Source organism: Brienomyrus brachyistius, unplaced genomic scaffold, assembly GCF_023856365.1.
Source record: "Brienomyrus brachyistius isolate T26 unplaced genomic scaffold, BBRACH_0.4 scaffold50, whole genome shotgun sequence".
In the NCBI taxonomy this organism is placed as follows: Eukaryota; Metazoa; Chordata; class Actinopteri; order Osteoglossiformes; family Mormyridae; genus Brienomyrus; species Brienomyrus brachyistius.
Window position 1 is genome coordinate 937702 of NW_026042325.1, and position 72089 is coordinate 1009790.

A 72089-nucleotide genomic window follows, 5' to 3' on the forward strand; every position below is an offset into this window, starting at 1 on the left:
CGTCCGTATTCTCAGCTGGACCAAATCCAAGGACCGTAGCCCTGGTTGAACAGCAATAAACACTTTGAGTTTCGAATCTTACTTTTCAATCTGAGATATACTGCATCGTTATTTGTGTAACAAATGGGATGGATTATATAAATTATAACTCATTGTGATTGGAGTGATATTTCCATGCTTTTATTCAAGGTGACTTACTATTGAGAAAAGCCTGGTCATCCAGTCCCTGGAGCGACTAGGGGTTAGGTTTAGGTTTAGGTTTGGGGTTGGGGTTAGGTTTAGGGTTAGGGTTAGGTCTTGGGATAGGGTTAGGATTATGGTTAGGGCCCTGTTCGGTCACTCAACCAAGCACAAGATTAGAACTAGTGACCTTCCGGTCCCAGTCAGTGTCCTAATTCATATTAGTCATACACTGGCCAATGCCCATCCATGCATCCTTCTATTTTCTGTAACCACTTGTCCTGTTCTGTATCACGGGCGGTGCTGTTCTGTATCACGGGCGGTGCTGTCCTGTATCACGGGCGGTGCTGTCCTGTATCACGGGCGGTGCTGTCCTGTATCACGGGCGGTGCTGTTCTGTATCACGGGTGGTGCTGTCCTGTATCACGGGTGATGCTGTTCTGTATCACGGGCGGTGCTGTTCTGTATCACGGGCGGTGCTGTCCTGTATCACGGGCGGTGCTGTTCTGTATCACGGGTGGTGCTGGCACCTCACACACCAGTCACACACACATGCAGACCTATGGGCAATTTAGCAAGTCCAATTAACTGGTAACACTTTACTTGAGGGGACACCAGTAACATAGCATTATACTATTACTTATTACATTATACTATTACAAGATCTGTTAATTAACTTTTGTGAACTACTGAAGGAACCACGGAAGGAACAAGTAATTAATAACATGTAAAATACTGATCTCAGCTTTGTTCATTGTTAATTAATTGTGACAACTTTTATCCCAAGCAGTTACTTTTTTGTTAATTCTGTAAATCTTAGTAAACCACAGAAAAAAATAGTAAAAAAAACTATTGAAGGAACAAGTAATTAATAACACAAGTGAAATACCGATCTCATGTTTGTTCATCACTATTGAATCTTTAGCAGTGACTATTTTTTCTTCATTATTTGTACTTCAGTGGTAACTGAAGTAAAGCATTACCAATTAATCTCAGCATATTTTTGGAATGCGGGGGACACTGGAGGAAATCCTACGATGGGAAGAACATGCAAACTGCACACATGTGGAGTCACAGAGGAGACACAAACCCTGGTCCCAGAAGTGAGGAGCAGTGGTCGCTTCTAGCTTAAGCATTTGGATGCAACTCATGTAAAAACATTGTATAAATTATTGATAGTGGATTATTAACAGAAACATCAGTAACCCATTTGTTCCAAGTTTCAAGCTTCTTGTAACAATAGTACAAATAATTTTTATAATAGATTTGTCTCACATACCTTGCGGCTCAGATGTGTATGCAGATGTGCCAAAGATGTGTGAAAGCATGCAAAGCTTGTGGCTGAGTGAGTGTGTCAGTCCTGGGGGGATTTTTGATCAGCCCCCCCCCAGAGGTGAGTGAGGTGCATCGGAAGAGGGAACATGCACCATACTGTTCGGATCTCACTGCCCCCGGTTGAAGGCCCTCTTCTAACTAGCAAACGAACACATTGGCCCCCGGCATCATCGAACGGGCTGAGGAAGATCAGACAGGCAACGGAAAACTGTGGGGTTCACCAAGCTGCCACTGCACCCCCCCCCCCATCGCATCTCCTCTGCTTTCTGCTCTGGGAAATACGGTCAGTGTCAACCAGTTGCTGGAGCTTAAATATTGATGCAGAGTATCAAAGAGTGGAGATTTAATCCTGTGTTTCCAGACTGAACCGTGAGCTTCTTTGATCAGGAGCTCCTGTGACCTGACTTCTCAAGCTGTTAAGAGCACAGAACAACAAAACGCAAGCTAACTTCAAGAGCTTTGGATTCCGCGTGAGTTTTCCTCCGAGTCCCACCAACGCGACCTGTTCTTGGTGGCATCTCTCTGCTGGTGACCACGATGAACCATAAACTGGTTAATGAGCAATGTGGGCGTTCTGTGGTCTGACTCGTCCAGTGACTCAATATGCAATATGTTGTTGACACATATTGTCATAAATGACTCGATCTGCAGTAACGAATAACCCTTTGGACTGTCGGGTGCTGGGTTTTTGGGAACATGGTCTGAACTTTTGCTGCGTTACAGTAAAACACAAAACCACAGGTCTCTGTCGCAACGTGTGTCATGTTTGTCCTGCCCCGCTCTGGATGGTCACCTACTGAGCCTGAATCCGGTACTGTTGTGGAGGGGGGGGGGTCTTGCACTGTGGGTCGGGGGTGATGAGTGTTGGGGGGAAGAATCGTTTGGTGGAAACCTTGGCGTGAAATCGGTTTTACGGCAAGGCGACCAAGAGAAAGGGCCTTTGCTGCAGCTCTCGTTTCATCACGTGCAGATGGCCCAGCCAGATGGGTCGCCCCGGCAACCCCAGAGTGTCACAAGCCCCTCAGGGTACGGCGCTAAGTGCCTTGACTGTACATTTGCTGCGTTTCCTCTTTGCTCCCACGTGTCACTTTCTGTACGTTGATCCGCCAATAAGGGAGGTAAATGTGAAAGGGCAACGTTGTCACACTCAAGGAGAATTTGATTGGCATTTGTAAAAGGCGTCACTTACCGTGATTGGAGGGACACGGGTCCCATCATAATAAACACTGATTCTGCCTAACAATGACAGAAAGATGAGCACTGAGCGAAGAATAGACATGAGGGGTGAGTGGGCATCAGCACGACCCCCTTGGGCTGCTTGATGTCCCCTCTGCTCCTTCCCTGCTCCGGAAGGAGACTTTAGCTGACGGATGGTGGGGTGGGGGGGGATCCAGGTGTATTTAAATGAGGCGGCGGTGCACGGGGGAGGTGAGGCCGCCACCTGAGCATTGTTTTCACAGTTCAAAGTGAGGAGAGAGTCGTTAGCACTTCAAAGGCACTCATCTGGGAAGGAGTCAAGCACTGGGGGAAGGGTGGGGGGTGGGAAAGGGGGGACGCAGGCATAATGACAGGAAATGAGTATCAAGGTAATTAATAACTTCTGCACAGTAATACGGAAAAGAAGGAGCGCGCTTCCTGGAGACACCTTTTACCCCATAATCTTAGGTGTGCGTCTTAGTGCGTCTCAGTCATGCAGACGCTGGCTCTACAGTTCGTGTAAAACACACGGATCACGGTTAATAATATAAAACCCATTTTGAAAATATTTAAATGATTTATTTTTCCGGAAACGGCTAAATGTGTTTCTCATCAGCGCTTCTCTTTTTGTTTCGCCATGTTGCCTTGATAGGTGGCAGTAAAGGCGGTGAACCGTTTGGGAAAGACGGCCGAGAGTGTGACAGACGGAGATGTTGTTAACAAACAGCGTCACTCACGTTGTAGCATTACACACACCCTGGTGACTGTGCTTCATATTATATAGCAGAAGACCCCAAACCGTCAGCTTGTCTCCTCAAATCCCAAGAGCAGGCTATTGTACCTTTCAGCAAAGCATCAGTACATCACAGAGTACACGTCTACATCCCCTTGGATTATCACATTACCTGAGGAATTAAGTGATATATTAAGATGTTGTTTGATGGGACTGTGGGCTAAGTGGTGCAAAGCGGGAATGGAGGGAATACTCTGTATAGATCGGGACGCCCTGACGACGCTGACATGTCTGGTACAATTTAATAAGCCCTTTGAAAAATGAATCTGCATTCAGCAGCCGAATCCTCAGGAGGCCCCCCACCGGCCCTGTCAGGCACCGGCCCTGCGCCATCACAGGACTCACTGCCGTTACCTACCAGGCCCCACGGCCCCAGGTCTCGGCTACGTTTTTACTGTTTGCCAACAGGGTAATTTAGCGCTTTTAAAGGCACAGTGTGTAAATGCCAGCAGATTTTAACAACGACTGTGACAAGACAACATCTTGGCTTCATAACCGTCCCCATTATTGCATTTTAATGGATATCTGGGGTGGGGAGGGGCAGCTCCAGGCTAAGGGTAAGCGTGCTCCTCCTTCCTGGGCTGCGGACGCCTTTGTAAATCGCTGTTCTTTATGTGGAGAGACATATGGCACAACCGGGGGGGGCGTTGGGTGAGGGGGGTGCTTTCACAGGAGGAGATGGATGCATGGTGCCGGTATTCTGCCTTAAAACTTTATTTTTTTACGTTATACCACAACAGAATTAACACCTTTAACAAACACTTACAGTACACGTTGTTCATAAGAAAACCAATATTGCTTCATTGTGAGTCTATTACTGAGCAAAACCCATAACTTACATCGCATTCAATCTTCACAAAAGTTGACCTCGTTTTTTACAAATGACCAAGTAGATAAATTTCATCACTAAAATTTTATCTGATCATTTACTTCAAGCTTTTACTACGAAATTTTACTGCAGTGTAATGTCATCACGTCATGACTGACCAATTTTGGAAAACAAACTAGCCAGTTATTTTGGTTGAAGAAGTCTGAGAAAATGCAATATAAATAAGACAAGAGAACTCACTTAATTATTTCATACGGACTAACTTTTTAAAGACTAATTTTAATTATTAAAAACATACTAATTTGGACGGTATGTTGGACTTTTAGCCAGCATATTCTATGGAAACGGAACTGCCCCTATTCTTTCGGTTTACATTTATATTTGAAACGGACGAATAGGATTATTTATACTATTCAGATTAATCAATTATCGGATTATCACAAATACGAGGGCACCCCGTCCTGGGCGTCCCCTAACTCCTAGGACAGGTGCCAGGGTCACCGCGACCTTGTACTCTGTCAGCAGCTGGGTGCAGGCGGATGGATGGAGGCTTTGATGTGAGAGGGCGAAGAAAATCGAAAGATGTATCAGCGGGGATATCAATTTAATTAAAGTGTAGCTTCAAGTGTTTTATTTTTCAGTTTTATTTATTTATCGATCTATTTTTTTTTTTTTGAAGTAATGTCACCTCACTTTATGTTAATTTTTTTTTTATTAATTAATTAATTTATTTATTTATTTATTTTGAAAAAGCATTTTCAGACGACGTTGTAATACTGCGAAATATTGCGACCTTTTGTCATCATAACTTAATGCGTTACTGCTTTACATATTGGGCTCGCGAGTATCCAGGATATTTGTATACTTTGTATTTGTTCATACACTGAGTTAGGACGAACATCTATGGGGAATTAAAATAATATTAATTTTGATTAAAATAACAGGTAAGCGTTAAATGTTATGACATTAGTAGAGCAGGATGAATGGCTTAAAAATCCAGGCTAATAAATGTTCAAGGTTTTGTTTTGCATGTATAGTGAGAACATGACAGAAACAGCAAACGTTTCAATATCTTAATTATTAATAATTTAATAATTCCTTAGGATAGACTCAACTCAACTTATTGTAGAATATAGACCACTTAGATGGGTCACTCTTAAATTTGAACCTTGAATTTCTTTAATCCTGGACGTTCAAAAATACACAAAAAAGTGCTAAATAAAAGACTGTTGTTCTGTCAGAAATGTGTCTTTACTCACTTCGACTTCCTCCTCCTCTTCTGCAAGCCCCGCCATCACGCCCCCCTCCCTTGTCCCTTAGCACATACATAAGGGGCTCCGTGGAGAGGGTCTCTTCACTGTACGGAGGATGCAATCACCGCTCCTTTGAAATGGTCCCAAGGACCTATGGCGATTGGCTCTCCCCTGCACTTCAAAAGACTCGTCAGGTATATGAAAGCCACCGCTGGCCGTCAGAGGAGCGGGGAAGTTCGCACGAGTGCAAATAACATATCTGGGTGCGGAAGAGAGAAAGTGTGAAACGACGAGCTTTAAGTGCGGATTTCACAAACGGGATTACCCTGCTGCGTTTGTTAAGCCTGATCTCCTGTAACGTGCGCTTCTCCCGGCGCGTCGCCGCTCAGATGACCGCGCTGTCCGCGCCCGCCGAGCGCAGCTCCGCGCGCACACATGGCTTCGCTTACTTTGTCCACTACTGATCATTTTCTGCACTCATTTTTACAGGTTTGTGGATTGTTTTATTGTTTCCTCTTTAGACTTGTTAGGTAAAAACTAGTACTTGACAGTAACAGATGTACACGCATGAAAATAACAATAAAAAAACAGTAAGACTGCGACAGGTAAAAGTAAACGAACTTACGCATCTTTCCACAAACGTATGCTCTTTGTAAAGATGCTACGAGTTCTGAAGAGTTTCGAAAATGATAGAAATCACATACTAATATAACTAAGCATAACAAGGTGTTCCTGAGTAATAACATGAATCTTTTTCTTATAAAGTTCCGTACTTATTTCAGTTGCTCTTGTAGCTGTTGTATTCGATGTTTCTGCAAACCATATGCTGTTGACGATGCGCTGGTCTGTTATGAGTTTTAGGACATCCCACGTGCTTCAGTAGATAGGGGACTAACACTGTGACTCAGCGACTGTTAGTTTAAGCCTCCCTGCTACCCCTGCACTTAAGTTGCTATTCACAGTGTAAAAAAAAGCTGATTATGCCTCATAATATCTAATTGTATGAGACATTTAGTCTCTCTATGAAGAACTGTGACGTTAGGCTGCATAGTTAAAGGTAACTGATTTGAATCGTGCTTTTGTGCCCCTTGCACAGGACCGCACACCCAGCTCATCCCCAGACGGTGGATCCCACTCCATTTCCTTCTTGGCCTCGACACGGGGTCAGGCGTGGCAGGCCAGCAGCAGCGTGGGGCTGGAGGGACCCCGGGTTTCCTATGAAGGGGGGGCTGGCTCGACACCTGGGATGTTCCAGCTGTGGAGTAATGAGGTGGCAACGAGCCCAGGCCTGGGCAGCCACCAGATGACACTGACCGTGCCGAAGTTTCCAGGGCAAGTACAGTCCGGCCTGGGAGCTCACTCCCACCACCACCACCACCACCACGAACTGCCCCTCACCCCTCCTGCTGAGACCCCGGCCTCCTACCCCTTTGACCTCTCCCCCGTCAAAGTCCTGTCTTCTCAAGTGCAGCCTAACAGCTCCTACTACCACCAGCACAGCAGCGTCGGCCAGAATTTCCCCAGTCTACTCCAAAGCTCCTCCAACAGGCACCACCTTCCAGGAAGCCACATGGAGGAGAGGCCGCAGTGGTGGAGCATTCCCCAGACCAATGGCAGTCCAGCCAGTCACCCCTTTGCCCTGGGAAGGCAGCTGGTCCTGGGCCACCAGCCCCAGATTGCAGCCCTCCTTCAGGGCAGCCCCAAGGGACTCCTGAGTTCCACGCGCCGCTGCCGGAGATGTAAGTGCCCCAACTGCCAGGCGTCCAACAGCGGGCTGGCCAGCCAGACCCCTGAGGAGCTGGGCAGGAAGAGACTGCACGTGTGCCACATCCCTGAATGCGGCAAGGTCTACAAAAAGACATCGCACCTGAAGGCCCACCTGCGATGGCACGCCGGCGAGCGCCCCTTCATCTGCAACTGGCTCTTCTGCGGCAAGAGCTTCACGCGCTCGGACGAGCTGCAGCGTCACCTGCGCACGCACACTGGCGAGAAGCGCTTTGGCTGCCCGCAGTGCGGCAAGCGCTTCATGAGGAGCGACCACCTGGCCAAGCACGTCAAGACCCACCAGAACAGGAGGGGCAGGGGGGCCGGCGCTCACGCCCCCGGCCAGCAGCACACGGCGGGGGCCCTGCTCAGGCACATCAAGAAGGAGTGAGGGAGCAGGGGCCGGATCAGGGGGCCACAACGCGGGGGCCGTTTCACACCAGACGCGTCAGTGTGCAGAAATCCAGCCCCGTGTGTAGCTCCCCTTCACTTTACTGTACGCCCACAGCGTAGTTCATTTTCTTTCGACAATCTTTAAATACGCACTTTCACGCAGATGGGGGAAATGGTGTGGCGATGAAAACATTTTCATCAGATTGTATAAACGTGGCATAATCTGTAACACAAGAAATACTGAATTATCGTGGGGAGGCTATGTTATTTATAAAAGTATAGGACTGGCATCCGGTCTGGGACGATCTCTGCCTTGAACTCTATTCTGCGGGGGATAAACTCCAGGCTCCCCTGTAACCCTGCCCAAGATAAGTAGCTGGAAGGTAGACGGATGTTACTTAAGCTGATAGTGATTCGGAGAAATCAACAGCAAACTGCGGTAAGGTGAATCTGACATCAGAGAAACATTTCCATGCGTTTTACGCGGCTTCTTGATTAACAGCCGTTCACCGGGAGCTTCACTCAGTGCAGCAGCCTTGTCTTCCCTCTTCCCTAATATTTTGCATATTTCCACATGTGTTTAAGTCAAAAAAGGCAGGTACCATTCAAACAAATCGCAAAGCAATTTACCTGTATTTTGCCAAACCAAAAACAAATTTACTTCAAAAGTCCTGCACCATTCAATACGCATTGATCGAAGATACAAAATGATAAATTAAATACATGGTTTCCCTGTCGCCCTAAGAACGTACGTTTTTTTGTTAAATATTTTTGTTAAAGAAGAACCCCAGTCAGTTTCCAGAAACCAAATTTTTCTTTATCAGAGAATTATTGTGAAAATAAGGGTTTTCAGCAAGTCGTTTTGTCCCCGCGGCCATCGTTAGCTTCCGGTCTCCTTACTGTTGTACCTCGCTGTCAGTCTACATATGAGTATGTAACCATGTATTATGAAAAGGCATGTAAAAATGTTCCTTTAATGCAAATAAAAAAATAGATGGTGTGGTCTTCCGCTGTGTTCCTATGACCTGATTGATGCTTGTATGCTTTCAAACGCCATGTTAGGTTACAGAAAACCTCGTTATTCTGGCTCGTTTCTTCAGGATGCCAATGACATCAAAATTCCGGTGAACATGCGTCAGGATGGATAAACAGGCAGGTACCTAAAACATTGTTATCCGCTTCTGCTGGATAAAGCATTTAATATAACACAAATACCGTGACTAATTAGAGGTGTTAAACCTCCGTGGAATTATAACAAAACAAAACTATTTCCGCCTTTCTCAAGATATATTTTTAGAGTGCTAATTCTGAGGCATTGCAATTAGCTAAATTTGACCCTTTGCTCAGTAAAAACCCTGCCTGTTGTGACACAGGGATGCCAAAACGTGTGTGTATACCTTCTCGCAATTAACCTAATGTCGAATTAGGAAAATAACAGTCTGATGTACAAGTCGGCATTACTGTCATATCAAGCCTTAACATATCGTGGAAGTTAGTGGATATTCTTTAATAAATATATGCATCACTGTTTGGCTGCTTTTATGTATATATATATATATATATATATTGCACAAATTAAACTCCTTTCTGAGTAGGCCTAACCCCTTAAGATCCCGTTAAAAATAAATTCAACATTTAAACTGACATTATCCTTTCATTTTGTTAGAGTACTGAACAGGCCTGCATTAACCATTATTCGTCTGTTGCTGCAAATAAGTCATATTTTCCCGGTTTATATGGTATAAACGTCCGCAGAATAATTTTTAGCATTAAATCTAGCGGTCACTATAGGTAAGTAGCCTGCATACGACGGGACGTCATCATTATCACACTTAATACTCCTGCTTTGCCAGCCTGTGTTTGGTACTATAGTGTGTGCCTCTGTAAAAGTGAGTATATTCCTATAACACTACGGGGCAGTTACAAATGTACAAATTAACAAAAGAAGTAAAGCAGAAGGGCAAGACTCTCAATCCAATAATTCAAAATTTTAAAGTTAGACGGCGACGAAACGCGTTGTTTTTCTTTTTCTTTTCTGTTTTTCTTTTCTCTTCCGTTTTCTGCAAAACAACCGACGTTGTTTTTTTATTTTTCTGTTCTTTTTTTTTTTACTTGATTAAAATAAAAATTTCGGATGGACCACGACCAAAGAAGCGGGCGGACCGTCTTAACCACCCTGGTTTGTATTGCCTGATCTAAAGCAATATTTATTTCTGTTTATGTAAAACAATGCCACCCACCACTGGCCGACCGCCCCCGGGCTGCAAAGTCTCAGAAAGCTTCATTTATTTTTGACTGGCGGTAGTGGGGTCGGGGGTCTGCCTCGTCAGACAGCGCCCTAGGCGGCCGCTTGCTTGGCTGGCCGGCGCTACATTCCTGCCTGAACAATTTGCCCTGGAAATTTGCAGACAAATAATGAAATACAATTTATGCAATAAAAGACTTCGTTCCTCAGCCTGGTTCTGATTACGTACATCGCCTAGTTTATTTTCAATTCCCATCAGTTTGTTTTGATATTTTTTTATTAAAAGGTATTTTTATGAGTGGCATTTCTTAAAATGAGTGCATGTATTTCGTATGAGCCACCGCACGTCTTACGGTGTTTTAGAGGTATTTAGAAACTTGGTATTTAGAAGCCCTGGTTTTAAGGTGCGTCGGTTTTCTTGCGAAACTGCGGAAACGAAAAACTAAAATGCTCCTTATGCTCATTTTAATCTGTGGTGTTAATGCACGTTTTCAACATCCGACCATAAAACAGCAACATGACGTTGACATTATAAGTAAATACATTTACAGTCTTGGCCCATAGGAGGCGTTATACACTCGGTTATTACGGAGTATTTTTGTTTACCAGTATAAGCCACCTGAAAGCTGGTGCCTTTTTGAACATTTGTATACGTGATTCATGGGATGCTGTAACAGATTTATACTGTTACATATAGTAGCCAGAAGGGGGCAGCAAACAACTGCAAGAATTACTGTATATTGCTGCCACTCTGGCTTGGCAGCGAGAATATCGCTGCCATCACAGGTTACAAGCTACTCATGTTCACAGTCTGGCGTTTGATTTTCACAGTTGAAAGGTTTGTAAGGAAATATGATTCATAGCTTCGCACTTTCTTCGTGCTGTATGAACAAAGGAAATCACCCAAGAATTAGCAAGGATGAGTTTTCAAAAAGTTTTATTTAAACATGATACAATGGCAAATGCTCATAGGTCAGGCAGTTTCATCCATCTCCCATCCTCTCCTTCTGTATGTTCACTCCCTGGTATGTGTTTTGTCTTTGATAAGCATGCAAATTAAGAAGGGTGAAATAATCTGATCGGTATGGAGAATCCAGGCGAGACAGCTAAGTGCACTCAAGCCTCCCCAAGAGGCCAGGTATGAAATCAGGACCGAAGAATCACACCAGATACGGTGCAGGATGAGCAGCTGTGCCTGCAGTGACGACTCCAGAGGAGTGAATTAGGGCAGGAGTCACCATGGCCGGAGTTTCAAGGTGTTCTTTGGATCCCTCGCCTAAGACACAGTAAGACATTCAACTGATTATACCCTGTGCAAAAATCCTTTATATGCCAGGTGTGGCATTTTCACCAGTGTCACCTGAGCTGCCAAGGCTGCAGATCCCTTTGGATACTTAAACCCGCACTTCTCCCTCTTTATGGTGATTGTCATGTTTTAAAATGACTGATCAGATCAGCCGATTCCTACCTACTGGTGGGACCACAGAAACCAGTAATGTAAGGCAAACACAGACAGGTTAAGAGTGATTTTTTTTAATCCCCAAGTGAGCTAAACCCAATTGGACCACAGGCACAGATTTGGTATCCATGTAAGAGATGGTGGGGGCTTCAGGCAGGACTTCAGCTGACCCAGAGTGGAGCGTCTCTGTAAAAACCATCCATAGGGGGCCTTATAAGGACCGTTCACATCCCGTGACATTTCCACAACCTATGAATACCTTTGTTTTGGAAAAATTAAGAAGTAAAAATAAATCGGCGATGACATCGCCATCGCCCATGTCCTTTAAAAGTACAAGAAGCTCCCATCTGCTAAAGATGTCCAGATTTGACCTGTCTGAGGTCTGGCTTCTCCTTGCCTCTCTGACTGACTGAAGGAGCTGATCCAGTGGCACCTTCTCCTGAATGAAGTACATCTGCTGCATGATGGAAGAAGGTTCGTCCTTGGCAGGGCTTTGAAGAGTGAGGTCAGCAATTGCTAAGGATCTCTTGCCTGTTACACATGCATACAAAAAATTCTGTATGTAAAATCTGTCTCCGGGAACGTCCCGGTTTCCAGCATATACCTAACTTAATCTGAATTCTTAATTGTCGACACGTCAAGGTGCCCATTCTCACTGTCGGAGAGAAATGCTCATTTAACACCCCCCCCCCTTCCTTGGTCTGGAACATTAAAAAGGGAAAGAAAACAAAGACGAGGAAAAAGTCTTAAGGAGTAAAAACCGGTAGGAAAGAAGAGATGAGACAAAAAGAGCAGAAAGAGATGCAGCCTAAAGGCCACATCAGCTATGGCGAGCAGATTAAGATGATGCAGCACCATCGCGCTCTGTGAAGTTTGGTGCTGGGGGCAGGAGGAGACGCAGAGTCTCCGTGGAGTTTGGTGTTGGGGGCAGGAGGAGACGCTTAGTCTCTGTGGAGTTTGGTGCTGGGGGCAGCAGGAGACGCAGAGTCTCTGTGAAGTTTGGTGCTGGGGGCAGGAGGAGACGCAGAGTTTCCGTGGAGTTTGGTGCTGGGAGCAGGAGGAGACACAGAGTCTCCGTGGAGTTTGGTGCTGGGGGCAGGAGGAGATGCAGAGTCTCAGTGGAGTTTGGTGTTGGGGGCAGGAGGAGACGCTTAGTCTCTGTGGAGTTTGGTGCTGGGGGCAGCAGGAGACGCAGAGTCTCCGTGGAGTTTGGTGCTGGGGGCAGGAGGAGACGCAGAGTCTCCGTGGAGTTTGGTGCTGGGGGCAGCAGGAGACGCAGAGTCTCCGTGGAGTTTGGTGCTGGGGGCAGCAGGAGACGCAGAGTCTCTGTGAAGTTTGGTGCTGGGGGCAGGAGGAGACGCAGAGTCTCCGTGGAGTTTGGTGCTGGGGGCAGGAGGAGACGCAGAGTCTCCGTGGAGTTTGGTGCTGGGGGCAGCGGGAGACGCAGAGTCTCCGTGGAGTTTGGTGCTGGGGGCAGCAGGAGATGCAGAGTCTCTGTGGAATTTGGTGCTGGGGGCAGCAGGAGACGCAGAGTCTCCGTGGAGTTTGGTGCTGGGGGCAGCAGGAGATGCAGAGTCTCCGTGGAGTTTGGTGCTGGGGGCAGCAGGAGACGCAGAGTCTCTGTGCTCACAGTTCATCCTCGTCCAGCTTTGCCAGGCTGCCGAGCCTCTGGATCCCCGGCGGGCTGGGCGAGAAGCACCCAGCCTCACTCCCTAAGGCCTTCACATGGCCCTCACTGGCCCTCTGTGTGGGAAGAGAAGGACACAAGGCTGTCAGTCAAGAGGGTGGGTCTTACCAGTCACAGTACGTGGTTTGCGAGTTTGGCCTTAGTCTGGCCCCTTATTGGTGCTTCCACGCATCTGTTTGGCGCAAACGCTGATGTTCATACAAAGCTGTGGGACATTTTGGCAAACGCACAGTGGCAGGTTTGTTTGAATCGCAGGGTTTGTTCTTCCCAGCTCTTACGTCATCGCAACTCCACACAAGCTTGTTTTCTCTTTTTGTAATATGTTGGTCGCTGTTAATGATAACACCAAAATTACTAGTTGAAATGGCTGTTGCTCCGTTCCACTGTCCTGTAATTAACTTTCAATTGTGATAAAAATTAATTATGCATAGGCTTCCAAGACAGTGCTGCTTTGGTGATAAAGGGTCACGCAAAGTGACTTGATACTGAGTCTGGTTACATATTAGAACTTTGTCTACCATCATTAGAAATAATATCAGCTATGATAATGAATTCAGATCATTTTAAAATTGTTTAGCTGACTCGTTTACCCAAAGTGTCACATGTTTTTGAGAACCAGGTTTGACAGTCCCTGGTGCATTTTGGGGTTAAGGGCTGAGCCCAAGGACATAATGGTAACTTCACTCTGCCAATCTTGGGATTTGAACTAACAACTTCCGGAGCACAAGTCCAGTAGAAAAAGCCCACAGAGCCACACGGTGCTCCCTGGAAAGCCGGCCGGACAAAGACGTGTAAATGAATGATCCCCATTCACATGAATCATTCACACAAATGATTCACAAAGAAACAGCCAGAACTTAACAGGAAATCGCAAATCAGGAAATTGATGAAGTCGGTAAGTATTTTCCCTGAGGAGGTGAGATAGAGAGATAGGAGAGAGAGAGATCTTTGTCAGTCGGCATTGAGAATTGGCCTGGTTATGTCACGCAAATTATTTTTAAATTACAAAATTAAATTTTTTCTTTCTCTGGAACGGGAGATCTGGCTGTTTTACAGTTGAGGAACAAGTCAAAATGCCTTTTTCTGGTTAATGTATAGTCAGTGGAAAGGAGATCTAAATATGTGTTATATGCAGGTGTTGTATATAGCATACGTTGTGTCTGTCAGAGGGATTAAGATCAGAAGACACACTGGGATTCTGGAAGTTTAGAGGTGATGTGTTTGATGTCAGTAAGCGAGCTGTGCCCAGTAGGGGGCAGCATGTAGCCTGCATGCCTGTGTAGTGCGTCCCGTAGGGTGGCACACAGCTGGGCAGCCCTGGGGTATGGTGCAGTGATCACAGAATTGTGTGTGGATTTGGATGGGAGCCAGAAACCAAAGGGAGGCGCCGGTCATGTGTGGGCTGGAGACGCTAAGAGACGGAGAAGCCGATGGGAAAGTGTCAGACCGCGATAACTGGCCCTGTCCTTCACGGCGATCGTATCGCAGTATTAATCCTTCCAAATAGTCCTTTTAATGGCAGACCTCACATGGCAAAAGTGTCAATATACACAAAAACATTAATGAAATAGCAAAATGGCTACATGAGAATTTGTCTGGGTTTGCTGGATTTGTCTGATTTGGTTCTCTGTAGGGGAACCATGGACTGGGCCAGACCGATGAACTATCCAGCTGGGTCTGACATGCAGAACCGGACCCCCATCGATTCCCCGCTCCCTGTGGCTTCAGGGTGCTGCAGACGAGCTGCACTCTTGGTTTGTGGCCCTCTTGTGGTGCAGAAGGCTGCTGGTCCTTCAGGATTGAGTGCTTGTGTGTTCAGCACAATTGGCCTGTGGGACCATTGTGGGTTTTCAGTAGCTGGGAACATTTAGCTGGGAACAGGCCACCCTTGACATTATGGGGCGGGGGGGGGGGGCTTTGAGGCTTACCTGCTGCCCCTGGCTGGGCATGTGGAGGGAGGGCAGTGAGCTGTTGTAAGCATGCAGGTAGGGCAGCTGCTGGCGGTCAAAGGAGGCAGAGGAGTGGGGGCGCAGCGTGAGGTCGGCCGCCGTCGGTGCCCGCATGGCCCGTCCCAGGCTGCTGGACTTGCCCTCGCGTCGCTGGTACTCGATGGGTGACTGCAGAGCTGACAGGTGAACGGAGAGATCATTGACTGGTGGCTGATCAGGTCATTCAGGATACTGCAGACCTTACTGCCTGCAATTGGTGAGGTGTTTCATGGAATCTCTTTTGTGTACAGTCTTTTGTTTTGCCCCCTCCCCCGCCCCCCCCAGATTAGAGAATTTGACATTCATGGTCTTGGTTGTTCGCAAGTTGGCCATGAGCAATGAAATATTTTTAGAGATTGCCGAAAAATTGCAGAAACGAGTAAAGCCAAAAATAGCTGTTGAAATGATACCAAAAATGATTTGGATAATAGAATCAAATAATATATAAATATTAATGTTATTCAGTATTTGCTCGCGTAAGTGGATACTCTATCTTTAATATTAAAGGTTAATTTTGGTTTAAAAGCTTGGGTATAACATGCATCTTCTTCTTAGCAAGTAGCATTACTCGTCTGTGTGCTATTCTTACTTTATCTTAAACTTTTTGGTACCGTTAATATATGCAACCAGAAGCTGTTGTAGGTGCTACATTAGCTATAGCACATTAATTCCTTTCAGAAGATAAGAATGTGCCAGAAAGGAAATGAGGCTCCCTCGGGGTGGGGGGGGGAATCATTGCTTCAGAACGAAGGATGTGTTTCTTCAAAGCCCCGAGGCTGGAGGGAGGTCATCACCATTTAAGAAGTTGCGCTGCGTCTCTAGGATCTGGCCCACGTCGAGCACCCAGGCTCTGCAGATATGGGGCGTCGCTGCCTGCAGTGTGAAGCGGACAGCGCTACCGCTGGCCCCGCGGGACGTCAGCACGAAGCGGCACGTGTCGGCCTCGGCACACGTCTCCAAGCCGAGGCAGCTGACCTGGGCGGCGACGAGACAGACGGTGTCACCCGCTAACACAAACATGCCCAAGGAGAAGTTTGTTATTGTATTATAACATCGCTGCCACACTCTTGTAGGAGACACAAATGTCAATCCGCCCACTTTATACACACTTATCCAGTTACAGTTAGTGTGGTCTGGGTTCTCTTTCAGAAGATCAGAATATACCCTGGATGAGAACCTTCCTCACGGACACACAGACACACGCACAGACGGAAAGCAAAGACCTGAGGATACTTTGGAGCTTCTAGTCCATCTCGTCTTTGTAATGGAGAACGGAAAGAAAGGTGAGGGAGAAGAAGCAAACCCAGGATCATCTTCCCAAGGTGACAACACTACCTGCTGAGTCACTGCATCAGCCAGGCAGACATATTGATATTGTTTTTCTTAACACACCAGCTGTCAGAGTCGACTTGGAATGGAAAGAACAACAGAGCAAAGCACTAAACACCATGGATACATGGAGGGAATCCGGAAGCTTCCCAAAGAAGGTGTGTAATGCATTTGCTTATATGCAGTAACGGTGAAAAGGCAGGGACCTGTCACAGGTCACCACACCTTGATACTGTTTTTGAAGATATATCCTGGCAATGAGAAGCCCTTCTTTCTGTCAATAGGTTCACTGAAGATGACAAGCTGCTCGAACAGGAAGACCCGCCTCTCCCTGGCCCGAGACAGGATGCTGTTGTCTTGCTCGGTCACCATAAATGTGTCCTGCAGGAGTAACTTCCCTTGTGCCGTGATCTTTCCCTGGGACACAGGAAGACAAACAGGTATTATCAGTCACTGCAGTATGACCTCTGCCACGGGCTGCACAATGGATCATCAGTGAAGGGAGAGTAAACAAATGCCTGAGCAGTCTCTGCGTTTATATCACTGTGCTACACCTGGGACCGGAAGGGAACTGTGATGATCTGCTGATAAAGTGGAGTTTGTGAGTATAAACGCATGCTTCCAGAATGCGTGACACCTCACCTCAAACCCCTGGAGCCTTCCCACATTCATCATGTCGTTGCAACGTTTGGGGACGAAGCACATGACCTCCACTGCCTTCTGCTCAGGAAGAAAAAGAGGCCATGTGCACTAAACTGTAGGCTTCTCGGTCAAAAGGAATAGCTAGAGAAGTCATGCAAACAACAGGAAATGTCCATGAAAATAGATCTACGCCATGTGCTGCAAAAAGGGTATGAGAGGATGAAGACCACAATGACCACACCATGTTATCGTCATGAAGTTGTAGGTACATGTACTTATTTAGCAAATGCTTTTTTCAGAACGACGTACAAGTGAGGTAAATGGCACATCAAACACATACAACCCCAGAAAAAAATGAGACCATTCTATATTTTTAAACAAATCTACATTATTAAATTCAGGTTAAATCATGATGCTGCTGCCAAAAGACTGTGCTGAGCAGCAGGTTGCTTCCAGGATCACAGTTCCTAAGACACCAGCACACAAGAAGCCCTTCATTAATGAGGAAGAACCGGGCTGCAATTTGCAAAAATATATATACACACGTCACAGAAACACCCTTAAATTCAGAAATGAGTGAAACAAAAAACTGCGCTGTGGTCTCTGCGCTGTGGTCTCTGTGCTGTGGTCTCTGTGCTCTGGTCTCTGCGCTGTGGTCTCTGTGCTGTGGTCTCTGCGCTGTGGTCTCTGTGCTCTGGTCTCTGTGCTCTGGTCTCTGCTCTGGTCTCTGTGCTGTGGTCTCTGTGCTCTGGTCTCTGCGCTGTGGTCTCTGTGCTGTGGTCTCTGCGCTCTGGTCTCTGTGCTCTGGTCTCTGTGCTCTGGTCTCTGTGCTGTGGAATTTTTTCCGTGGCTGTACATGGTGTCAAGGACTCAACTAGGCATAACTGCAGCTAGGCGGAGCTTCCAAGCAAACAAAGCAAGTACCTAATAAGGCTATTCGATGACAAGAAATGCAACAGGAAAACATTCAGGAAACATAAAGAGGCATCGGGGTAGCAGAGGAATTCATGGAACAGATGGGTTTTGAGGTGTTTCTTGAAGGTGGAGAGGGAGGCTGATGACCAGACGTGGTTCGGCAGCTCATTCCGCCGTCGGAGAACCACATGCGAACCATAAGGTAAGGACAAGCAGCACTGGGAACTAGGCAGGTCCAATACTGAGAATTTCGAGAAATGGAAGAATGGAATCTACTGACTAGAGCTGCTGTCATATTTGAGATCATGCTATATTATTTTTCTATTTGTGGCTGCACGAGTGACAGTCTTTCCTATGAATCATACCTCCATACAAACCATACAAAATCATACCTCCAACTCAGTAGTGTCCATTCCAGCCTTGGTGTAGTACTTCAAGAAGTCCTGTAGGACCAAACACAGCTCATTTTCTGAGGGAAAACCGTCTCGGCTCATACTGCAATTAAAATGTTTCTGAAATGGTATTTCTTCACAGAGATATGCAACAGGAAAAAAATTGCACATAAATTTATTTCCAGAGAGTGGATACGACCACGGTACAACCACCAGGTTCCTCAACAACACTGCATCAAAAAAATCTGAATCCGAATAATTAGCAATCAATTTCTCAATGAATTGTTTATGAAGTCATTGGCCTGTTTGGCTGCATAAGCTGGATTAAAGTAGCATTTTATTTGAAGATACATAACACTGATTGAGATGTCTTTTTGAAGAGGAAAGTCAGGACCCTTTTCCCAGAAGTTTTACCAAGCAACACTAGAAGGTGCTTCATTTCATCGTATCAAGTATGGCTGAACTGGTAGAAGCAGGAATTTTCAGTAACACACAGCTGATGGAGGCAGGCATGTTATGAAGGACCTTCCACCGCTACCCGCAGCTCCTAGCACTGTACTCTGAGCCTCACCTTGAGCAGAAGCTGATACTTCATGATCCTTTGCACTGGCTTGATGAGCAGGTCATTGAGCTGGAGCCGGTGACCCAGCTGCTGCCTGAGCTCCTGTGCAAAGCAGGATTCGCGATTTTCCATGATTTTCACACACGTCAACGTTTAGCTGCAAGCCGTCACTCCCCAAGAGCTTCCTGACCAGAGGTGGTCAGTTCAGGTTCAGAAAGTACAAATCCAGACCATGATTTTGTTTCGGTCAATTGGCCGAGAATGAAGAGTCACAGCTCAACTGGTTGATTGAAACAAAATCTTTCTTTGTACTTTCTGAACCTGAACTTTCCACCTCTGCTGGTAACATCACTCTTCATTTGTCATGGCACTAATTAATGGAATAATCAATTAGCCAATAAAACGGTGAGGTACATTTGTAGCACATGCTGGTGGTTACAGATTCATGTCTTTGAGATCTTCCGATACAGTATTGACCTTGAGATTGGACTGAACACAACTGAGGCTTTAGACTAAAGTGAACTTCATTAGAATGACCTTTACTTTTTGAAGGTCATGTACTCACTTCAAAGTAGCTATCGATGTATTCAGAGACGATGTGCTCCGATCTGGGCTTGTTCTGACAGTACACCACGTACATGTGCAACCGCCGTTCCTGCAACATGTGAGGACACAGTCAGTGTCTCCTACACGATTCTGATGGCCATCTAGAGATGGGTCCAGAGTTCTCTGCAGCACCCTGTCCACCATGGAGACCATAAGCACACCCATCCTACTTGATCTGACATCATTAGCCTTATCATCTTGTTAGTGGGTTTTTCACACAATCCAGCTCCATAATGGTGACATGGCTTTACATGGCTGGTCCACTGTTCTCTGGTAGAGCCAGTCTGTAATGGAGCTGAGTGTGAGCAAGCGTCCATTCATGTATAATTTAACCACATTATCCTGAAAGCCACATTAGAAATGAACACAGTCTACCTACTCTGTTAGAATAAAAGAGTACCAGTTTGTACCTTTGCTTTTCACTGGGGCTGAACCCTTAAGGGTCTGCCAGCTGTACCCTAGCTGTAGATAATGGTAGTTTTAAGGTACAGAAATGGACTATAAGGAACATTTTTGTACCATTGGGGTACATTAATGTTGTTTGTACTTTGGGGGTGTTCCTCAGAGTCCATTTCTGTACTTCAAATTAGACGAAAAGGTACAATTATCTACAGCTAGGGTACAACTGGCGGACCCTTGAAGGTACATCCCCAGGGACAAGCAAAGGTACAAACTGCTACTCTTTTTTTCTGACAGTGTAGCAACTGCTGGGTGGTAAGGCCTGGAAACAGCTGGACCTTGTCAAAGAAGTGCTTAGAGGTTCCTCGGTGTTACTCAGACACAGAAGTGCTTAGAGGTTCCTCGGTGTTACTCAGACACAGAAGTGCTTAGAGGTTCCTCGGTGTTACTCAGACACAGAAGTGCTTAGAGGTTCCTTGGTGTTACTCAGACGCAGGGATCGTGGGCGTAAACATGCCGCAGATGGTGGAGGTGGAGGAATGGGGCACTTTCTTCATGGAGGAATCTCAAAGCCCACTTATTGCCTCACTGCTATCATCTGCAATCCCAGCACCTGACACTCGACATCCGCCTGCTTCCAAGCTTCTAGCCACCTTATTCCTTTCCAGCTTGGTGTCCTTCCACAGGCAGGGCTACCCAGACTGTCCATAAGTCTCAGTACGTCTCGCTGGCTCAATCAACATGGTTCATGATGGGCAGTCAGGGCTGGAACGAGGACAGAGACCATGGTACCCTGGGAGACACTGCCCACTGACCTGCTGTGACCTTTTCCAGCCATCAGCTGCACAGCAATGACCTGACTTACCCTCAGGTACACGACCAGTCATAAGGTTTTACACATCACAGCTTTTTACCACTTTTTCATTTATTTCATAAACTGCAGATTATTTTATTCTTGTTAAGCATCGGTAAGTTGAGTGAACAAGTATCGATGAAAATATCTCAGTCAAATGAAACAAGTTTCCTTTATAACCTGGACAAAGTATGTAACAGTGCATGTCTGACACCCTATTAATGGCTGTGTAGTGATGCCAGTCAGATTCTAAGCTATGTTCACTTTAAATACTCTAGTTAGCCATTTCATCCCATGAAACACAGCAATATTTAATACTCCTTGTAGAAAGAATGCTCTATTCTCTGCTGAATAGAGGAGGTGACTTCGGTGAATCAAAGGTATGATATTTTATTGCTAATAAAGGTACTCAAATGGTGAACATACTATAAATTTATAGTATGAATACAGTATAGTATAAATACTGCATTGAGTGTATTTTTAGTAAATGTAGAAAATCTCAGTGTGTGTAAATACCTTTGTCTCGTTGTGTATCTGTATCCTGAATTCCCTTCTACCAGCTTCTACCATTAATCGGCCCTCAGCATAAGCTTATTATTATAGTATCTGTGATAGCAGAGGGGATCGAAAAGACACCAGCAGGGGATCCGTGCTCCTCGGGGGAATCATGGCTGCCTTATAATTGTGTTTCTGTTTCTTCTTCACACGTCCTGGCCAGTCACGGCACAGAGTGATACTTAAAAGGACAGCTGGTGGCGGGGGGGGGTGGGCTCAGCAGCAAACCAAGTCAGGTGACCTCTTGGGGGGGTGGGCTGTCCCGTGGCATTCCTCAGCTACACTTACATGCTTGATGAAGAGCTGCGCCAACCTCTCAGGTTCCTCTACACACTTCTCCAGCTCCCCCAGGAAGTAGCTGCATGCAGGGGGCAGAGCAAGAGGCCATTTCTGTCACACTCACTGACATAGACTCACTCAGACTGACATCAACGCCGCAAACCAATGCATGCTTACCCCTTATGCCAGTCGAATATCTGGTGGATGTTCCCAAACACGATCTTGTCCCTTCCCTTCATATCTTCTGGTACTCCCTTTTCATTCATGGTGGCCCTGTAGCCCTTGTGGGGGTCAGAATGTACACAGTGTTACCCGCCCGCCAGGGGTGAATGTGACTCCATGTTTTTCTTAGGGCGACTGCCATGTTTAGATTTAACGCTCGAGTGAGTGTGAGAATGAGACGGATCAGCTTCGCGGTGCGGTGTGTGGGATTTACCTCCACGATGAGTCCCAGGTCAGCCACGTACAGCTTCTCCGTCTCAACAAGCTCCTTCAGTACGTAGCTGCAGGGTTACGGCGACAGAGAGGAGGGCAGCACACAAATTACAATTTATTGTACACTTGTTTTCTAAGTAACATACAATTGAAAGCATGACAGTCTCTGGGCCAATCGGGTTAAGGGCCCCGCCCAGGGGCCCAAAGGTTAAATCACTATCATAAATCACATGATGATCACTGATTTGAATTGGAGAGCCTCCAATTACAGGCAAAGTGTCCTAATCTGAGCCAATCATCACTGATCTAGCATGAGATACCAGAGTGACTGTAGTGTGGCCTTCTAATTCCCAACATGGGCACAATCAATGGATCCTTAAACTCTATATTGGCCATTGGATCATTGCTTTTGATTGAAATGGACACAGGGCCATTTGCGTGCTTTCGGTCATGGCTCCTGTATCTCATGAAAAAAGCATCAAATGAAATGAGTTTCATGTGAAAAGCTCTCCATCCTTTGTCGAATAATAATGATTTTATGATTGCAAATTGGCGAAAGTGGTTTTTAAACAGCAAATGAAACAACTGTAGTGGAGTAAGTGCCGGACTGGATGTGTCTTCTGGGCACCAGCAGATGGATACCAGAGTGAACCGCATGTCTGAGGATGGTAAGGAGAAAGGCCTACGTGCTCTTCTCTAAGGTACTCCTCTTCTCTTCCTCGCTGTCTGTAGTGGTTGACGATTGGCTGGACGCATCATCCATCATGGCGAAGCTGTTCTCTTCTCTCACCTGATTAGAGGGCAGGTGGTCCTGTTGGAAACAGCAGAAAGCAACTGATAATTTGCTATTCCTGTTTGATATAATAATAATAATAATAATAATAATAATGGTAAATGCTATATACTTCTGATTTGTGCAAAATATCTCTGAAGAACATTTTAATTTTAATATAAATACATAATAAGTTCTTCCTTTTTGAACTCGCTCTTCTCTCCTATGACCTCATCTGAGGGCCCCCCCTTCCTCCCTCAGAGGATGTGCCAACACCACACACCATCATCTGGGCAGGGCTGCCGCCCCCCCCCCCAAAAAATCAGGGTTTGTTCAGAATGCTGATCATAAATCCATGAGTGACCTTATTACCGCCAGACGGCCGCTAGTCATGAGCTGAAGGGAGCTGTTCTCCCACAGCCACAGCGAGCGAGCAGAAGACATTAGGCAGAAAGTGGACAGTCTTTTACTCCTCTAAATATGATGGTGTCATATCGAAACCAGTATAAATCAGGGGTTTCCCTAAACTCTATTTATCACTTAGCTTAGTGTTTCTCAATGCGGTCCTTGATGACTCATACTTTTGCTCCCTGCTAGACAGTCCAAATTTTTGGTCCCTCTCAACTCTGGTCCTCAGGGACCCTCTGTCACGTTACGATTGTTCTGATCCTCCTGTGTGCCACGCCCCCTCGTTTACCTCATGTGGAATCCTCTTGCTATCGACTGTTTCTAGTTGTGTTTAATTAGTTTGGTGTATTTAAGTGCGTGTTAGTGTATGTTTCCCCAGTCCAGTCATTAACGCTGTGGCTTCGTTTATGCCTGTTGTTCCAGTTTCCCAAGTGTGCCTTCCCCAAATAAATTCTACGTTTCTCTGACTCCCTGGACTCCTGCTCCTCTTTCCCCGCTCCGTACCGGCACTTTGTTACACCCATAACTGGTATACATTTTTACTCCCTCCAAGCTCCCTGCTAGACAGTACACATTTTTGCTCCCTCCCAGCTCCAGTCCTGAGAGACCCACAGTCGATCCACATTTTTGCTGCCTCCCAGCTACGGTCCTCGGGGACCCACAGCCAGTCCATGTTTTTACTCCCTCCAAGTTCCCTGCCAGACAGTCCACATTTTTGCTCCCTCCTAGTTTCCTACCGGGAACTGAGAGGAAGCGAAAACATGCATTATCTGTTTTCCGTATTGGGAAACACTTATTTAGCCTCATAGGTAATGCTTTACATTAACTGCACCTTCATAATGCTTTTATATTGCATTCATAAAACGTTCAGGACACCCTCATAATGTATTCATTAAGTGTTCAGAAATCATTCATGAACATCATGTATGTATACCTTTACATCCTAACATCCCTTAACAGCTGTAATATACATTAATAACAAACATTACATAATTATAACAAACAGTATAATTATGTAATGTTTGTTATTAATGTGTATTACAGCTGTAAAGGGACGTTAGGATGTTAAGGTGTACATACGTACTGTTTATGAATTGTTATGAAACGAGGCGGTTCGGGCGCCAGGACGTGGCATGATGCCGGCAGAAATGGTGGACGACTTACTTGCGGCTCAACAATACAAAACAAGGTTTATTAAATGAACTAATAACACAAGAAAACACTAAGAACACTACAGAAACAAAGGACCACGAGGGGTCAAAAGTGAATGGGGATAAACAAAGACTAATTACAAAACAGGGGCAGGCAGGCAGAACATGCGTCTAACACCAAACATTAACCATCAGAATCGACAGAACATTCAACGATCCACTGGGGAACTGAACAGAAGCAGGGACTTAAATACTGGAACTAAAACTGGGAAACAAGACTAACACAGGACAGGTGAGACTAATTAACAATGACTGGGAGAACACGGGGCAAACGCAGACTGGTAATACATTGACCGGACTGGGGAAACAAACTGAACGCGGACTAACTACAGAGGACAAATGACAACAATCAGAAACAGCTGGTAAACACGGGGATTCCACACGAGGTTAACAAGGGGGCGTGGCACACGGGAGGAGCGGACGAGCGAGTGTGACAATGAATGTTCTATGAATACATTATGAATGCATTATGAATGCATTATGAAGGTGCACTTAATGTAAAGTGTTACCGCCTCATATCCAGACCGGGCTGGTATATTTGCTAGCAGTCTGGTATTACTGGTATTAGGTGTACTGGACCTCAGGTGAGCGCCGCTCTGCTCAGAGTGCGATAGCTGTGCTGTAAGTATGCGGGAGTGATCCAGGACTTTCCTTATGCAGGGTCTCCTTCGAGATGCTATTTCCTTATCTGAGCCGTCATCTTCCTTTCCTGTTACCATCTGATTTTTCCAGACTGTTTTCCAAGCAGCGCCTGTGTTTTGCCGTCTGAAAGTCCGCCATCCCTGTGAGGCCCCCAGTCATCCACACGAGGCGTGTTGGCATTTAACCCCCTAACGGCAGATTTGTCATGCTGATTGATTTTGTGTACCTGCCTTAGACTCATGTTAATTCCAGCCTCTCATCCTCTCTTCATTAGTCCAACCCGCCATGTTTCCTTCACAGTAAGACTCTGCGTATGAGGTTTTCTGTTTTTTGTTTTTAATGAAGGACATGGCGAAAGATCAAAGTAAGTCCTTCATAGTGCTGAAAACAAAGACGTGGAGGCAGAGCCAACGGCCCCAGCGGATGAACAGCAAAAGGTGCTCTCTGCCTGTCAGCCTGGCGTCGCCACGGCTACGCCTGCCCGCCTTGGTTTGGCAGTGACTGCCGATGGATAGAAGGCTCACCCCCAGCAGATCTTAATAAGAGGAAGAATCCTGGAAAGAAGCCGCCAGAGAGAATCAGGGGACTGCTGCAGCAGTGTCACGTGGCCCTGTGCTGTTGCGCAACTGGGACCAATTCCAGACCTAATAATAACCACGACAATAATAATGCTGATAATAATATTAATAATAGAGCTGTTTGCCTGTTGAAGGGCAAGGAGCAGTGAAGGAGCCTTCCTTTCTGCAGGGCTCTGCACGTCCATGCGTATCATCTGGGCCTCCCGTGGCCTCCTGCTAACCCCCAAGCTCCTCAACCTCCCAGGCTGATCTCTTCCAGATGTGCCATCCCCGAAGACAAGATTCCAGCTCCTAAATGCATGATTATCGCCACTTTTTATGGTAGCTTTATTTGTTTTTTTGGCCAGGGGCTCTTTTTCACACTGTAGTGTGACCATGGACGGCGCCTTATAGTAAACAGTCTGGTTAGAACATAAAACTCTGTAAGGTTCTTCTGCACAAGCTGCCATGATGCATGTTTGCAGTAAAGGTCAGTCTGGAGCTATAGTGTCCTGTGGTCCCCTAGCCCATCCCAAAGGCACCCTCAGGACAGCCCACGATGAAGCCATCTGCCTTTTCGTGGTTGACTACATGTCTACGTGGAGTTTCTCCTCTTTCTTCCCTATTAATTTTTTGTTTGACCCCCTTTTTAAAAATTGTTTTGTGTGGAGGAATGAAGGTGTTCACCTATTCATGATGTTGGGCTTGATGTAGGGGTGGAGGGGTTGCTAAAGAGGAACCTACCAGCAGCCCAGGGTGATAAAAACGGATTTTTTATGGGCAATGGAGTGAGAGAGGCCCTGCAGCCCAAACTGCACACCCTCCTTATGGGAAGTAAATCCAAACCATGAATCTCTCTGAAATGCTACCAGCTCATTCAACAGAGCTCAGTGCAGAGAGACAGGCACCAGTCTGGGCAGCCTGCATCCCGGGGTCCTCAAGGCGAGGCCAGAATGAAAATGCAGGGCCAGACATGGGTACTGGTGCTGCCAAGTGTAATGAACGAAAGCAGCGGGGGCACCAGAGGGTGTTCCGCAATACCAGGTAAAATATTACCGTGTGCTTTGCTTGATGCTTTGCTTGATGTTTTCCAGGAAACTCTTCTGACTAGAGAATTAAAAATGACCCGCATTAAAATTCCAGATTATTTTCTACTTTAAGCCCTGATGTTCCTGCCGCTGCAGTGCTCTGTGGTTTGCCTGCATCTCCTATGATTTTCTGTATCAGTCCTTCCACGACATCCTGAAGTCTTAATACTCCAAGTCGTACTGCTAATGTCATGTGACCATTATGGACAGCATGACGTCACACATGGTGTATGTGTTAAGCTGGACCAGGGTTCTGTGTGTGGTAGAAAAGCACACAGATGTCTACTATACATCAGTTACTGCAGTAAACGTAGTAAACAGTGATACCATGAGGCACTTACAGCATGAAGAGACATCCTCTAGATAGGAGTCATGATCTTGAAATATTACAATATCTCAGCCTTAAAGCTAACAAAGAAATGCAAATACATCCCTTAGAACAATACTGGTGGAATCCTTTGGAAATAAATCCTCTTTTATAATGTCTGATCCTATTGATGTTGCAATGATGTTGATGCTATGCTGATCCTGCCGATGATTATCTCTTCAACTACAAATGTGCAAATTGCATTTAAACCCATTCTGACACTTTTACATTTACATTTACATTTACAGGATTTGGCAGACGCCCTTAGCCAGAGCGACTTACATAAGTGCCTTGAGACTCTGCAATGAATTTCCGATGCTAGCTCAATAAGGACCCAAGCTATGAATACTATCTATGAATACTATACTTTTCACACTGGCACCAAATTACCAACTAGGGCAGGTTTTTATAAATCAGGATATAAGAGGGGAATGACTTCTGTCACAGAGACCGGGCTGTTTTAGCTAACATACAGACAGAAGACAACAGGATTAAACTACTAAATGGCTTTGCACCTGTAGCAAGGACATCGTCCAAAAAACCTCCTAAAGAAGCCTGACTAAAGGCAAGTCATGTCATTCTCCCCACTTCTGATGCCAGACAAAAAAACACCCTGTAACAACGCATTATGTAATAACACCACATTATGTAATAACACCACAATATGTAATAACACCACATTATGTAATAACACCACAATATGTAATAACACCACATTATGTAATAACTTGACAAAATGTGACAAATTTTCATGTCATTATAATAGCACCTATATTTTGTAATAATCTGCCACATTTTGTAATAGATGGCTTGAATGCAATATGTAACAATTTTTGTATATTTTGTAATAAATTATTACATATTGTGGTGGTTATTACAAAATGGGGGAGTTGTACCTTTTTAAGATGAAATTGTAATACTTTGCATTATGTAATAAACAACCAAAATGGATGTCTTCATTCACTCTTTGTCGAGTTCTTACATAATGCGGTGTTATTACATAATGCGGTGTTATTACATAATGTGGTGTTATTACATAATGTGGTGTTATTACATAATGCATTGCTACACACCCACTGTTTGTCATTGATTAAATGACCAGCGTCAATCTTTTCGCTGACTTATCTGGTAGACCAAGGTTCCCCAGTTCCAGTCCTGGAGGGCCAGTCTGCTGGGATATCTGCAAACTGGGTTGCAGACTCGCTGTCCGGGACCAGAATTGGGGAACCCTGTGTAGATGGTCTGCTGGATGTCTTTCACTGTCATTTTGAGCTGGAACACCGTCCCACTGATTCCATATTCACAGTTAGGTGATTATCATTGATTCCGATAACTGGTCAGGTTAGATGGCATTCCTGTGTGCTCCTGGTGTGCTTGGGAGGAGGGGCTGGATGGGGCTGGATGGACCCAGACCTGGACTCACCTGCACTGGCGATGTTGAGCTTCTTACTGGTACTAGCTGGGACAGGTAACCATCACACAGATGGATCTCCTGGGGGCAGTGTTCAGGATGCAGCGGATTGCTCTGCCATTCCTACACACACACACACACACACACACATAATGGGCCATCAATAACATTATCCAAGCAGAGATTAATGTTGCCAAGGACATGTGTGCTTGAGGGGATTTCTAAACCAGTGGAAACAAACTGGAAATCGAGTGGCTTCTGAGCCCTGGCCACAGAAGAATGGCATCGTCTGAGTGAAGGGCGCAGATGCTGTCGCACCATCAGACAGCGAGGCCCCTCGGCGGCGAGATGTGCTGACTCCACACCCCGCGGTAATGGCTTGAGCACACATGCACTGCCACTGCGCCTCTTCGCTGTGGTTTTTCCTCTGTGCCAGTGTTCCATTAGTTACTCTGCTCCACGTTGAGAGTGCAGTGGAGTAACCCAATTTTTAATTGTTCCATTTTCCACTCTCAGTCGCCGCAACTCCCAGGCTTTTTATTACATTACTGTGCAGCAGAACTTCCTCCAAGCTGCGAAACATCCCTGTTGTTATAGTAACGAATCGAGGGGCCGTGATGATCATGGGTGTAACTCTTACCAGCTCTTTGTCTGTCACGGAAGGAGCAGCACAGCGCTCCCCACAGTCCTTACAGGGGGGGGCCGGGGCCTTGGTCTCCACTCGGCGGACCTGTCGCTCACCCTTGCCCCCCCCGCCGGAGCTGGAACTCAGCTTACGCACTGGGTTGGTCAGCCATTTCTTGAGGGTGCTGACGGAACGCCGAGATCCGGGAGAGCTGGGGGCGGACCCCCCCGAGGCCTGGGGGGGCAGAGAGGCCACAGATGTGGAGATGCTGCCCTCGCTACCCGCCACAGAGTATGACTCTGCAGCATGACAGAAAGAGGAAACGAAGAGAGGGAGAGATTTAGGGTTTCTGATGAAGAACAGGGCTGTGGCGAAAGTGCAAGGGGGAAAAGGCTCTGATATAATACTGAAAGCAACAAATGTGCCTTATTTTCAAAATGTCTCAAACATAAAAGTCATTAAATAAGTATAATGTCTGTACTATCAGTATATTGCTCATTAAATCAAAATTATATCCAAGTATGAATTGGAAGACATTCATAGCTGTTGAAAAGTTACTCCTGGCTTCCTCAAATAAATATCTGCTTTTTATGCTCAGGGAATCCAAGAGCCAACAGTTTAACAAAGAGAAAATCCCAGCCCCAGTCAGTCACATAGTGGTTAAGATCCAACACCTTCATGGGTTTATGTAGTGGTTGAATCTATACCGCTTTCTGAATGTCGAACGTATATTTCAGCTAGAGCAATGAAGTGTAATAAGCATGGCAAAGCAGAGGAGAGAGACAGAGGTCTGGATGGACTCTTACACCCATCAAGGGCAAATTTAAGGGTTAGTAACAGTTAGGTTAGCTGGCCTGTGACCCTTGGTTACCAGAATGCTGTTGCCTAAACCGGTGGCAAATTACAGCAAAGTGACACACTAAGCGCTGCTCCGTAATGGTTAGATCAAACTTTCACACAGCCCCCCCCCACTTCCTCCTCATCCCTCAAGTTTGTTTGTTGCCTGGATGGGCAGCTACTCAAGCAGAAAAAACAGGAAGTAGGTGGACGGGGTAGGGAAGCCGCTCCGAGTAGGTGGACGGGTTAAGGGAAGCCGCTCCGAGTAGGTGGACGGGGTAGGGAAGCCACTCCGAGTAGGTGGACGGGTTAAGGGAAGCCGCTCCGAGTAGGTGGACGGGGTAGGGAAGCAGCTCCGAGTAGGTGGACGGGGTAGGGAAGCCGCTCCGAGTAGGTGGACGGGGTAGCAAAGCCGCTCTGAGTAGGTGGACGGGATAGGGAAGCAGCTCCGAGTAGGTGGACGGGGTATGGAAGCCGTTCCGAGTAGGTGGACGGGGTAGGGAAGCCGCTCCGAGTAGGTGGACGGGGTAGGAAAGCCGCTCCGAGTAGGTGGACGGGGTATGGAAGCAGCTCCGAGTAGGTGGACGGGTTAGGGAAGCCGCTCCGAGTAGGTGGACGGGGTAGCGAAGCCGCTCCGAGTAGGTGGACGGGGTAGGGAAGCCGCTCCGAGTAGGTGGACGGGGTAGGGAAGCCGCTCCGAGTAGGTGGACGGGGTAGGGAAGCAGCTCCGAGTAGGTGGACGGGGTAGCGAAGCCGCTCCGAGTAGGTGGACGGGGTAGGGAAGCCGCTCCGAGTAGGTGGAAGGGGTAGCGAAGCCGCTCCGAGTAGGTGGACGGGGTAGGGAAGCCGCTCCGAGTAGGTGGACGGGATAGGGAAGCAGCTCCGAGTAGGTGGACGGGGTATGGAAGCCGTTCCGAGTAGGTGGACGGGGTAGGGAAGCCGCTCCGAGTAGGTGGACGGGGTAGGAAAGCCGCTCCGAGTAGGTGGAAGGGGTAGGGAAGCCGCTCCGAGTAGGTGGACGGGGTATGGAAGCAGCTCCGAGTAGGTGGACGGGTTAGGGAAGCCGCTCCGAGTAGGTGGACGGGGTATGGAAACCGCTCCGAGTAGGTGGACGGGGTAGGGAAGCCGCCCCGAGTAGGTGGACGGGGTAGGAAAGCCGCCCCGAGTAGGTGGACAGGGTAGCGAAGCCGCTCCGCACCGCTGCCGTTACTACTCAGAGAGCCAGACGTCTATATTAAGAGATTAAACATACTGCTCAGGACTTTGGGCTCCTTTTCAAGCCCACATAATAAACCGCTAAATTAAATTATGATACTTTTTTTTTAAGACATAGTAATATTTTTCATCTGGTGACTAAGGTCCATCCACAAAGTAATTGGACCCGCTGTTGTTCGTGAGAATAAACTAGTTCATTAGAAGGTACCACGGCCAAAGTACTACGTATTTCTGGAATATATATGTAGAAGCCTTTTGACATTCTGTCAAGCCTCGACTTAACAATATGAGTTCAACATTAGACATGCAAACATGAAACCACAGGGAACAGAACTCTGGCCCAGATACGGAATCAGCGAAGGCCACACTGAGTCCGATAAGGATGAACAGAATCGAGATCATGAAAGTCAGAAATGTTATTAGTAATTAGTAATTAGTTGTCAAAGTGTTGCGATGCTTCAGGGGAAAAGACAATGTGACACGATTGCAGGGCAAACAGTGACAGAAAGTCCCACAGAGTCACTAATGGAGCTTTTCCACTGCCAGACCCAAGACCCAAGCCGTACTCAAGCCATTCTGCAAAGAGACGATTTTCCAATGTAAATTATGTGAGCCATTTCTGAGCCTTACCCACGCTGACATGGCTGGAGCACAGCTGAAAGTGTGACTAAACCGAGGCGGATCACCACCCTCTGATTTGTCTAAATAAATACCAGTGATCTGCATTGATATGCATGGATTATCTAAAGGGACAAGGGCATTTTCTGCATATTATTCATCCATAGTAGTATTGCACACCACAGTGTATTGATACAGTCCTGATAACTTACTTAAAAAAGTAGTAGAGAAAGGCTGAATGGAATGGATCCATAATGTAAAAGATAATGTTAATTCTGCTAGCATTTGATGATAACATAACACTGCGATTTTCAGAGACGTGCTAGCAGAAATTAACATGTAGTAAATCATGACGTAGACCTTGTGAGCAGTAAATAAACGTCTGTTTGGTTTTACGTCGCTGTTGCTCTCAAAACCCGACAGCGCCTTTACCAAGCCGACCCTTTTGCAGTGGAAACCCGAAGTAAGCTGGAACCGCGCTGCAACTAGTGTCTGTTCGGGGTACGGGTCGAGTGCGGCCTGGAGCCTGCATGTCAGTGGAAAAGCGTCATAACTGGCAAAGGAGAGCAGTGGGCTTTCAGCACCTACGTGTGCTAAACCACATGCAGGTCTTTAGGTTCAGCTTTCAACGCTCTAAGGAGTTCCATCCATCTAGTCATAGGGGAAGTTCAGTGTATGAATATCTGATCAGTACAGCATACTGATAATAGACTGAGAATTCGTTCTTAGCAGAGCTCTAAACCCCAAAAAATACTTTCCGAAGTGTATAATAAGCTTTTCTAGTTCCTAAAGTACTTATGTATGTTTTTGATATGTTATTTATGCAGAATTTCTTGCACATTTCTGTTCTCAAGAGCATTAAATAAACATTTGGAGGAGAAGTAGGTTTAGTAAGTCAGAGGCAGCTCCTCATTTTTCGGCATGTGTGTCAGGCTAAATGTTCCGGCCGCTGTGTTCTGGATGCTTTTGTTCTTCGTCACAGACCGCATTGCTCCCGTGCCAGATCCGAGCCTGAACTTCCTCATGCTCCGTGTACCATCCAGCCCCTGTGGTTTCTGCAGTGGAACAAGCTTAGCCTGACGCCCCCGTGTCCGATTGCGGACGGTCTGTAGGTACCTCAGGCGATCTTTGAGCAGCAACATGGTGGGGGGGGTGGGGTGGGGGGCAGTCTAAGGCTGCGGTGTTGGAGTGTGCTGTGCTGATTACTTCCTTGTAACTCCTCCGGGCGGCAATCGTGAAAACCACTCTGGGTGACTATTACTGAATCGTCTGTTGTCATAATCCCAGCTATTAAAGGCAGGGGTAGCATGGTTATTAAGGACCTTGCTGGCCTGAAGGTTTTCAGTTCAAGTCTCTGCTCCTGCTGTCGTGATCCTCAGGATGGTTCATGATTGGGTAAGTCTGCGTTTGGTGGAAGTGTCAGATAAGCCAAGAACTCAAGGGAAGAGCAGCAAAGCTTCAGCTTTGGGGTTCTTGGGTGGAGGCATGGAACAGGCAGGAAGGGCTGATGGATGGGGTGGATGGACAAGATGAACGTGAAATAAAGAGAAGTAAAATGGAGCAGAAAGATCCCTAAAACAGCAGAGAAAAGAGACGCTGTGTTTAAGAAGCACCAGTTTAACTATGTTTAAATCCCTGACTCCTAACACACTGCGTTTAAATCTGACCTGAGGCTCTGGACAAGCCCAGAGTCCCAATCGGTCATGGAAAAGAGAGATTATCTTCCAACAGCTTTGATTTGTTTGACGACACTGAGTTTTTTGCTGCTGAACTAAGCATAGGGTCTGTTTCTCTGCACCATGCCTCCATCCTGCTCAGCGTCAACCAAAGCCTGGACCTGAAGCCGTCGTGCTGTCAGAAAGTCCTGCTGTCAGCAGGCGGTGGGCAGCTGTTACCATTTACTGGAAGGATAGCAGTAAGGGGTCCTCTCTGGGAGTCCGCGCAGGAAACAACATCACCATCCACAGGTCTTGGCTTAATTACCATACCTGACTCTGTGTGGTAACCTTGTCAGTCATCCCATCCGTGTTATTTCAGTCTGCATTTGCGTGTTTGCATGTGTGTCCGTATCTAAACGCAACAGCTCCTTTCAGGATTAAATCAAGAGAGACTGAAAGAAGAACTAGGTTTTCCTTCTGACTATGACAGGCATTAAAACCTATCTCAGTTTCCCCAGTCTGTGGCCATAAAAGCCTGATATTCAATCAGAATGCTCATTCAATATGGCAACGTACCAAGTTGGGTGACCTCTACTGAGCAGGTGGGTGACATAGAAAGGTATGACTTGCTTAATGGCTGTTCTTATTGGCTGGTTAGTGGAGGATCACGTAGCCAATCACAGGCACCAAAACTAACCTATCATTTCTGACACAGATTTCTTTTTTCACTTCTATATGTTACTGGTCTTAAATCTACTGTACCACTGGTGACAAGGAGAGCTTTGTCCAAGGGACAGATTAAATTTGTACATTAAATCAAAAAATAAAATACAACTGAAGCTGGACTGGGTGCCCTGGTGTCTAAGAGATGGATTAATTCCGGTAATGGTGAGGAGCGGATTAAAGTGCTACTGTTATTAATTCATGCAGAGCCACTCTGGGTCTGCAGCCTCAAACTGACCCAAACAATCCACTTATGCTGTCACCAGTTTAGACACGACAATGGAGCAGAATTCAATGAGGAGAGAGAAACCTCAGTCTGCATCGATATCACAGTACATACTGAACTAATGCCCCGAACGATGAGCTGGATCCGCAGTAATCCGCGGTGCTGGAGAAACCGCTCTCCCTCTAATGTGCCAGGGCTGCCCATCCTGGATCTCAGGCTCCCACGCTGTGATTAGGTCACCGAACATGGAATGATTTTAGCTTGTGTTGCTATGCTTCTGCAAGGATCAGCAAATACCAGCATAGCCCATGGTTTAATTTCATTATCTTTTTAAAAAAAGACATTCTTCTATGAAAAGACTGCTGAAGTCGTAATCTACTAAACTACTTTAGCAGACTCCAGTGTGAGGGAGGCACTCAGAGCGGCCGGGTCCGGTTCTGGCTGCGTTAGCAGACTCCAGTGTGAGAGAAGCACTCAGAGCGGCCGGGTCCGGTTCTGGCTGCGTTAGCAGACTCCAGTGTGAGGGAGGCACTCAGAGCGGCCGGGTCCGGTTCTGGCTGCGTTAGCAGACTCCAGTGTGAGGGAGGCACTCAGAGCGGCCGGGTCCGGTTCTGGCTGCGTTAGCAGACTCCAGTGTGAGTGAGGCACTCAGAGCGGCCGGGTCCGGTTCTGGCTGCGTTAGCAGACTCCAGTGTGAGGGAGGCACTCAGAGCGGCCGGGTCCGGTTCTGGCTGCGTTAGCAGACTCCAGTGTGAGGGAGGCACTCAGAGCGGCCGGGTCCGGTTCTGGCTGCGTTAGCAGACTCCAGTGTGAGGGAGGCACTCAGAGCGGCCGGGTCCGGTTCTGGCTGCGTTAGCAGACTCCAGTGTGAGGGAGGCACTCAGAGCGGCCGGGTCCGGTTCTGGCTGCTCCCTCAGAAGCCAAAGGGACGACACATGAAATCCCGACTAAACAAACAGGCACGAGTGCAGGTCACCCCGCCAGTCTGAGGACCCACCTCCCTACTCTCGTTATGATGGCTTCGGGGCCTGACACTGGTTCTGTGAGCTCACCTGTTATTCCATCCAGTGCCCTGGCTGGCAGTGACTCATCATAGATTTCTCTAACCATAATGACCTGAGGATCTCACTAGACTTTTATCCATGTAGGAAAAGCTGAAGAAAATCTATTTCATGCAATGTCCCACCGAGCAAAACAGGTTGAAAGGACAGCACGTCGACAGAGGTAAACGATCATAAAGATGTGTGAAAGTTGCCAATTATAAATACACATAAAGAGCACATGTAGAATGTATTTTGGCGGAAGACTCTGCTGAAGGGAATCCAAAACAATGCTGATATTTAAAAACCTGGGAAGTCTCAGCACAGATTTCTTCAAAGTGCCATTATTGTTACTCTTTTCAAAAAAACCTCAAAAATAAACCTTAACGCTTTCAAAGGCACAGCTGATGATGGTTGGTTATTTTACGGTTGTGGTAACACACAAGTAACTCAGCAACTCAGTTACTACTGAAGTACAAATCATGAACAAATATGGTAACTGCATGAAATACACAAACCGTTATGACTGATTAATGTTGAACAGATTGGGTATGTAAGGAATAATTGACGACGGGCCGTTGAATTATTAGAAAATAATGCACACCCGAGGTGGTGCATTATTTTTCTAATAATTCAACGGTTCGGAGTCAATTATTCCTCTTATACTACGGTTGCCACACCTCAAGACATCGATCAGATGATATATTTCAAAGGATTCGTCCGGTTTTTCTACTTAAATCGCTATTGTGAGTAGGATTATTTCTTCCGCATCTCATCCAACGACTCTTTTGCTAGTTCCAAAACGTCATTTTAAAGCTGGCAATGGAGGCTTCAGCCGTTGATAGCAGACTAATGCAGTTAATAATGAAGTTATTAGAAAGAGAGCGAGAGAGACAGAGACACAGAGAAAGAGAAACAGAGAGAGAGAGAGAGCTTGTATGAATTAGGCTACCTCTGTGTCCCTCAACAGTGTTCTGAAGCACCGTATCTAAACTGTAAGTCTGCTTTAAGATGCAGCGCTGTTATTACCTCGCTAGTGAGAAATGTCATGTGTAGCCTTTAAGTTGGTACACTAGGCTAACTAATACTGCTGCAGCCCAGTTGTTGAAAGTTTCATATTCTCCGTAAATATTAAAATTTACTTTCGGAAAATCGTCTGTCATGTTGTTGTTTTTGTTAGTCCTGTGTGCTGTATAGGTACTGTATGCTAATTTCCGTTATTACAGTTAACTATGCGAAGTGATATGGAACTGTAATGCGGTCAAGAGAGCTGTCTGGAACTACGTTCGCCGTGCGGTTATCTGAAAATAATTGCACACCTCAGAACGTTCGTCAGCCAATCAGATTCAAGCATTCAACGGTCCCGTAGTATAAAAGTACGTAATTAACACTTAGTTTCTGGTTAATTAACACATTAAGTAAGAGTGTACTGCTACATTATTTGTGCCTCTGGTAAAGGGTTACCAAGCTTCTTCGGTTCGCTTTGCTCAGAGGAGAACCACACTGACTCCAGCCTGTAAGCGATTTATCAGCTCAGAGCTGATGGAAAGCAGCCCAGAGATACATCAGTCAACAATGATATCATTACTTCAGGAGTGGTGCTGCAAGTGGAAAGTCTACATGTGGATTAATAATATTATCTGCCTTGTGGAAACACCCCCAAATCACAGACAGTGGAACATGTTTAGAATTATAGTTTTGCGTTCTTGTAATTTTCAGCAGTATAATTTTTCCTGACTTGAAGGTTTTAGGACCCAAACGATGTACAGCTAGATCTTGGGCCTGACCTTGAGCTGCTGCTTCTGTGTCTGCTCTTCCCAAATCAATAAATGCAGATGTCTGGAATACTGCCTCATTGATCCTGCTCTCGGCATCTGTGTAGGCTTCCTGCCTCCCCTGCTGACTTCCTACTCCACCGGCTCCATGACTGCACAGCAGATAGACCACATGGGGCTTCGGTACAATGGTTCATGAAAATAGCATTTTCATGTGATCTTCCCCAATCGTGGTGAACAGAAAATTCACATGTTCCAAGTTATCATATAGATGACTGAAATATTTCATGATATTTAATATATCACATATAATCCTGACCAGAGAGTGGCCTTATATGAGTTATGGGTTAAATCCATGCTACAGAAATCTCAGACCACAATCACACGCTATAGACAGATAACTATGGACAGTCTGTATAACATAAAAACGCCAAAGAATTGTAAACTTCACAGAAGGAATTCCTCTTGATTAAACATAGATATTTTTCAAAATAAAAACAGAACAGCTTGCTTCTGAGACATTGCAATCCAATTAGTAACAGATTTAAAACTGATCTAAACAGTACAGACACATCAAGAGTATAAACTGAGACTGAAGCAGGTACTACAGACACATGGGGGTATAACTGAGACTGAAGCAGGTACTACAAACACATGGGGGTATAACTGAGACTGAAGCAGGTACTACAGACACATGGGGGTATAACTGAGACTGAGGGAGGTACTACAGATACATGGGGGTATAACTGAGACTGAAGCAGGTACTACAGACACTTGGGGGTATAACTGAGACTGAAGCAGGTACTACAGACACATGGGGGTATAACTGAGACTGAGGGAGGTACTACAGATACATGGGGGTATAACTGAGACTGAAGCAGGTACTACAGACACTTGGGGGTATAACTGAGACTGAGGGAGGTACTACAGATACATGGGGGTATAACTGAGACTGAAGCAGGTACTACAGACACATGGGGGTATAACTGAGACTGAGGGAGGTACTACAGATACATGGGGGTATAACTGAGACTGAAGCAGGTACTACAGACACTTGGGGGTATAACTGAGACTGAAGCAGGTACTACAGACACATGGGGGTATAACTGAGACTGAGGGAGGTACTACAGATACATGGGGGTATAACTGAGACTGAAGCAGGTACTACAGACACTTGGGGGTATAACTGAGACTGAGGGAGGTACTACAGATACATGGGGGTATAACTGAGACTGAGGGAGGTACTACAGACACATGGGGGTATAACTGAGACTGAGGGAGGTACTACAGACACATGGGGGAATAACTGAGACTGAGGCAGGTACTACAGACACATGGGGGTATAACTGAGACTGAACCAGGTACTACAAACACATGGGGGTATAACTGAGACTGAAGCAGGTACTACAAACACATGGGGGTATAACTGAGACTGAAGCAGATACTACAGATACATGGGGGTATAACTGAGACTGAAGCAGGTACTACAGACACATGGGGGTATAACTGAGACTGAGGGAGGTACTACAGATACATGGGGGTATAACTGAGACTGAAGCAGGTACTACAGACACATGGGGGTATAACTGAGACTGAGGGAGGTACCACAGACACATGGGGGTATAACTGAGACTGAAGGAGGTACCACAGATACATGGGGGTATAACTGAGACTGAAGCAGGTACTACAGACACTTGGGGGTATAACTGAGACTGAGGGAGGTACTACAGATACATGGGGGTATAACTGAGACTGAGGGAGGTACTACAGACACATGGGGGTATAACTGAGACTGAGGGAGGTACTACAGACGCATGGGGGAATAACTGAGACTGAGGCAGGTACTACAGACACATGGGGGTGTAACTGAGACTGAACCAGGTACTACAAACACATGGGGGTATAACTGAGACTGAAGCAGGTACTACAAACACATGGGGGTATAACTGAGACTGAAGCAGATATTACAGACAGATGGGGGTATAACTGAGACTGAAGTAGGTACTACAAACACATGGGGGTATAACTGAGACTGAAGCAGATACTACAGACACATGGGGGGTATAACTGAGACTGAAGCGGGTACTACAGACACATGAAGGGTATAACTAAGACTGAAGGAGGTACTACAGACACATGGGGGTATAACTGAGACTGAGGGAGGTACTACAGATACATGGGGGTATAACTGACACTGATGCAGGTACTACAGACACATGGGGGTATAACTGAGACTGAAGTAGATGCTACTGCAGTGGATCCATTTCACTGCAATCAATGGATCCTCCAGTCAATATCTATAATCCAGCCAAAGTCTTACAGGTGTTACTTGCAACCTTATACCTCCTAATATTGATACAGCATTAATAATTATATGTTATTGCTCTGTACGCAGTGCCCTAGCTGCACATGTCCATCAAACACCAGGCTCCACTTGTGCTGCTCTCTGAAGCGCCCTGAGATTCTGCAGGGCATGAGGTGCTCGCCAGCCTTCATGCTGAACGTGAGAAGGATGGACAGGACATGGCCCACGCCTGCTCACACACGCACACGCTTCTACACGCTAAAAGCCCTGGGGTGCTGGAGCCCAGCGTGCCGCGTTACCTCACACCTCAAAGCCTCCTGGCCTGTTGACATGTTTCCCCCCAATAACGATACGATTAGCAGGAGATCAGAATGCCTCTGAGGCCTGCATGCTTCCTCCTACTTCAGCAAGCTACCTCCAAAGCATAAATCACAGTTACATAACCCTCAGGACCACTGCGTGCCCGCAGATCTATTTAAAGTGCAGAAAAGCACAGTCTTCAATAAAAAACATTATGGAGGAGTGTAACCAGTGTGTAAGAACAGAGGCTGGTATAAATTAAAAACGGACACTTTCACGCCTCTTAGCTTGTTTATTTTCCCATCTCGCTCTAATGGAGAGTGAAAAGGTGCCGGCGGAGAGGAGCATAGTGCTGCCATGAACTGGCGGAGATTCTGCCACCCCAGCCTCTCTCTCTCCCGCTCGCTCAGCCCTGCAGCCCAGTGAGTCAACCACACTGACCTTGAAGGTTTAAACAAACACAGCTTATTGACGGGCGCTAAGCAGGGTATCCCTCCTCCCCATCGCCTCGGCAGATGCAGCCAGCTCCGTGAAGGTGCGTCCCACCTCCGCACCAAATGGCTTCAGAGGAGGTAGGCAGAAGCGGCCAGTCAGGGAGTATTGTTGGGTTTGGCCGCCCCGCTGCGGGGCCTGATTGTTATGGGCGACCGCCCAGCATACGCCTACTGCTTCTTGGGCACCAGTGCCAGTGTAGGGGGCCCTTTACAAATAACGCTGGAGCGTAGCTAGATAATCAGCAAATTGCCCCGCGACTTCAAGGACCTCCTCGCAAAGGGGCCAGAGTGTCTGTAGTTCATTTACAGAACTGGAAATTAAGGCCAATCTGCTATCATCTGAGCAAGAGAAGAAGGGGAATAAGGGACCCCGGGCAGACAGCAAACGGACCTAAAGTGCGCGGGTGTCTCGGCTGTCCAGACTGTACCCTGTGTCCTGTCTGAAGATCCCCTGTCCAGACTGTACCCTGTGTCCTGTCTGAAGATCACCTGTCCAGACTGTACCCTGTGTCCTGTCTGAAGATCCCCTGTCCAGACTGTACCCTGTGTCCTGTCTGAAGATCCCCTGTCCAGACTGTACCCTGTGTCCTGTCTGAAGATCACCTGTCCAGACTGTACGCTGTGTCCTGTCTGAAGATCCCCTGTCCAGACTGTACCCTGTGTCCTGTCTGAAGATCACCTGTCCAGACTGTACCCTGTGTCCTGTCTGAAGATCACCTGTCCAGACTGTACCCTGTGTCCTGTCTGAAAATCACCTGTCCAGACTGTACCCTGTGTCCTGTCTGAAGATCACCTGTCCAGACTGTATCCTGTGTCCTGTCTGAAGATCACCTGTCCAGACTGTACCCTGTGTCCTGTCTGAAGATCACCTGTCCAGACTGTACCCTGTGTCCTGTCTGAAGATCACCTGTCCAGACTGTACCCTGTGTCCTGTCTGAAGATCCCCTGTCCAGACTGTACCCTGTGTCCTGTCTGAAGATCACCTGTCCAGACTGTACCCTGTGTCCTGTCTGAAGATCACCTGTCCAGACTGTACCCTGTGTCCTGTCTGAAGATCACCTGTTCATCTGGCACTATTTAATACCTGCTTGTGAAGCCCAGACATTCTTTCCTGGAGGCATCTTAACCAAACGTGAAGTAGGTCAGACGTGTTGCCCAGGCAGGGGGCAGACAAGCTGGCAGGGCTGGGAGGGTGGGATTGGGAGTTTAAATTTCGACATAGTCGGTCCCGAGATAATCGTCTTCGTCTGAAACCGAACATGCCTTAATACGACAGGCCAAAGCACACTGGGCCCAACTTACGCCAGGGGTCCATCCCAGAAGACAGGACTTAGGTCAATCTGGAGAAAGACATAATATCACACATATTTAACTGAACCTCTATAGTGGCAGCACAATCGGTTTGTTTTGGTTCTTGCTGAATGCCGCACACATAGCAAAATACTTCTGCTACATCTGGATACAAATATAAAAGGTTAGGGTACATTACACACAAAATGTACCCATTTTCTAGCAATAGTTAGCTAGCTGGAGACACAGTAATCTTGCTGATTAGCATTAGCACTAGCTATAGAGTTTGAAATTCATTTCTCACAATGTGGGAGAATTCCCCTCTTATGTGTAGCCGATTCAATAGCATTAGCCATGGAATTTTTAGTGGAATAGCATTGCTAGCTACTGACACCTGGGTGCAAATAATATCTGCCTGCTGTATTCACCTGGGTGCAAACAGCCACATTGACTGTCCACCCGTGGTGCAGATGGCATTGTTAGCTACTGGCACCTGTGAATGAATAGCATCTGCATAAATTTTATTAAGGCTTTTATGGGACCTTGGAAATAAGTATAATGGAATATTAGTCGATGGATGACTGTACATGTTAATGAAAAAGACAGGGCTAGGAATCCCCCCCCCCCCACTATGGCTGAACGAGCTGCACCCAGTTCCACATCCTGCTAGCTGAAGGGTCCCCCACTATGCAGAGGGTCTTTGAGGATGACTGCCAAGCTGCTTGAGGATGCTGAGATGTCCCTTCAGCTGCTCTGGGTCCAAACTGCACACGGTGCTCCTCAGATGAACCACAGCCCTCCATAGGAGAGCCAAAGATCCCCCTGCTGATGCTCGGAACCTTGGCTTCCTCCGTGCTCCCGTCTCCTTTTCTCTCTCCTCACATTGCCATAGCAACCGTAGCCAGGAGAACGAGGGTGAGATACACCCTCAGAAAAGACAGCGAGCCAACAGAGAGATGCACTGAGGGTGTCTGCCATGGGTATCCCTCTTCGTACGGGAAGGGGGTGCGGTAATGTCAGGTAATGACAGGTAATGTCAGGTAATGACAGGTAATGACAGGTAATGACAGCACGGACATGGCGCTTGTCATGTTTTCACACTTGACAGCTGGTGAGAATTCCTTGAGAATTGATTTTATTTTATTTTGCAGTGGTTTAAACTAGGGCGCCATAAAGGGAGAAGTTAGGGTGGTCTGGGTAGGGGGGCCAATGTGATGCTTTCCTGGGGCCTAAAATCTCTAGCGGCACACCTAGTTTTGAAAGTTTAATATTTTCTCTAAGAAATTTCTCTGCGTATAAATCAAAGTGTGTGTGGTGATGAGAGACCACTTCATACTGAAGAGGGAGATGGTCGCCTGCAAAGCCACCATCCAGTGTGAGAGGATGGAGGCTTCCACTGGAAGCAGTCCTGGATCGTCTGGGAGCGTTTAGCCGGGCGGGGCTGACAGAGTGCTGTTACTCCCCCTGCTTGGACTTGCTTGACTTACTTGCATGATGCTGGAATGGTGGCGGGGGGGGGGGGGGGGGGGGGTTCAGGGATCTCCTGAGAAAACCGAAGCCACCACAAGATGTGATGTAGGGCCTCCAGACACTGGGTAAGTGACACTGGGCTGGGGCAGGAACTGGGTAGGGGCCAGGGCAAGAAGGCACAGCAGTGATGCCCCCGAAGTCATGACTGGTCATCATGCTCCGTCGTCCACCTGCTGTAACGGATTCTTCGCAGGTTGGCCAGATACAGTAGATGTGACAGCACACCTAAGGAACACTACTGAGCTGCTGTGAGAATCAACCCGGTCAGCTTAACCCGCCCCCAAGAAGCCCAAATATCCTTAATCAATTCTGTGCTGTCCTCTGGTTTACCGGGACACCCTCCACTTCTGCCGACACGTCAGCCTGTTCATGCCTTCAGCCTCATGCCTCGCATACATTTATGTGGGTATTACTTCGCCATGTGGGTGAACAAATATCTCAGGAAAGCGAGAGCTCATTACATGCCTGCAGGCAGCATGTAGGTAGGATGCTGGTCGCCGTCCTTCGCATTAGAAATGAACTTGCTAACTGATAGGGTCGGGGGAATCACTCCGGGGGCAGGGGATAGGGGGTTTCTGGGCTGCTGGTGTGGTTTTCTTGCCTTCCTGGGGCTAGCAGTGCATTCTCCCTGCTAGGTTGCTTGATTATAAACACAGAGCACAGAGCCAAGGTGTAGGAGCCGAACGGGAGAGTCGAAACCGAAAGAGAAGGACATCTGTGAGGAACGGAAGAGGTAAGGAAGGAAAAGTGCAGGCCTGGTAAGTCGGGGAGAGATAAAGGAGGGAGTGGGAAAGTGCCTGTATGGAAGGGGGTGGGAAGTGGGGGTCAGCCAGGGGGGGCTTTCCTGAGGAAAGGAATTCACATTCCTCACAAGCACAGCTTTCAGTCAGGGGTTAGGCCTCCCTCCATTCTCAGTGGGCAGAATGGCTCTCAGTCGGGTCATGTTTGGAGTGGGAACAAGTCATTTGTGGCAAAAGGGCACAGGGACTAATATAAAATTGTTGCTCACCATTAAATAGCAGACTGTCTCTAATTCCAGTTTTGCTTTCAGCTTTTTTGCAGCATTTTCCATTGTCTATAGCCTTTTGCCTCATGTGCTGATGGGCAAAAACAGACTCCTAGTCTAATTCATGGAGGAAGAAGGTGTCTGCTAGTGGATCATTCTGGAAGAGAAGGAGCTTCACTCAGTTTATGAGACGCTGAACACATGAGCTCTACAGACACAGGAAACAACAGCACTAGTTGGGAAATGTAGGGAGTTACCACACTGGAGAAACTATTAGTAATACAGGAGAACTGTTGGCAATGACAAACACTTGTAGTCAAGGAACCCATTAACTAGCTAGCATCAGAGGGGACCTGATAGCAGTGAATGGGGGCATGCTAGCAAAAGACGATATATTAGCATTGGGAGACCTCTTAGCATCATAGGGAATCTGTTAGCATTGGGGGACCTCTTAGCATCATTGGGAGTCTGTTAGCATTGGGGAACCTCTTAGCATCATAGAGAATCTGTTAGCATTGGGGGACCTCTTAGCATCATAGGGAATCTGTTAGCATTGGGGGACCTCTTAGCATCATAGGGAATCTGTTAGCATTGGGGGACCTCTTAGCATCATAGGGAATCTGTTAGCATTGGGGGACCTCGGCATTATTGAGAGTCTGTTAGCATTGGGGGACCTCGGCATCATTGGGAATCTGTTAGCATTGGGGGACCTCGGCATTATTGAGAGTCTGTTAGCATTGGGGAACCTCTTAGCATCATAGAGAATCTGTTAGCATTGGGGGACCTCTTAGCATCATAGGGAATCTGTTAGCATTGGGGGACCTCTTAGCATCATAGGGAATCTGTTAGCATTGGGGGACCTCGGCATTATTGAGAGTCTGTTAGCATTGGGGGACCTCGGCATCATTGGGAGTCTGTTAGCATTGGGGAACCTCTTAGCATCATAGGGAATCTGTTAGCATTGGGGAACCTCTTAGCATCATAGAGAATCTGTTAGCACTGGGAACCTCTTAGCGTCATAGAGAATCTGTTAGCATTATGAGACCTCTTAGCATCATAGAGAATCTGTTAGCACTGGGAACCTCTTAGCGTCATAGAGAATCTGATAGCACTGGGAGACCTCTTAGCATCATAGAGAATCTGATAGCATTGAGTAACCTCTTAGCATCATGGAATCTGTTAGCATTTGGGGATCACTTAGTATCAGAGGGAGTCTGTTAGCATTGGGGTACATGTTAGCATCAAAGAGAATCTATTAACTTTTCAGGGCCTTTTAGCATCAGAGGCAATCTGTTAGCATTGATGAGAATTTGTTAGCATAAGGGGAATCTATTGGCATTGGGGGGTTAGCAAGGAAAGGGTATAAGTCAGTGTGAGAGGGGACTGGGGTGCTGGAGATTGCAGAATTGACCATAAAGTAATGCGAAATTCATTTTCCTAAGAACCATGAACCGGAGGCATCACAGTGTGTGTTTCTTGCATATATTGATTGAGCTGATTATATGCCTGAAAAAGCATAACGTAGGATGGATGTAAAGAGGAACGCTTTCAGTGATTAAAGTGTGAACACAGAGATGATCCTGACACACTGTCACCCCACTCTATGTACAGGAAAAAGCATGAGAATTTTGGTAAGCAAGCCCAGCATTCATCTTACTACCGCTGTTCCGGGTTCTGCTCCGGTCCATCCCACTGTACGATTCGATGACAACGCTGCGGGAAATGCCAGTGGCTCATTGCAGGCCGAAGACGAGTGGGGGGAGAATGCAGGCTATCAGGTATTAGCAAGAGCGAATGAGGCACAGAAGATGGGCGGAAAGTGGGTGGAAGGTGGGTGTACAGAGAAGATTGCTGGCAGCAAGACGAGCGAGAGGCCGCGGAGGAGGAAGAGGCCGGCACCTGCGTTATTATGCTTTAGATTTTTAAATTAGTGCTTATTTTTATATTATTCTCATTTTGAAATCCAATTTAGTTTTAGTAATTTTTCGGTGTCGGTTGTATTAGTTTTTATTTTAAAGATACATTATATGGACAAAAGCATTGGAACATCTGTCCATCACACCCACAGAAACTTTGATAACATTCCATTCTAAATCCAGAGGCATCGATATGATGCTGGTCCCCGCTTTGCAGCTGTAGCAGCTGCCAGTCTTCTGGGGAGGCTTCCCACAACATTTTGGAGTGTGTCTGTGTGTCTGTGGGAATTTTTGCCCATTCATGTGAGGTCAGGCACTGATGTTGGACGTGAAGGCCTGGTATTCGATGGGGTGGAGGTCTGGGCTCTGTGTAAGAGATCCCTTCACTGGAACTAAGTGGCCAAGCCCAACCCCAGAAAAACAACCTTAACAGTTGGCACAATGCAGACAGACATGTAACGTTCTCCTGGCATCTGCCAGTCCCACACTCATCCATCAGACTGCCAGACAGAGAAGGGTGATTCGTCACTCCTCAGAACATGTTTTCACTGCTGAGGAGTCCAGTGACAGTGTGCTTTCCATCACTCCATCCAATGCTTGCCATTGCACTTGGTGATGTGAGGCTTGTATGCAGCTGCTCAGCCATGGAAGCCCATTGCATGAAGCAGCTAGTGCACAGTTTTTGCACTGGGGTTAATGCCTGAGGAGGTTTGGAACTCTGCAGGTATGGAGTGAACAGAATGTTGGTGATTTTTACGCATTATGCGTCTCAGCACTCGGCGACCGCACTCTCTTACTGTGATCTGTGAGTTTCGGTTGTTCCTAAACACTCCTACTTTGCAATAACACCATTTACAGTTGACCTTAGAATATCTAACAGGGAAGAAATTCCACAAACTGACACATTGCAAAGGTGACATCCTATGACAGCACCATGCTTGAATTCCCTAAGCTCTTCATCATGCCCCATTCTTTCACAAATGTTTGTAAACCTGACAGCATGGCTGGGTACTTGATTTTATACACCTGTGGCAGTGGATCTGAATGAAACACCTGAATTCAGTGATTAAGAGGCGTGTCCCAATACCTGTATCCCTACTGTGTGTGTTTCTCTTTATTTCTATATATCTTTTACTTTAGTTTAAGTTTTAGTAATTTTCTTCCTAGGGACAAACTGAAAGTTGTTTTCTTGTGTCTGATCTTGCATGAATACACAGCACACATTATTTACTAATGTCCTCAAAATGGGAAAAACATGCTCCAGTCATTATTAATGGCAATTAAAGATAAACAAATCCATTGCTTTAGCTAAATAATACTAAGAACGATAATGGAAAGTATTTGACGTTTGTTTTGATTTTATTTCAGCTAGTTTGGAAAGCAGTATTTACAGTGTTCATTCTTTTTGTTTTATTTTCATGTCTTTTATTTAATTTTATTTTACAAACATTTTTTGTTATAGTTCTAGTTTTCATTAACGATAATAACTTTGGCCGCCACTCAGTTAGTGACAGATGGGCATGAGTTCTGTCAGGCTGGGGGGGGGGGGGGGGGGGGTGGAAACGCAGGGAGCTGCTCTCAGGTTTGGTAATAAAGCATGAGCTCGCCTGGGCAATACTACAGCACTAAGGCGGGGCAGGAGAGAGCTTAGCTAATTGGACCAGAAGAAAGGAGAAGGTACAAGGAAAGTTGATAGGCAGCTTATGGAGAAGGGCAAACTCTGCACACATGTGACCCAGGCGGAGGTCCCAGTGGTGTGAGGCAACAGTGCTAACCACTGCACCACCATGCCGCCCCTTACAGTGCTAACCACTGCACCACCATGCCGCCCCTTACAGTGCTAACCACTGCACCACCATGCCGCCCCTTACAGCGCTAACCACTGCAGCACCATGCCGCCCCAGCCACTGAATCACCAACAGCAAATTGTTACTATTTGTTTGGACACCTCGATAATGTATAGCTATGGCTGACTTTCATTTCATTTTCATTTTAGCAAAAAACTAATTAACAAGAAAGTCACAAAGGGAGAAAATGGGCAGATTTAATTTGTCTCATAGTCATATTTATTTAATTTACTCGAAGCGTCTCCCATTTCGCTGTCTGCATGTCTCGGTACACGAAGCGTTCAGTCCTGCAGTAATCACTGCTGACAGGAGGCACGAGACACAACACGCACCTCCGAGACGCTAATGCGCAGCTGACAGGTCAGACACGGGGCCTCGCAATCTGCAACAACCTGGACGATATGTTGGTACTGTGACGGTTACAGCTTCCTGTTTGCTGGGCGTTGTATGGTTTGGTGACTCACTTTTAAACATCATGGCTGAAATGTTCCTCTATTTTTACTCACTCAGTCGCCTGAGCAGTCAGCATGATCCAGACTAAACATCCATCCATCCATTCAACATCTGCCACTTTTCTGGGTCCGAGTCGCTCGGGCAGCAGTCTAAGCAGGGATGCCCGGACCTCCCTCTCCCCAGCCGCTTCCTGCTCCTCCGGAGGGGATTCCCAGGCAATCCTAGGCATGCCCAGAGCATCTCCCCAGAGAGGCATGTAGGATGAGTCCGAAACAGATGCCCAAACCTCCTCAGCTGGCTCCCTTTGATACGGAGGAGCAGTGGCTCTCCTTAGAGCACCTCCTAATGTCCACGCCCCTCACTCTTCCAGACAAGCCAGTGCAGCAATATTATCATCTCGTAATCAGAGATTCGCCTTTGCCTCTTTACCTAAAAATATCGCCGCATGTTTCCACCAGCATGACCCTTTAGCCTCACAGCCTCTCTAGGAGAGACTCACAGATGTACGTGTGCTGATCTATCCTTCCAAGTCAGGCTACAGAGCATCATCACCGGCACTTTACACGTGGGGCTGCGTTTCCCAAATGGATTTTACCTCCTGTGCCCATAATCTGCAATGTCGAGATAAGACTTCCTGCCCAAATGCTCCGATACATGAAATGCAATTTTCAAAAGCAGCTTCAGTTCAGCATCAGCTTAACAGGGAATGGGGGGGCTGGTTTCGGTGAAGAGAGGGAATCCTGCAGCGGTAACCTGGCCCCCACACCACCCACACCACCCACCCACACAGGCGGTGTCCTAATTGACGCACCATCTAGGCTCCCCAAACAGCACATCCTGTCCATTTCTCTGCTCTCTCCTCCCTCACAACCATAGCACCGGTAATCAAAACGGCTTTCATCTAGCTAGCCACCTCCCTGGCCCACTCTCCTCTCCCATTAGGCAGGTGTGATGCTCATGGAGGCGTGCCTTGCGTTAGCAGAGAAATGTGCTGAAGATATCGCTGTTTGCCCATGTTTCCTCCTGGCTCCCATTTTTGCTGTTTATAGGTTTGAACAACATACACTCAGTGAGTCCAAAAAACGTCACCCCCCCAACACGCTGTCACTCAGATGAGGGACATTGCCAGCCAAGTCTTGTCCCACTGGAGTGGTGTTTCTTTAAGAAAACGGATCAGCCAATCACTGCTCTTGTCACACGTGGGCACGAAACCTTAATACGTCACATGCATGCGACACGTATGAGGGAACCAGAAATGAGGTGAAAGAGTAGGATGAAGCTGAACCCAGGAGAAGGGAGCAATGGGGAGGAGCTGCAGGTGCAGCAGAAAGGCAGCTCTTAGCCTAAATGCATTTTCATCAGATCTACAGCCATCATGAGAACATCAACTCGTGTGAGCACAGCTGGATTAGATGCTTACACAGGCAATGCTGAGTATCAATATAATCCCCCCCGAATGACGCATGCCATAAATCCAAAGCGTTTAATAATGACAGGAAGGCCATCTCAGTGCAGTGCGCGGGGCTAAATTTTGAGTTCGGAAGCACAACAGGGAAACTTTGCTGTTCAATTCTATTCAATTTATTTTTATATAGCGCCTTTCACAACAGAATCGCCCCAAGCTGCTTTATATGGATGTGTTATGATACATTACAACATTATTAAAACAGAATATCCTGACAGAATATGCTGTTGTTTGCATCAGCTTGCTACTGGTTTGGTTGTCGAGTTGCTCTCAGATTAATGCAAAGGTCCTGGATCTGCTTAAGGAGAGACGTTACAAGACATTATGAGGTTGGACTCTATCAGTGCACTGTAGACATTTGAAAGCTACACTGTTTCCTGTAACTGTGCCTGAACTGCGTCACTGTAACTGCTTTTCAAACCACATCACAACACATCACTTCTTAACACCTTTTTATTCTGACACTCTGCACTGGAAACAGAGGGAGAACTGACTGAATTTGCTGCTGGGAAGCGATCGAAAACGAGTGGGATGTTTGTTTACTCTGCGCAGGGGGGCCGGGGAGGGGTGGGGGTCTCAGACTGCATGGACACACTGCGGCTCACTGGAGCACTGCAGAAGCACAGGTGCCAGGTGCGAGTCTTACAACAAATAAGGACATTAGCATATCGACACGGCGATGCTGTGACAAAACTCCGTACCATTTACACAATGCTTATTTCAATCAGCATGACTGATTCTCCAAACAGATGCCCTCATACATATTTCTTATACTTTTATACCGAAGCCCAGATTTACGAAGCATTTGCATCAGTATATCTGCACCCATATTGAGGGATATGCTCTTGTTTACTTGGAAATAAAGTGCAAACATTATTTAGCAACAGTTTGAAAATGCAAAAATGAAAAAGATTTAACTCGTAAGCTTTTTTTTTTTTTTTTTACTTTCCACTGGTTTGAGGAAAAAAATCTGTCACCCTGTACTATATAGTGCTTGCATTGAGGTGAATTAAACTACAGTGCTGGGTCTGTGTGTGTTGTGTACTAGGCCCCATGCATGAAATCCTCGCCTGCCATTATGTCAGAGGGGAGGCCGAGTCGATGACTGCAGACCACTGAAGACAAACAGCAGCTTGACACGCTGCGGCCAAGTGGGACTCAGATAAACATCAGCGTCCCTGAGAGACGGGGCAGCCGGCCTCCTGCCCTCGCCTCACGTAAACACACAAGCAGCTTATAGACTTCACTGCCGGCATGATTCCGGACAAGTGAATGAACAGATTGCATTAGCGCTGGATCAGCAATTTGACTGTACGGGAGCCTGGAGGAAAGAAGAGCCAGACAATCCAGAGCTTGTTTCTCTCGCTTCTTCTGTGGAAAGAGCCGAGCCTTCGCAGACAGAAAAGGGGTAAAGGGGCAGAAAGAACAAATAAGCACAAATAAACAAAGAGTAATGGGGTGAGACAGGAGAGGGAGATCTCAGCTGCTCCTGTGAGATCACCGTGCTGAATGGCTGGTTAGTCTCTCATTAATGGTCAGCCTGACACATGAATGAGCTTTTTCTTGTTATGATATCAGAAACACAGACCCAGAACCGTCCCTGCTTTTCCAAGTCTTATTTAAGGAAACAGGCCGAGCCCCAAGACTTTCAACCCGTCCAGAATGAACCCGGAACAGCAACCTGCATGACCTATTAAAGGTACGATTTATTTTCATTTGGCTACAAGAATCTTGTGTAAAACATGCGACGCAGAAACCGCAAAACAGCAAATTACAAAAGCAATCAGCAAAGCAGAACCGGGCTGAGGTTGCAGACCCATGCAGCTGGAGAACTTTCAGAAAGATCCACTTGAGCAGAACAGACTCTGAGCAGTGCCACACCGGAGAGGGACATGAGGGGCTCGGCAAACAGGAAGGACCTCCATGGGCCTCGGTCAGCGAAGCTGAGCTACGTCGTGTGACTCGACCGCAGTGGGGAGCCCCGGTGCAGTGCTTTGCATACGCCAAGGAACGACAGTTTGCATACGCCAAGGAACGACAGTGTGTCCTGATCCTACTCATCTCTGCATAAAACATGCTGTAGTCGCAAAAGGGGGATTTCGAAAAAGAGGATAAACTGTTTAAAGCTAAAATTGAATCTCAGGAAAAAACGCTTGTTCTGAGCCCAGCCTTGTTTGTTTGTTTGTGGGCATGCCGCCCAGAGAGGAGAACAAACAGACCGCGATATGTTTCGTGTTTCAGAAATACGGACGGCTCCGTATGGAAAGCATCGCTCGCTTGTCAAAGATTGACAGTACTCTGGTTTTTTTTAAGGTTTTGGAGAAAACATGTACATGAGCAAATTTAAAAAAATCTGCCGCAGGATCATCATCAGATTTCTGATCATATAAACATGATCACATCGTATTTAGCTATGAACTGAATGTGAAGGTCGTCATTTTGGCTGGACAGTAACTGAGTAGCAAACAGGCTGATCCTGCGATATCAGCATCAGTCTCTCAAAGCTGTTTGGTGTTTGCCAGCATGCTAATGCAGGCCAGGATCCATCGCCCAGGCAAATCCAGAGGTGTCTGAGTGCAACTAGAGAACTGGGTCCAGGCTCAAGGCCTCCCCAGGCCTGTGGGGAGAGTTGTTGTTAAAATGACCGTCTATCTATCTGTTGTCAGTGTTTTGTATACATACCACTCATTACATCGTTCCTGCTGTGTCTCATCAGTGCAATTTGTCTAGGCGGCTAAAAGCACAAGATGGGCTCTTAGGGGGGGTGGGATTCTGTAAGGCAGGCTTTTTGGGGAGAGGAATTCTAAGTGTGAGTCGGGGTTTAGTGTCCCCACAATCTACGGGCCAGCACACATATGAAGGCGAGCTTCCAGATGTGTGTGTGAGAGAGAGGTCCCGCTTACACACACGAGGCCCCAGCCAGAACTGGCAGTATTTTCTCAGTATTTGTTTTTAAGGAGAGCGAGGCCTGAAATAGCTCCCCCCCACCACATCTGGTACAAAAAATAAAAAGTGCGTTAAGTGGAAATAAGCGCAGGGATGCAGAAAAGAACATCTGTTGCTCCTAAGCGGAGAGGACTTTCGAGGAGGAGGAGACCAGGAACTGAAACCCGAAACAGGGAACCACGCGGCGGGGGGAATGCAGAGGCAGGGAGCACGGGTACGAGTGGCCCCCCAGAGAAGGGGGCACCTCTAAGACGGAGCACAGAGAAGGAGGCAGGGAACGGGAGGTGCAGGGAGACACTCTGCTGAACGGGCGGACGGAGGGAGCATGAACGTGAAAGGTTAAAGGTGAAAATGAAAGCAAAGCACTGACCTCTGACCCTGACGTAGCAGCAGCCACACTTCAGCAGCACTTTCCGGAAGAGATGGTGGCAGGCGCAGCCCCGCGGGGTGGTGGCCTCCTCTCATGCTGTATGGCTGGCGTGAGTCACAAGGCGGCCAGCGCGGCGCATGGCACTGGGCGAGCGTGCTCTCTCACGCGGGAACACGCCGGCGCCCTCCTTCCCACGTCCCGGCGATATATATCCCAGAGAGGCGGGTGGAAGAAACGAAAACCGGAGAAAGTCAAGCGATAGTGGGGTCGAGGAGCGTGCTCCTCCGGGGGGGGGGGGGGGGAGGAGGAGGCGAGCGTGATGCGGAAACGCCAGGAGAGTGGCGGGCCAGACGAGGGGCAGGTGGGGAGGCTGAGCTCTGCTCCCGTTCGCTGTGCTTCCCTCTGGTCAAATAACGGCGAGGAGAGCGTCGGGGAGAATGAGCGAGCGAGAGGGAGAGAGCATGGGGAGGGAGGGGAGGTGTAGAGGAGGAGGAGCATGCGGGCTCCAGTTGCTGGCTATTCCAGGCTATCCCCCCTTTTTTTCCCTCACTCTTTCCGTCACTCAGTCTCCCTCCATCCCTATCTCTATATCATGTTTCTTCCTCCCTTCCTGTTTGCCATCTTCTCCCACCCCCCCCCCCCACCCCCCACAACTCCCCCACACCCTCTGCACCACGCTCCCTTTTCCGGTCTCCTGTACGTGGCTTTGCTCCTGCAGCCACCACGGCTCCTGAACTCGGTGGTAAACATGCGCGCTGACCCCCCCCCCCCCCACCAACCCCCCCACAGAAACCCTACACCTCAGAGTCCTTTAAATGTCTCTTGGCCTCCTAGCAGTTTGAAGTGAGTGAGCAGCAATCCGAGCGTCAAACGGCGAGACAGAACAAGCCTGACGCTCCCCCCCCCGGGGAATGGCTCGGCTGTCCTAGGTGATACTATCATCTTCACCCCACAGTCAGTGTCTGTTGTTAATGTATTCTTTCTTCACACACATCCAGGCTGTATGAACATGTGCACTGATTGGGGGCGGGGGCTCAGCTCTGTGTGGGGGTGTGGGGGGTCATTCACTGATGTCTGCTCTGATGCAGCTGATAGGACATGATGGCTGAACAGAACCTATCGTCCAATAGGGCTGCATCTGTAACTCCTATAGCCGCTCCACTGGGCCACCATTTAAGGGCATTCGGAGCTGCTTCCTAACCCGCTGTCGGTTAACAGCTATTCTGCATTGGCCAGTGTGCTGTTGCGTTACGGTGTGGCATGAAAATCAGCTGCGAACAAGGGCTTCTGCTGGACGGGGGTGTAAAATGCAAATGCAAGTCCCATCTGAGCACAGCACCGTGCCAGAGATGCCTGATCACAGTGCCCTTAACGGTTACGTAACTGCAAAGCAGCCCCTTGGGGTATTATGGGTCTAACCTCGGATATCACAGGCAGAGTGCTGTGCAAGGCGGCGGGGGGGGGGGGGGGGGGGGGGGGGGGGAGGGGGGGGGGGGTTGGGTGGCGACACGTCTGATCGAAATGCCTTTTGCATGATGATTTAATCAGTTATTAAAGCTGAGAATGTTACACAAGTGGCCAGTCTGGGATAATCTGTGACTCCTCCTGGGGGGGTGCATTTCAGGATGGGATGAAGGCTGCCTGATCTCCATCTGTGGGTCCTGCAGGGAGAGGTCAAAAGGGCCCTTAAACTTCCATTCATCTGCGTCTTCATTGACACAAAATCAAAGATCTTCAACAAGCGACAGGCAGATACAGGCCAGAAGTGAAACCGACCACGTATCCGTGCGAAGCGTACAGCCCGGGGAATCCGGCAGCTCCGGCATCCACTCTGATGCTGAGGGCCTGCAGGCATTAGCTGGCTTTCCTGGTGGACCAGAGACGCAGAGACACAGGCACACAAGCACAGAGCCACAGTCACAGAGAAACAGGCACATGGCACAGAGCGACAGTCACAGAGACACAGGCACATGGCACAGAGCCACAGTCACAGAGAAACAGGCACACGGCTCAGAGTGACAGACACCGAGACACAGGCACACGAGCACAGAGTGACAGGACACCGAGACACAGGTACATGAGCACAGAGCGACAGAGACACAGGCACATGGCACAGAGCGACAGACACAGAGACACAGGCACATGGCACAGAGCGACAGTCACAGAGACACAGGCACACGAGCACAGAGTGACAGACACCGAGACACAGGCAACACGAGCACAGAGTGACAGACACCGAGACACAGGTACATGAGCACAGAGCGACAGAGACACAGGCACATGGCACAGAGCGACAGACACAGAGACACAGGCACATGGCACAGAGCGACAGACACGAGACACAGGCACACGAGCACAGAGTGACAGGACACCGAGACACAGGTACACGAGCACAGAGCAACAGAGACACAGGCACATGGCACAGAGCGACAGACACAGAGACACAGGCACATGGCACAGAGCGACAGTCACAGAGACACAGGCACATGGCACAGGGCGACAGACACAGAGACACAGGCACACGAGCACAGAGCAATAGACACAGAGACACAGGCACACAGCACAGTGACAGACACCGAGACACAGGCACACGAGCACAGAGCGACAGTCACAGAGACACAGGAATGCGGCACAGAGCGACACTCACAGAGACACAGGCACACGGCACAGAGCGACAGACACAGAGACACAGGCACACGAGCACAGAGCAACAGACACAGAGACACAGGCACACAGCACAGTGACAGACACCAAGACACAGGCACACGAGCACAGAGCGACAGTCACAGAGACACAGGAATGCGGCACAGAGCGACACTCACAGAGACACAGGCACACGAGCACAGAGCAACAGACACAGAGACACAGGCACACAGCACAGTGACAGACACCGAGACACAGGCACACGAGCACAGAGCGACAGTCACAGAGCACCAGGCAGCTGCTGTTACATCAAGTCAAGCAGAAACAATGATATTTTCCCAGCCAATGGGCACGATGTTAACAGAGCACAGGATTACCTGCACTCTGGCTGAATACCAAGCAGTAGGCCGGGTGGGTGGGGTCAAAGAGTGGGGGGGGAGCTCGCATTCCTCTTTGCACTCTCTACCTCACCATACTCTCTTTCTCCTTCAATTTCCATATTAAACATTCCTCAACAGCTGCAAAGCATGGACTTTATTCATTTCTTTTTCTCATTTTCTATCTTTAATCTAATATTCTCAGTAGAACCGCACACATATGGATTTATTCCTCTAGAATGACTGAAATATAGCACCCCCCCCCACCCCCCATGAGGCGTGTGCATGCATTACAGATGTAGGGGGACACATTCTGTCCAAGTATGGCCAATACAAGTTGAGGGTACAGACCAGAGGGTCTCTCTCTTGTGGCGTTGGCTGACTGTGTCTTGTACACACAGTCCAGGCTGTGGTTCCTTCCTAAATCCTGACCCCCCCCCCCCCACACACACACACACACACACACACATACAAACGCAAATACACACAGCCTTCATCAGCCAAACATCACGGGCAGAGATATCAATCCATCCACGAGATTCAAACTCTGGCCTGTATTCCCTTAAAAGCCCTGACCTTATGGGCTAGAGAAGTACTTGGCCTTTTCAGCGAGCTGAACAGGATCTTTGCGTGAATGAATAAACAGGGTGACCTGAATCACCCACGATCCAGCACCCAGCCCCCACCTCTAACCTATTCTGGTGAATTCTGGTAAAATAAACAGATCTGAGGCCTGCTGTTTGTTGTTGTGTAGAGGTGGGCAGTACTGTGTACTTTCCGGGTTTTATGAGGCCGTGCAGATGTTCACACTGATGCTGGAAGTGCCGGTGGCTTTGTGTTTACATCCTCATTAGTGATGCCGCTCAGATGACATCAGGACCCATATCGCCATCATCTATGCTAACAGCTCCACTAATGGCTAACAGAAGAGTTATTCTGCGTTCTCATTATGTATTCATTCTTGATAGCTGTACTGCTCCTCATTTGGTAAGCAGGACAATCCAGAAGGATTATTTCCAAGAATAAAGAACAGTGACAGCCATCGTACCCTCCTAACCTTGCGGACATGAAGGTGGACGGACAACATGTTTATTAGATACTGACTCCACTGTGTATATATATATATATATTCGAAGTCAGGAGGTATCCCACCATTGTGCAGTACGTGTCTATAACAGGCTTTATAGAACGACAAAAACAAAGAACATATTTATCAAAAAAGTTATTTGCGTACATTAAAGTATAAGCATAAAGACTGTTAATATATGTGTAGTATTACATGCTTGCAATGAAGAAAATATGATATCATCCGCATGCTGCATATTTGTCATGGTTCCGCAGGCAATGCATCCATGGTTGTGTCCGGTTGCCTAAGCAACAGGACAGCCTGCTCTGGGCGGATGTTTTAGCTGCTCATTAAAACCCAGCGCAACAGGCACTGCCGATGGACCGGGGTGTAACATGCAGGGCCACTTCTGGCGCCATCTGGTGGGGCATGGAAACTGAGGTCATGGTAGAGAGTAAAGGAAGAGGTTAGCTGGAGAAAGAAAGTAAAAGAACTCATTTTCATTTAGTGTAAGATATTCAGTTGAAAAAATCTTTGAAAAAATAAATGGTATTTTATGTTCCAGTGTTTCTGCTCGCCATGTCAGACAGGCACTTGGAACAAAGTTGGACATTAACAGTGCAGACCTGTGTAAAGTGACTCCTTTTAATGACAGGCATATTTTCTGCATGCTTCAGTTAAGGCCAAGCAATTTTGCATTCAACAGCTGGGAGAAATGCAAAATCGGCAGACGTGTAATGAACCCTGACTGCAGCCTCAGACTGCAATGTCCCTGAAACAAGAGCAGAAAGGAAAAACATGCAAATAGCAGATGTACATTTTTGGTATCACTGATATCATTCATTCATTCAGCAGACGAGTTCATGCAAAGCAATGTACAGAGAAAGCAGGCATTATTCCATCCAACCATGAACCCGTGAGCTCCCAATCACACAGTAGACATGAAATCTTAATTTCATTCAGATCAAAGACTGACTCTGCGTCCCCAGTGTAGCTCTACAACCTCTGAATGTGATTTACTCCAACTGTCTTTTTTTAAACCTTTGTTTTTGCTCTTGTATCTCACATACTTTCCTCTGGCTTTGGTTTGCATAACTCTCAGTGTGAGCTGCAGCTGATCTCCTACAGTTAACTGACTGGATCGTGTGCCATGGCTCACAGGACACATTGTACTGCAGACCTGCACAGGAAGAGAATGACTCCCAGTCCTGGAATCCCACAGAAATTGACTGTATCCATCTCACTGGATCCCTGTGCTTCTCTCCTGTGACAGCATGTGGGTCAACATGAGCTTTTTGGTCATATATAATCTTCTGATCATGACAGGAATCTGGAATGTGGTAATTTGGTGTAATATTTCCAGATTGGAAAAAACACATCTGACAAACGGAAGGCGTGTCCCACACCGGACCCTGACACCCGGAAAATGGAACGTGCCCTTACCTGCATTGTCCCTGTTGGGTGTCACTTTTCTTTTGTATTTATATAGTCAGTCATGGGCGGCATGGTGGTGCAGTGGTTAGCACTGTTGCCTCACACCTCTGGGACCCGGGTTCGAGTCTCCGCCTGGGTTACATGTGTGTGGAGTTTGCATGTTCTGCCCATGTCGTTGTGGGGTTCCCTCCGGGTACTCCGGTTTCCCCCCACAGTCCAAAAACATGCTGAGGTTAATTGGAGTTGCTAAATTGCCCATAGGTGTGCATGTGAGAGTGACTGGTGTGTGAGTGTGCCCTGCAATGGGCTGGCCCCCCATCCTGGGTTGTTCCCTGCCTCATGCCCATGGCTTCTGGGATAGGCTCTGGACCCCCTGCGACCCAGTAGGATAAGCAGTTTGGAAAATGGATAGATGGATGGATATTCAGTCATAGAGACATTTGTGCACCATAAATCACTTTTTCATTTGCACCTTGGCCAACATAAATAATTAACATCACCTGATTGAAATCCTAGAGGGTGTTTTCTCAGCCGTTAGGTTCTTTGAGTAGCGTAGAATACTTTTTGGGTTATACAATACTCCCACAATGCTTCAGGAACAGTTCAGAAAACTGATGGACTTCTGTTATTATGTTTTCTGTCTTTTCTTCTGCATTACAATCATTCAGCTGGGGCTTTCTCTTTCCCTTTCAGACTGAATCTTCTGCTTTTTTAGAAAATCTTTTTTATTAATGGTGTAATTTGTTTAGCTTATTTTAGTCACAGAGCTGACAGAAACAATGAAGTAGCGAAACCATGTGTAAGTCTAAACATGCTCCTGCGTATGAGTCACAGCTATACATCTAGTCAATTTTTTTTTCTCTTCAAAATTAATGCTACTCTGTTCCTTTCATGGAACAGTAAAAATCTCTTTTCCTGCAGCTTAACCATGAAACTTTATCCATCCATCCATCCATCCATCCATCTATATTCCTGCTTATTCTGTTCATGGTCACAGGTAAAACTGAATGTTATTATTTATGCATTATGATGCTAAAAGTCACATTTACTCCAGGCTGGTTTGTAAATTAATTTAGCGCATTAATTATAACCATCTGCATTTCAATGAGTAATTTGCTTAAGGAAAGTTATTTAAGTGCGGTTAGGGCTTTCAGCAGATGCTGTAAGGATCTCGCACACACATGGCTGCTCCCACTCGCTGATGCGCTAACTGAAAGCTCACAGATACTCACAGACACATGGCTGCTCCCACTCGCTGATGCGCTAACTGAAAGCTCACAGATACTCACAGACACATGGCTGCTCTCACTCGCTGATGCGCTAACTGAAAGCTCACAGATACTCACAGACACATGGCTGCTCCCACTCGCTGACGCGCTAACTGAAAGCTCACAGATACTCACAGACACATGGCTGCTCTCACTCGCTGATGCGCTAACTGAAAGCTCACAGATACTCACAGACACATGGCTGCTCTCACTCGCTGATGCGCTAACTGAAAGCTCACAGATACTCATAGACACATGGCTGCTCCCACTCGCTGACGCGCTAACTGAAAGCTCACAGATACTCACAGACACATGGCTGCTCTCACTCGCTGATGCGCTAACTGAAAGCTCACAGATACTCACAGACACATGGCTGCTCTCACTCGCTGATGCGCTAACTGAAAGCTCACAGATACTCATAGACACATGGCTGCTCCCACTCGCTGACGCGCTAACTGAAAGCTCACAGATACTCACAGACACATGGCTGCTCCCACTCGCTGACGCGCTAACTGATAGCTAACAGATACTCACAGACACATGTCTGCTCCCACTCGCTGACGCGCTAACTTAAAGCTCACAGATACTCACAGACACATGTCTGCTCTCACTCGCTGACGCGCTAACTGAAAGCTCACAGATACTCACAGACACATGTCTGCTCTCACTCGCTGACGCGCTAACTGAAAGCTCACAGATACTCACAGACACATGGCTGCTCCCACTTGCTGACGCGCTAACTGAAAGCTCACAGATACTCACAGACACATGGCTGCTCCCACTCGCTGACGCGCTAACTGAAAGCTTACAGATACTCACAGACACATGTCTGCTCCCACTCGCTGACGCGCTAACTGAAAGCTCACAGATACTCACAGACACATGGCTGCTCCCACTCGCTGACGCGCTAACTGATAGCTAACAGATACTCACAGACACATGTCTGCTCCCACTCGCTGACGCGCTAACTGAAAGCTCACAGATACTCACAGACACATGTCTGCTCTCACTCGCTGACGCGCTAACTGAAAGCTCACAGATACTCACAGACACATGTCTGCTCTCACTCGCTGACGCGCTAACTGAAAGCTCACAGATACTCACAGACACATGGCTGCTCCCACTCGCTGACGCGCTAACTGAAAGCTCACAGATACTCACAGACACATGGCTGCTCCCACTCGCTGACGCGCTAACTGAAAGCTTACAGATACTCACAGACACATGTCTGCTCCCACTCGCTGACGCGCTAACTGAAAGCTCACAGATACTCACAGACACATGGCTGCTCCCACTCGCTGACGCGCTAACTGATAGCTAACAGATACTCACAGACACATGTCTGCTCCCACTCGCTGACACGCTAACTGAAAGCTCACAGATACTCACAGACACATGTCTGCTCCCACTCGCTGACACGCTAACTGAAAGCTCACAGATACTCACAGACACATGGCTGCTCCCACTCGCTGACGCGCTAACTGATAGCTAACAGATACTCACAGACACATGTCTGCTCCCACTCGCTGACACGCTAACTGAAAGCTCACAGATACTCACAGACACATGTCTGCTCCCACTCGCTGACACGCTAACTGAAAGCTCACAGATACTCACAGACACATGGCTGCTCCCACTCGCTGACGCGCTAACTGAAAGCTCACAGATACTCACAGACACATGTCTGCTCTCACTCGCTGACGCGCTAACTGAAAGCTCACAGATACAGACACATGTCTGCTCCCACTCGCTGACACGCTAACTGAAAGCTCACAGATACTCACAGACACATGGCTGCTCCCACTCGCTGACGCGCTAACTGAAAGCTCACAGATACTCACAGACACATGTCTGCTCCCACTCGCTGACACGCTAACTGAAAGCTCACAGATACTCACAGACACATGGCTGCTCCCACTCGCTGACGCGCTAACTGAAAGCTCACAGATACTCACAGACACATGGCTGCTCCCACTCGCTGACGCGCTAACTGAAAGCTCACAGATACTCACAGACACATGGCTGCTCCCACTCGCTGACGCGCTAACTGAAAGCTCACAGATACAGACACATGTCTGCTCCCACTCGCTGACACGCTAACTGAAAGCTCACAGATACTCACAGACACATGGCTGCTCCCACTCGCTGACGCGCTAACTGAAAGCTCACAGATACAGACACATGTCTGCTCCCACTCGCTGACACGCTAACTGAAAGCTCACAGATACTCACAGACACATGGCTGCTCCCACTCGCTGACGCGCTAACTGAAAGCTCACAGATACTCACAGACACATGTCTGCTCCCACTCGCTGCCGCACTAACTGAAAGTGCACAGAGAAGCACAGCAGCATCTCACACATGACGCACATGCTCACTGCTCACATGCTGAAGTGCCTGTCGCTACATGTAAAACAGCAGGGGCGTCTGTAGGAAAAGGCCTGCATGCAGATCTACAGGAGAAGCTAACGTGCAAACAGACAAGGCTGCAAACAGAGAGACAGAAATGCCCCCCCCACCTCATTTCCTTCATTGCTACTCTTTCTCTAAATTGTTACCGAATCCAGATTCTAGGCTCAGCGCTGATCCCCCGCCTTCCCTTTCTGCACTGCCCCCCCCCCCCCCCCCCCCCCACCACAGTGCTAAGTGCCTTTTATGACAGGTCTACCCAGGGGAAGCTAAAAGGCCATCTTGTCTGCGAGGTAGCAGCTCCAGATTGTCTTCGGGGGGGCATGGGGGGGAACCAAAATGGGGGGGGCATCTTCTGAAGACGTTAAATGAAAGCTGTCACTGAACTCTGTCTACTAAGTGTAGGTGCACAAAACGAAAAAGACCATATTATCTTAAATTACACATTAATTGAAGAGTAAGTTATGAAAACTCACTCAGTCCACGGGACACATTTAGATTACATTTAACGAATGTAGTTTGTTGGATTACACGAGGACTGAGTAACTTCTGGTTGCCAATACACAAGATGAGGAAGCCTAACTGTAGGTAACAAAAAATGGATTAAGCGAGTTTAGGGATTTGCTCTTCAGCTATGGCTGTGATTCATGTACATGTTTCTGAGAACTGCTAAAATTATAGTTGCATCAGGGAAAACTCCATCTATGATTCTATGATCAGCATCACTTGGAGTCAATGTAAAGGGTGGGGATCTGATTGGGGGGGGGCAATCGCACCTTGTTTACGGACCTGCCGGTGGTGGAATTTAAAACAAAGCAAGACTGACTGAGAGGAGACTCACAGTCTCATCTGGTACAGCTGCATTTAATAGATGGCAGTTTGCACTGCCCCCTAGTTTCCAGCAAGGGTACTTCTCAGCTCGGCCACTGTTGTGGCACTCAAATGCACTGTGCATTATTATTGGAACTGTGTTTCTTTTCAGTATCGAAACAGGATGACAAACGTACCACTATAAAACCACTCCCTTCATGAATTCGTTTTTCCACTGAATTTTGCCTCAGAGACATCAGGTTCAACATACTTTTTGCATTTGAATTTATAAAATTTCTTTGGGTTCTTGGTTAAGTGTTAGATAATATGCAGGTAGCTACAGAGATGTCAGTCAATCAATCCATTACCATGCTACACTTTACTGTGTCACAAGACCCACCTCAGAGTATGTAACAGAGTACATCCATCAGATCTGTCCAGACGGGCATAATGACAGTCTCTCGCTCTAGGTGGCCAGGAGTTCATCTGAACAGAATATTCCGGAACTGTGGCGGTAAACCACAGTGCAAACTCCTTAAATACTCCAGCCATATTGGAAGCCACAAAACCACTCGCACAAAAGCATATTCTCGTTGCTGATCTCTCTCAGTTGACCTTGCAGTCTCTAGGACTGATTCATCCTCTGACTTATTCGTGTCTCATCAAGGCTTCAGCTCCACATCTGTAGCATGTAAAAGGCTCACGTCTCTGTTTTTATTAATATTGGATGGTCAGAAACTGCCCTATTCCGCCAAACAGAAGCTTCTGTCTGACATATGTTGTCCCGAAGCACTGAGGGAACACGGGCCAGTCTGATGTTTTTATTCAGACGCGACACAGAGGCCTGCATGCTGCCCCCACCATGTAGTGACAAAGTCCAGCTAAACTTCCCTGTAGCAACCACAAGACATTTGGAAAGGGATGAAACATCAAGTACGAGCAAGAAGAAAGGCTTCGTTCACTTTATGTTGTTTATTAAGACAACCAGACTGTTCTCCCCTGAATTTCTGTTTCAGGGCTTTAGCTGGTAACGAACTTAAACAATACTTTGATCTGGGAAAAAAAATAATCAAATAAGTCAAAATAAGAGTCAAAGACGCAAACTATATAAGGTCAGATAATGTCACAGAATCTCAAGTAAGGCAAAAGGCCTGCGGCAGGAGTTGCTGGAGTGGATAAATAAGTCAATACGGCTGATGTTTAATTAGCGTAGACATGAGGCGAAAGACGACATCGACGCCGCGTGCAGACACGTCGTTGGAGCCGTGAGCACATCAGCGTTCCCCTGCTGAGGCTCCCAAAGAGCGGCAAAAGAGCTCCACAGTGTCTAACTCGTGTTTGCCTGTAATGAATAACAGCATCAGATCAGCGACACACCACCTCACATCCACAGTAGTCATAACAACAAAGGTCAAGTGTTACTCTGGGCTGTTCCTGCCCCAGTGTCACAGGCTGCATGTTTAGAAATGTTATTGCAGCCTGACATTTTGCTTTACTGAAATGTATTATTGTTTTTTCACTTGTAATTGTTCTCTGCTCATAGTGCTTTGAACAGGTTTCTTTTTTCATTTGAGAACATAAAACTGATGAGGAATTCACTAATCAGATTTAATTAATAAATAGACCTATTAAAAACGGTCTGGTGAAACAAAACCCTTTGTTCTGTTGAAAAATATCCCAGCAATCATCGTTTAGCTTACATTCTCTCTGCGGTCGCTGCTGTGATTTCTCACAACAACCCTTGAGCTTCGTCTCGTAGAGTTTAGGCAAAGCTCACCAGCTCCCATTGTTATTTTTTTTTAAATACGGTATACAGGAAAACACAGTTTACAAAGGAAACTTCCAGAAATATTGCGCTAGATGAAGAGAACAGTCACTTTCTGCAATGCCACGTGCCCAGAGGCCTGGCAGTTTGCCAGAGAAACGACAAGAGCGTAATGTGCTCTCTTCAGTTTGCTGTTGCTGAAATGATCCATTAAGCAGGTCTAGCAGAGCCACCAAACTCTGATTCCTGCTCCGAATTTCGATTCTTCCGGCTTAGCAGAATATCAGGGCAGCTTGACGATCTGGAGTTCATGTACCTTTGGGGCTCCCTGAAGTAGCTGACCTCACGGAGAGCAAAAGCTATTAATACCTGATCTGAATACCTGGCTGTCACTGAAATACTCCTCTTATAATGTTCGATCACTACAGACCAGATACCAGACTAAACATACAAGTCACTGGAACAGCTATCTGAGGGCAATTATGCAGCAAATCATTAAATTATCAGATTGCTATTTATCTGTCTGTCAGTCTGTTCATCTGTGTGTCTCTCAGTCTGTCTTTGTGCCTGTCTGTCTACCATCACACTGTTGATGTTTCAGTAGCAGAGGCCATACAGCAGATGTGAATACATGTCATATCTTCCTGAGTTACAGTCTTATTTTGCATGAAATTAGAGAAGGATGTATGGTTCAGATGTCAGATTTGATTATTATGCCAGACCGTATAGTTGCTAAAAAGCCTGAAAGTGGCGCTTCTTCTTGCCAACAGTCTTCACACCTCATCGGACCTCCTACAGCATGATTTCATCCTGTTCCTCCTGGGTTTTACTGGCCATGTTTTCCTATATCAGCTTCAGCTAACAGATGTGTTCACTCGGGAACAATGTTATCAGCCCTACCCAGGTACCTTCAGGTAAACTGTCATTTCGGAGTCATCAGCATCGTCAAGCTTGCAGATGACAGCGCAACAGTGTTGGTGACGAACATGCCCACGGGAGGGAGGTAAAAGTCCGGCATTATGGTGTCAGGTGAACAACTTCACAAGAAACGGAGATCATCGTCAGCTTCAGGAGAAACAGAGGTAGTCACATCCTACGCGATATCAAAGGTTCACATGTGGAAACTGACAGCAGCATCAGATTCCTGGCATCCAGCTTGCAGACTCCCTCTGATTTTTCAACATGAGCTGCATCCTCAAGAAGGCACAGCAGAGATGGTTGATTGGAAGTTAGGGTCCTAATCTGTACTCCTGTGCTGTTGAGAACATCCTGGCAGGAAGCATCATGGTGTGGTTTGATAATCTGACAGACCGGGATCTCAAACTGTTTCAAAGTTCAGTCAGGGCCGCTTCCAAAATGACCAGCTCTGACCTTCCACAACTCCAGTATATTTACCTCAGCCCCCACCCCCAGCCTAATACTACACTTTGTTATACTGGGGGAGGAAATATAGCACAAGAATTTTGGAGTATTATCTGAATACGCATGATAAATAAACCTGTGCCCCAGCAGGCACTGGGCCCCCAGCCCTGGGTCGTCAGAGAATGGAGTGTTACCCCCCCCCCCCAAGCCCAGGTTTTGTTTTGAGCTCATCGAAATATTAAAGCACTTCCCTGTGACTTTCTTACAGTGATTTGTTATACTAAGTAAATGTTAATGAGATATTGATATTCATAGTCAAATAAAGTCTGGAGAGCTGGTTAAATCACGCTGTAACATCGATCCATGTGTTTTGGTTTTGGGCTGCATATTTTCAGGAAACTTTGGTATTTATGCAGGATGGGGGCAGTGGAAACAGGGGTCACAGGTCATTTAAAGGCACAGCACACAAGGGAAATCACACAGACTGGAAAGGATCCCCAAGTTGATATGTGGTGGTTTAAACTTTGGCCACCATGAAGTCGTATCTCACTGTCACACCAGTCTGACCAGTCTCGGAAGGTACACCAGTAGCCTAGTTTACTGGCTCCAGATTCTCATCTTTGTACATCACCACAGAGCCGTGACTGAGCACTCAAATCCGAAACACCGTGTCTGATTTATGAAGCCCTGTTGCACGTGTGTAGAGCCAACAGTGAAAGTATTTCCCTGGAACAGGAAAGTCACTGGTATTGCTAAATTCTGGCTACTCCAGCTCTATTCTTTGTCACATGACCTTCATCTTCCAGTTAGAATGCATGAGGGATCGGAACAAACTGTACTGCGAATGTGTCTTCCCTCCAGGTCAGCCAAAGTGGCAATCAATAAGAAAACCACAAAAGCCAACAGGCAGCCATTTACTGTACAACGTGACAGACAATATTAGTATCTCACCCCCATCTCTTTTTGTATCTATGCCCAGTCTGGATTACCATGATCCTAAGTAATCCTGAGCAGCACAGATGAGGGAGGTCGCAGTGCTGTTACCATTAGGACTGATCACCAGTTCACTGTAAGACACTGACACACAAAGGGCAATAAAAAGTGATTTATTCACTGTAACACCCAAAATTAGGAAGGTGTCACATTTACTTCAAGAAAATAGGTTGCAATTACATGGCCTTGGAGCAGCAGAGCTCACATGACGCTTCCATAGACCGAGGTGGCGTGAAAGGTGACAACACAGCATCTGCTTGAGTGATCTGTGGTTCAGGAAAAGTATTTATGATTCATTTGGCTGCAGCAGCTAAAATTAACCATACGGAATAGAAGCCCAGACCTGTTAAATCAGGAAGGAGGAAGTTAGAATTCACACTCATTCACTTGATCTACTTATCTCTTTATTCAATTGGTTCTCTAATATCCATCTTTTCTGTGCCGATCTATGCCGTAATACAGCTACACAGTCTAGAAAGTAATTCTGACCAAACTCCTGCTTTTGGGGGACAACCTAGAACCATCTTCTCCCAGTATCATGTCACTGAACCATTGTGCCGATGATATCAAATTCACTGGGATGGATTGGCATGAGTGAGAAGCTGGTAGCTTCCTTCAGGAGTGGACATATGTTATTGTCCTTGAAGTAAAGAAGGCCAGGTTTGTACTGGATGGTGGGCACTCTCTGCTGAGTGACTACGTATGCAAAGGACGAGAGAACATCCTGCGTCCTCCTGTATCTAGGCACCCTTATAGCTCCAAAGAAGTCCAGGATCTGGTCATGTAACTGTCAGCAGAATGGAAATGTGCCAAAATGATGATGTCTGGTGCTCTTACACAGCAACACCAACAGCACTGTAGAGCTAACCGCTACAACTCCCGCGGAGCAGGCATCTACTGCTCAGGTGATCAGGGTCAGAAGGGTCAGAGGATGAGCAGCACACATGGATGAAGAAATAAAAACATGTTTTTCTAGCTTTCTTCCTCAGCAGAGTAAGAATGTTTCCAGCCCTTTCTGACTTCGGCCAGGCGGGTTGGTAACAGCCGGCTCCCTGAGCAGGAGGGCCTGTGTCAGGTCAGCTCCACCATGTGCCACTGGGCCACACTTTTCTGTTTTCTGGTCCCTTACTGGAGGAAGTGTGATTAAAACTGCGTCTGGTGTGAACGGGAATCCTTCTGTTCCCTGTGTTCTGCCGCCAGAGCGTTTCAGTTTCTGCGTGTTTGTCTGTTCAGTAGGGGGATGTAAGCAAACAATAGCTGCAGCATTTATCAAAGTGATAAAAATACAAACAAAGCTGCAGCGGAACATACATGCGAAGGAAAGATCCACGATGAACCTGAGTGGTTCTGGGACACGGAGCGGATGCTTCCAGGCTGTCAGGCATGAGGATCTGCCGGCTGTTTCCTCAGAAACAACTAGGTCGAAAAGAGATAAAAATGATAAATATAAACATGGATAGAAATATTCATAAAAGGCATAACACATTATAGCCATGTATTATCATTAATGATGCTTTATAAATCTCTCACCCATAATGCACTATCGATACCTTCATAATGCAATATCATTAATGCTTATAACTCATATCTAATGCATTAGGAAGGTATCAATAGTATGCTATAGATGAGAGCTTACATATTATAATGCATTATAATGCGTATTCCCCTATTATAAAAATAATAATAATCATTGTTAGCTACAGACACAGTGAAGCAGCTGTTGCTGAAGTGGCAGAAATACTCTGCAGTTAGACCACCCAAATACAGTGCTATACAGTGTTATACAGTGCTGTTCCCTTAAATGCTGACGCATATTCGGGTAAATATGATTTTTGAAGCACTTAAGTGCATGCAGAGGTTAGTCTTATTTTACTTTGTGGCATTGAACTGTCAGAGGTCAATATCACAATAAATGATTGAAATCCACAATAATCCACAATAAAATAATAATTATTATTATTATTATATATATATATATAATTTCAATTCATACGTATTGATTTTAATATCTGATTGATTTAAGACAAAAGTTAGTGTTTATGAAACAATGACGGAAAAATGCATAAAATCAACCAAGATGAAAGTTTTACTTCAAAATATAATTTTTTATGTCTAAAGGAGTTTCAGTGACAATCCAAACATTCGCAGTAAATCATTACTAAATTGCGTAATTGCTAAATGAAGGTACCCGGGGTTTTTTTGTGACCAGATAAAACAATGTATTATCGTCTCATGCACGCTAGCGCCACCTTCTGCAATTCAGCAGGATTACCGAGATGGTGATCATCATGTGTCACACACAAATATTAGCAGTGGTAGTGCTTGTAAGAGTGGAGATGAAGGCTACTCCTTCTGCAGACTACTAATCTCAGCCTCTTCTGCCAGTAATAAGCGTACGGTCAATAACCATCAAATATACATGACTATTGAAAGCCTTGCGCTTTAAAACCCTCCTTTTTAATGATGAGAAACACGAGGCCAGCCCCAGCGGGCACAGACAGCAAAGCAGGGCACACTGGCTTGGACTGTGTATTTATGGAGGCAGGAAGGAAACGACAAAACACAATTGCTGGGTTAAAAGTTTTTAACCAAGAAATGGAGGCACTGATGTCATCGTTAAAATATGTCCATTTACTCCCAAGATTCAGTGTCTCCTGAAATGCTCCATCTCATCCCATAAGGCAGCGTCCCGAGATTAGAAATCTGCAGCTTCCTTTACCTGTCAGCCAAGTATGAAGCCTCTGTGGCCAATCAGTTATTAAACTAATTACCTGGGAGAACAGAAAACAAGGTCTGGATTTGGAATCGAGGGCCAGATTTGAAGGTCCCTGGTTTAAAAACTTGCTAGAAACATTGTGGTTGGTGGCCTGCACCGCCAATCTTGCTCTCACCTCCCATCTAGTGGCTCAACGACATATTGTGGAGTCACTGACACACAACTACAACACTATTACATTTGCAGAGCCACATGTCAGCAAGCTAATAAGGTATTGGTCTACACAGTTCCCCTTTAGACCAATCAGGAATGAGCTGAGGCACAATTACTTGTAATCTCCCTATCAAACCTTTTACACCGATATGTTTAAAAGCTGTAGTTCACACACAGCTGAAATTGTACATTTTTCACACTTGACCAGCCATTAACACTCAGTGTCTGTGTGTTTAAATCTATCTCAGAGAATAAAGCATGACATTCTTCAGATGAAAGACCCACACAGGAGACAGGAAATTGCAGGCTGGCGGGGGGGTTAATCTAATACAATATGAGGTGGGGCCCCTTTAAAACCACCTTTAGGAAAACACTGTGAAACCATGATACATATTTAACTTACAGAGATCGCTTCCTTCTGCTCTTATCTTTCCGCTGACACTCCCCTCTTCAGCATGGCCACCCCCACCCGGCCCCAGCTCAAAAACATTTAGCCAAACATCTGTTCTATCAATCATCTACTTATAAAACTTTAGTTAAAATGCATATAACATAAAAATAAGCAACAGTGTAGATTTAAATTTGTTTGCGTTACATAGCCGTGTTTCCACTGGTCCTAGGATGGCCCTGACCACCTTGGATCACAGGTACGGGAAGAGGAAGCTCTTTTTCATTAACAGGGAATTTCCTGCAGACATAAAACTGCCTTCCTGTACCCAGCCTCGCAGCCTTGGAGTCACCGGCCGGAAAGCCCTGAGTGGCTCTGTGTAGACGACAGCAGAAGAGAAAGGCATTTCCCGTAGACCTCAAAGGCCGTACAGGCAAGGATACCCTCCCTTTACCCCCCCCCCCCCCAAAAATCTTCTGCTTTAAAGTATAGTTTGCATTAAGACCTTCTTCATTAGCATCCAGCAAGGTATCCTGACAGAAAGGGGGGGTAAAACGTGAGCAGGTTCTCATGTGTGCTTCAGTTCGAAGGTGACGGAACCACAGTGGTGGAGACATTGAGTCCCATCTCACTAGTTTAGCCAAACAGAGAAGGTACAGCTAGTCTGTCTTAGTGGTTCTCTGCTGAAGGTTCTCAGTTGAGCACCGGTTTGTTCTCTGCCTGGTAGGATTGACACTTTGACCCCCTTGTGATTGAAAACCAAGGTGCAGGCTGAGGACGAGCTGTGGATTTGCATGCCCCTGCTTTTCAGACGTACGTCTCCATCATGTTGTGCGTCATAAGACTGACTTCCACAGCTCGCGCCGAGCAGGAAGCCGGGGGCCAAAGTGACAGCCAGCTCAGACTGTCCTGCATAACAATGCTGCTTCAGTCTGGCCGCCTGCTGCAGAAACAACATCCTGTTAAATGTGAACGTGGCATGGAGATGGAATGAAAAAAATCCTATAGTGGGGGGGGGGGGGGGTTATGTCATTTTTTCACAGACAGTTTCTGTTTATTTAGATTATTTTCTCCAGCCTCCAATCAGCAGGACAGCGTTAAAGGCAGGGATCAGGAACAGAGAGACGGCGGACAGAGGTGGGGGCTCCATCCTGAACGGTCTTTCAGCCTCTTCCCCTCGCATACATGCAGGGACATCAGAGGGACATCCGGGCAGATTCAGGCGACCCAACACTTCACCTTCAATACGTAACATTGCACGTAAAAATGGGCGGGGGGGGTGACATTGCGTCAGGGGGGTCGGAATATATGGTACTGCCAAGACATGGGTGCTAGTCTGTGAGTGTAAGAAGCAATGGTTCATCTGTCACTGGCTTTTGTTAGCAGGTTACCCTAGAACTGTGATACATTGAGGTTTTGTTCTTTAAAGAAAATGACAGGTGACTGAATTGTCACAGGCA

At 46.9% G+C, this 72089-nt stretch overlaps 2 protein-coding genes and 1 long non-coding RNA gene across 5 annotated transcripts; 2 read left to right on the forward strand and 1 right to left on the reverse strand.

Annotated features, from left to right (window-relative positions):
- The first annotated feature begins 5706 nt into the window (after positions 1-5706).
- Positions 5707-8768, forward strand: LOC125723581 (transcription factor Sp5-like). Its single transcript, XM_049000314.1, has 2 exons — positions 5707-6076; positions 6684-8768. The coding sequence occupies exons 1-2, from the start codon at positions 6023-6025 to the stop codon at positions 7740-7742; spliced, it is 1113 nt and encodes a 370-aa protein (XP_048856271.1). The 5' UTR covers positions 5707-6022; the 3' UTR covers positions 7743-8768.
- Positions 8769-10909: 2141 nt separating this feature from the next.
- Positions 10910-53601, reverse strand: arhgef25b (Rho guanine nucleotide exchange factor (GEF) 25b). The gene is given in 17 exon segments (XM_049000347.1): positions 10910-13191; positions 15064-15260; positions 15918-16098; positions 16678-16869; positions 17095-17172; positions 18402-18452; positions 18973-19065; positions 19529-19618; positions 21665-21734; positions 21833-21936; positions 22092-22158; positions 22777-22901; positions 26737-26787; positions 28559-28669; positions 29187-29470; positions 53186-53261; positions 53263-53601. Coding segments are annotated over 17 exon segments (1905 nt in total). The 5' UTR covers positions 53281-53601; the 3' UTR covers positions 10910-13074.
- Positions 29958-31326, forward strand: LOC125723605 (uncharacterized). 3 transcript variants are annotated; one of them, XR_007386945.1, is made up of 3 exons: positions 29958-30402; positions 30496-30712; positions 30744-31326. It is a non-coding gene; the product is annotated as an uncharacterized LOC125723605 (long non-coding RNA). The 3 variants fall into 3 exon arrangements; XR_007386946.1 differs by having other exon boundaries at positions 30496-30681; XR_007386944.1 differs by having other exon boundaries at positions 30496-30588; positions 30620-31326.
- Positions 53602-72089: the final 18488 nt, after the last annotated feature.

Bases quoted from the DNA above. Each gene is read 5' to 3' on its own strand.
- LOC125723581 (XM_049000314.1), top strand. From the start codon at position 6,023: ATGGCTTCGCTTACTTTGTCCACTACTGATCATTTTCTGCACTCATTT. The intron at 6,077-6,683 runs GTTTGTGGATTG...CCCCTTGCACAG, and splicing joins TTCTGCACTCATTTTTACAG to GACCGCACACCCAGCTCATC.